Source organism: Lytechinus pictus, unplaced genomic scaffold (assembly GCF_037042905.1).
Source record: "Lytechinus pictus isolate F3 Inbred unplaced genomic scaffold, Lp3.0 scaffold_19, whole genome shotgun sequence".
Classification (NCBI taxonomy): Eukaryota; Metazoa; Echinodermata; class Echinoidea; order Temnopleuroida; family Toxopneustidae; genus Lytechinus; species Lytechinus pictus.
The window spans coordinates 2331072-2392019 of record NW_026974140.1 but is presented as its reverse complement, the minus strand read 5'-3'; the positions used below and the strand labels follow the sequence as shown (position 1 = coordinate 2392019).

The 60948-nt window shown below is 38.0% G+C and overlaps 3 protein-coding genes across 4 annotated transcripts in view; 2 read left to right on the top strand and 1 right to left on the bottom strand.

Moving 5' to 3' along the window:
* The first annotated feature begins 11530 nt into the window (after positions 1–11530).
* On the top strand, positions 11531–29692 carry LOC129261039 (multifunctional protein ADE2-like). Of its 2 annotated transcripts, XM_054899081.2 has the most exons (8): positions 11531–12070; positions 16899–16925; positions 20960–21148; positions 21880–22058; positions 22698–22905; positions 25774–25943; positions 26434–26770; positions 27778–29692. In XM_054899081.2, the coding sequence occupies exons 1-8, from the start codon at positions 12064–12066 to the stop codon at positions 27942–27944; spliced, it is 1284 nt and encodes a 427-aa protein (XP_054755056.1). In that variant the 5' UTR covers positions 11531–12063; the 3' UTR covers positions 27945–29692. The 2 variants fall into 2 exon arrangements, with proteins under 2 accessions (XP_054755056.1, XP_054755057.1); XM_054899082.2 differs by lacking the exon at positions 16899–16925 and having other exon boundaries at positions 11606–12070.
* Positions 29693–31675: 1983 nt separating this feature from the next.
* On the bottom strand, positions 31676–32179 carry LOC129261205 (golgin subfamily A member 6-like protein 25). Its single transcript, XM_054899264.2, has one exon. The coding sequence runs from the start codon at positions 32177–32179 to the stop codon at positions 31676–31678; it is 504 nt and encodes a 167-aa protein (XP_054755239.2).
* Positions 32180–59961: 27782 nt separating this feature from the next.
* The window catches only part of LOC129261206 (TBC1 domain family member 4-like), an 8329-nt gene continuing 7342 nt past the window's right edge, over positions 59962–60948 (top strand). The window contains exon 1 of the transcript XR_010296660.1: positions 59962–60160. The gene's annotated coding sequence lies outside the window, so the exon portion shown is untranslated. The remainder of the gene's footprint in view (positions 60161–60948) is intronic.

Below are 60948 nucleotides of genomic sequence, written 5' to 3'. Positions count from 1 at the left end.
AAAAAAGAAGAGAGGAAAAGAAAGAGAAAAAAGCGGGGAAGAGGGGAAAGAAAAGAAGAAAAAGAAGAAAGGAAGAGGGGGAAGAAGGGAAGAAAAAAGAGAGAGGAAAAGGGGGAAAGAAAAGAGGAAAGGAGAGAGGGAGAGGGGGAAAGGAAAAGGAGAAAAAAGGAGACAGGAAGAAGGAGGAAAGAAGAGAAGAGAGAGAAAGGGAAAAAGAAGAGGGGAAAAGAGAGAGGAAGAAGGGGAAGAAGAGGAGAAAAAAGAGAGAGGAACTGGGGGAAAGAAAAGAAGAAAAAGGGAAGAGGGGGAAGGAAGGGAAGGAAAAGGGAGAGGAGAAGGGGAAAGAAAGAGAAGGAAAAAGAGAGGGAAAGGAAAAGGAGAAAAAAGAGAGAGAGGGGAAGAGGGGAAAGGAAGAGAAGAAAAAGAGAGAGAGAAAAAAGAGGAAAGAAAAGGAGAAAAAAGAGGAAGAGAAGAAAAGGGAGGGGGAGGGAGAGGGGGAAGAAAAAAGAGGAAGAGGGGAAAAGAAAAGGAGAGAGAGGAAGAGGGAGGAAAGAAGAGAAGAAAAAAGAGAGGGGAAAGAAAAGAAGAAAAAAGAAAAGGGGAAAGAAAAGAAAAAAAAAGGAGAAGAAGAGGGGAAAGAAAGAGAAAAAAGAGGAAGAGGGGGAAGGAAGAGAAGAAAAAGGGAGGGGGAGGGGGAAGAAAAAAGAGGAAGCGGGGAAAGAAGAGGGGGAAGAGAGAGGAAGAGGGGAAAAGGAAAAGGAGAAAAAGGGAAGGTAGAGAAGAAAAAAAGAGGAGGAGGAGGAAAGAAAATGATGTTCGAACCAAAAGGGCGCCGAAATAATGTTCGAATGAATGTCAAAATGATGTTTGAACTGGGGGCCGAATTGATGTTCGAACGGGGGGGGGGGGGCAATTGATGTTCGACGTAGAGGCGCCAAATTGATGTTCGAACTAGGGGGCGCCAAATTGATGTTCGAACTAGGGGGCGCCAAATTGATACTCGAGCTAGGGAGGGGGGCCGAAATGATATTCGAACTAGGGGCGCCAAATTGATGTTGGACCTACATGTAGGGGCGCCGAATTGATATTCGAACTAGGAGGGCGCCGAAATGATGTTCGAAGGGATATTAAAATGATGTTCGAAAGGGGGCGCCAGATTGATACTCGAACTAGAGGGGGGAGGGGGCCGAATCGATGTTCGAACTAGGGGGGCGCCAAATTGATACTCGAACTAGGGGGGCTCAGAATTGTTGTTGGAACTAGGGGGCGCCAAATTGATACTCGAACTATGGGGCGCCAAATTGATGTTGGACCTACATGTAGGGGCGCCGAATTGATATTCTATCTGGGAGGGCGCCAAAATGATGTTCGAAGGGATGTTAAAATGATGTTCGAACTGGGGGCGCCAAATTGATACTCGAACTAGGGGGGGGGGGGGCGAATCGATGTTCGAACTAGGGGGGCGCCGAAATGATGTTCGAAGGGATGTTAAAATGATGTTCGAACTGGGGGCGCCAAATTGATAATCGAACTAGGGGGGGGGGCGAATCGATGTTCGAGCTAGGGGGCGCCAAACTGATACTCAAACTAGGGGGGCGCCGAATCGATGTTCGAACTAGGGAGGCGCCGAAATGATGTTCGAAGGGATGTTAAAATGATGTTCGAACTGGGGGCGCCAAATTGATACTCGAACTAGGGGGGCTCAGAATTGATATTGGAACTAGGGGGCACCAAATTGATACTCGAACTATGGGGCGCCAAATTGATGTTGGACCTACATGTAGGGGCGCCGAATTGATATTCGATCTAGGAGGGCGCCAAAATGATGTTTGAAGGGATGTTAAAATGATGTTCGAACTGGGGGCGCCAAATTGATACTCGAACTAGGGGAGGGGCGAATCGATGTTCAAGCTAGGGGGCGCCAAACTGATACTCAAACTTGGGGGGCGCCGAATCTATGTTCGAACTAGGGGGGCGCCAAATTGATAGTCGAGCTAGGAAAGGGCGAAATGATATTCGAACTAGGGAAGCGAAATTGAGTTCGAAGGGATGTTAAAATGATGTTCGAACTGGGGGCGCCAAATTGATACTCGAACTAGGAGGGGGCGAATCGATGTTCGAGCTAGGGGGCGCCAAACTGATACTCAAACTAGGGGGGCGCCGAATCGATGTTCGAACTAGGGGGGCGCCGAAATGATGTTCGAAGGGATGTTAAAATGATGTTCGAACTGGGGGCGCCAAATTGATAATCGAACTAGGGGGGGGGGGCGAATCGATGTTCGAGCTAGGGGGCGCCAAACTGATACTCAAACTAGGGGGGCGCCGAATCGATGTTCGAACTAGGGAGGCGCCGAAATGATGTTCGAAGGGATGTTAAAATGATGTTCGAACTGGGGGCGCCAAATTGATACTCGAACTAGGGGGGCTCAGAATTGATATTGGAACTAGGGGGCACCAAATTGATACTCGAACTATGGGGCGCCAAATTGATGTTGGACCTACATGTAGGGGCGCCGAATTGATATTCGATCTAGGAGGGCGCCAAAATGATGTTCGAAGGGATGTTAAAATGATGTTCGAACTGGGGGCGCCAAATTGATACTCGAACTAGGGGAGGGGCGAATCGATGTTCAAGCTAGGGGGGCGCCAAACTGATACTCAAACTTGGGGGGCGCCGAATCTATGTTCGAACTAGGGGGGCGCCAAATTGATAGTCGAGCTAGGAAAGGGCGAAATGATATTCGAACTAGGGAAGCGAAATTGAGTTCGAAGGGATGCCAAAATGATGTTCGAACTGGGGGTCGAATTGATGTTCGAACGGGGGGGGGGGCGAATTGATGATCGACCTACATGTAGGGGCGCCGAATTGATACTCGAACTAGGGGGGCGCCGAATTGATGTTCGAACTAGGGGCACCACATTGATGTTTGAACTAGGGGGCGCAGAATTGATATTCGAACTAGGGGCGCCAATTTCATGTTCCAACTGGGGGCGCCAAATTGATGTTCGACCTAGGGAGGCCAAATAGATGTTCGACGTAGGGGGGGGGGTTGCGCCGAATTGGTGTTTGAACTAGGGGGCGCAGAATTGATATTCGAACTAGGGGCGCCAATTTCATGTTCCAACTGGGGGCGCCAAATTGATGTTCGACCTAGGGAGGCCAAATAGATGTTCGACGTAGGGGGGGGGGGGGTTGCGCCGAATTGATGTTCGACGTAGGGGCGCAAAACTTATGTTCGACATCGGGGGGCGCCGATTGAATGTTCGAACGAGGGGGGAGCCAAATTGATGTTCGAACTAGGGGAGCGCCGAATTGATGTTCAAACTAGCGGGGCGCCAAATTGATGTTCGAACTAGGGGGCTCCGAATTGATGTTTGAACAAGGGGGAGGGGGCGAATTAATTTTCGAACTAGATGGGGGCGCCAAATTGATGTTTGAACTGGGAGGGGCGCCAAATTGATGTTCGAACTGGGAGGGGCGCCAAATTGATGTTCGAACTAGGGGAGCGCCGAATTGATGTTCAAACTAGGAGAGCGCTAATTTGATTTTTGACCATAAGGCGACAAATACATGTTTCAGAAAGGGGAGGGCAAAGTGATATTTCACATGGCACCAAATTCATGTTTAACCGAGGGCGCCAAATTGACCTTGAACTTAGGGGGCTCCATGCAAATTCATGTTCGACCGGGGGCGCAACATTGCTCGTATTGCCTGTTTATAGTGAAATTTATTTCCTGCCCAAAAAGGTTTCATTAATGCGGCTGATTTAAAATATCCCGTTTTTACGATAATAGACAAAAATCAATGTGCTCGAGTGCTCCTGTTCAGGGTCAGAAAAGGGGTTAATATCAAATTCAGCTGGCGCTACGCCAGTGAGGTGTGTATCCTCTCCATCGATCACACGTACATAAGTCCTTAAAATGTTAGTGTTTTTCAAGTCAATATACATAGGCCGATCCAGGGGGCAAAGTTCCCCCCCCCCCATGGTGGCGCAAAAAAAGGAAAGAAAAGGAAAAAAAAGACGAAGAGAAAAAGGAAAAACTTTTAGAATAGGAATTATACCTTAAAAGAGTCCTTCTTAAGTCAGTATATAAAAAAATTGAGCTCGCGCTTCGCGCTCGCATCACTGTTTAGTTATATACGCATCCCGACCTCACAGTTTTTTTTATGCGAACGAGAAGCACAAGCTGAAAATATTGTATATTCTAATCCAGCAACTGAAAATGTCCTTTTCATTTCATCATTAAAAAGGTTGTCAGCTAGCGCTTCGCGCTCGCATTCATTTCTTAAAGGACAAGTCCATCCCCCAAAAAAATGTTGATTTGAATAAATAGTGAAAATCAAACAAGCATTATGCTGAAAATTTCATCAAAATCGGATGTAAAATAAAAAAAATTATGACATTTGAAAAAAAAAATTTGCTTATTTTTCAAAAAACAGTGATATGCACAACTCAGTGACATGCAAATGAGACAGTCGATGATGTCCCTCACTCACTAATTCCTTTGATTTTTATTGTTAGAATTATACAATATTTCATTTTTTACTGATTTTACAATATGGACCAACTTGATTGAACCATTTAGTATTAAACAATGCTAATTGCTCATGTTCAGGGAGGAATTAATCGTTGTTTCACACGACAACGGAGAAAAATGGAATATTTCATATTTCATATACTAAAATACAAAATGAAGTAGTGAGTGAGTGATGTCATCAGTCTCCTCATTTGCATACCGACAAGGATGTGAATATAACTGGTTTGTGAAATTAAGCGAAACTTTAAAATGTTGTAGGCCTTCCTATTATCTTTGTGTATTTCATATAAGATTCTTAAAATATTCCTTTTCAGGTGTCTCGATTGTCAAAAATGAAGGCCTATGAGCTAGCGCTGTGCGCTCGCATTTTGATTGGTGAGTTCTGTATACCTATACAGTGGCGTAACTACCAGGGGGCATGGTGGGCACGTGCCCCCCCCCCCCCCCAATCGGCTGCCCCCCCCCCCCCCCCCAAAAAAAAAAAAAAAAAAAAAACGGGGAAAAGGAGAAAAAGAGGGAAAAAGGAAGAGAAACGTAATGGGGAAAGAAGAAATTATTGTTTATCATAATGTTATATTATATCATAATCATGTTACATAAGAAGCATTTGTTTTTCATGACTTTATGAAACAGTTTGCTCAGGGCCTATGTCTTCATTGTTCCTGGTGCTCGCATAGACTGTTTAACGAGATGTATAATCCTGTTGTACTAAAACCTCCCGTTTTCAAATCAATATACACCAAATATATTTCCTCGCAATTCGAGTTATTATTGTTTTATGTAGTGACATTTGCTTCTTTTTCATGACTACTTAAAGGAGAATGAAAACTTTGGAACAAGATAGCTTGTGTGAAAACAGAAAAATCAAAGAAACAGATTAACGAAAGTTTGAGAAAAATCAGAAAAATTATGAGAAAGTTATGAGCATTTGAATATTGTGATCACTAATGCTATGGAGATCTTCAAATTAGCAATGCGACAAAGATGTGTGATGTCACTTGTGAACAACTCTCCCCATTTCTTTAGTATATATTTCACTTAAATTGCCACTTTTATCACATCTATCAGTAGATCATGTGGTCCTTCTATAGGAGGGCATGTAATACAGATTTTTAAAGAATACATCATGGTTAAAAGTTTGTATCACCACAAGAAAAAGCAGAAAGAGACATTTTGAGGGTATTTTATAGTCCATCAAAGGGAAAGTTGTTCACTTGTGACATCACACATCCTTGTCGCATTGCCAATAGGAGGATCTCCATAGCACTAGTGATTGCAATATTCAAATGCTCATAACTTTCTTATTATTTATCCGATTTTTCTCAAACTTTCTTTGTTCTTATTCTTTGATTTTTCTGTTTTGACACAAGCCTACTTATTCCAAAGGTTTCATTCCCCTTTAAAGTGATTGCCCAATTTTAAGGTCTTAATATAAAACGTTTCATGTCCGTGCTAACGTTCGCATTAGTTGATTGGTGAGATGTCTGCTCTTCATGAATTCTTAAAATCAGTCCTTAAAATGTCAATTTTTCTGATCTGAATAGCAAAAAAGTTTAGCTCGCGCTTCGCGCTCGCATCATTTGGTTAGTGAAATACGTAAGGACTTAGTGAATTCCTACAAACAAGCCTTAGAATGCCCCTCTTCAGGTCTGAATTTCATAAATTTTCAGCTCGCGCTTCGCGCTCGCAGTATTTGATTAGTGAGATGCGTATGATAATCATGATTACAATTACTACAAAAAGTGCTTCATATGTTTAGATGTAATTCTAACAAAATCAGCAAAGGATGCTACTATCATTACATGACTTTGCTGAGATATTTATACTCTTAATGGATACCTAAAATATAGTCCTTAAAATGTCCATGTTTGGGGTCAATATATACAAAAATTTCAGCTCGCGCTTCGCACTCGCATTGTTTGTTTAGCGAGACAGGTACGTATCACGATTACAACAAATTTGCTTATAATGTCCCTTTTAGGTCTGAATATCAAAAATTTTCAGCTCGCGCTTCGCGCTCGCATTATTTAATCAGTGAGATACTTATCCGTTTAATGCATTGTATGTCCTTAAAATTTCTCTATTAGGTCAGCATACCTGGCAACTGAGCGCGCTCCCTAAGTGACACCAAATTTGTGGTGGTGCCCCCCCCCCAATGCCGTGACCCACGGTACGCCACTGTACATATAGGCCTATATTCTATAACAAACTACTTGAATTCCCCCCATTTAGAAATTTCGGATCGCGATTTGCGCTCGCATTATTTGCTATAAATGTATCAACCCATGAATGCTGTTCATGATTACAAGAAATATAAAATATCAAGTTTTTCAGGCCTCATACACTGTCAACAAATTTCACGCACTCATTAGGCTTATTAGATTAATAAATATGAAATAATTTTTTTTAATGAATTCATAACTCAATTGTCCCTTTTTCAGAAAAATATGTCGACAAGTTTTAGGAAGATCGCATCATTTATTAAGTGCTTTCCACATCCACTTCACATTTCCCCTATATACACAGTGCTTTAAATATTGCTTAACTTGACCCATTTCATATCGGAATTTCAAATATTATTTCCAGCTCGCGATCCGCGCTCGCATTATTGATTTTCATGATGAAAAATTAAATGTATTCAGAATGTCCAGATTCTGTCTAACTCTAAAACACGTGCATGCATGTTTATTGAGATACGCATCTTGATCTTATTAAAAACGTGCTAAAATTATCCAGTTTTAGATCAGAATATCAAAAATTTTCTGCTCGCGCTTTGCGCTCGCATTATTAATGTAGGAAGATACAAAAAGCTACCCATCATTTTTCATGAGTGACAAAACATGAATCGAGTGTCCCGTTGGGGGTTTGAAATCTAATTTTTATATAGGTTGGAATATAAAAAATGTTCAGCTCGCGCTTCGCGCTCGCATTATTTAATCGTTGAAATATGTATCGTCTTAATGGCTAATTCAAAACGTCCTTAACAGGTCCCTTTTCGACCAGGCCAGAACGCACATTAAAAATTTCTGCTCGCGCTTCGCGCTCGTAGTAATTATCTAATTACATACGCATCTTGTTCAGGTTCACAAACATTGCCCAGAATGTTCAATTTTCAGGTCAAAATACATGAAATTTAATTATTTTTTTTTATCTCGCATAGGGCTTATGAGATTTTTGCACATTAATGTTGTTTATAAAGTAAAGCTAGGAAATTATTGTTAGGACATGGGCGTTTTGCCCCCCCCCCCCAAAAAAAAAAAAAATCACGACCAAGAAAAAAAGAGAGAAAAGGAAAGGGATTATGGTGAAATATGTCAAATATATCGCGCTTCGCGTTATCATTATTTATTTAGGCCTTGTGAGATACCTCAATGTGTTTTTAAGAATAAACTTTCTGAATTTCTTTAACTTCTACCCCCCCCCATTTTATTATTTTTTTTTTTATCTTGGTGCCCTCTACAAAAGTTCAACAAGTCCCCCCCCCCCGTGCAACCCTGCTGAATAAATCACAGCTTCGCCACTGATGAGGAGATTGAGTCGATTGCTTCGAGATTGCATTATTCCCAAGAGGTTATCAGTGATATTATTGAAGGCTATTCTAAACAACTAGTAAATAAACTACAGCTCCCGTTCTCACAATATTCTAGTAGGGCCTACTCTGGTGAGAAGTTAAACCAAATTGAGACCCCCAAAAATCGCTTGCGCTTTGCGCTCCCATTGATATTACATTATATATTCATGGATTTTTTTTAAAGAACACATTAAAAAAGTGGTCTTTTATTGCCTTTTTTTAAATGTGATTATGTAATAAGATAATTTAAAATACATTTAAGGCTTTTAAGTTACATTTAGGTTAGCCTGGCCGGGAGGGAGGGGGCGCCATTTTTCGAAAAGTACACATGGGCGCCAAAAATCAGGTCAAATTTGGGCCCCCCTCCCCACGAAATATTGGATCCGCGCCTGACCCACACCACCAGTCATTGCATTTCAATGGGGTGGATTCATGTACCTGTAGATTGAGCGGCAGCAGAGGCATAGGAAGAGAAAATTCACACCATCAGTCAATTAATTGCCTGACACCATGTGCCTGACACCATTGTGGTTGCTGATTCCGCTCCACTGAACTATATGTAGATGACAATAAGTTTTATGTGCATGTTCTGTAATTGTTTTCTAATGTATTTTTTGTTATTGTATTCTAGGGCCTCTAAGTATAACAGTGTTTGAACCACTGACAGAGTCACCCTGGTAAAATAAGACGTAATAAATAAATAAAAATTAAAATTAATTTTACAGGAATGGATTCACATGCATGATATGTGATGTGAACCTTAGGCATATGGGTCACATATCTGGTGGCAGCGGTGGGATGAAAACTCACAGCACCAGTCATTCATTGCATATCAATGGTGTGTGTTCACAACCAAATGCTGCCACCAGTATCAACTTAGTTCTCACACAATCCCTATCACTCTTCAGGGGCGGATCCAGCTTTTTATAAAGGGGGGGGGTTGGGGTGGTATGCGAGGGAGCGTAGCGACCGAGTCCAAGCGAGCGGAGCGAGCGAGGGGGGAGGGTGTGGGAGGGGGATGTCCCCCCTCCCACAGTAGGGAAAATTTTTGAAAATCTGTGTGTGAAAATGGCGTTTTCTAAAATTACAAGTTTAAGAAAAAAGATAAGATTTAAAACAAGTGGAATGCCTCTGGCCGTCTCACCTGCATCACGCGATTCAATATAGCAGCAGTGCTGATTTTGAAAACTACTATAACTCGCACAAGATGTTCAGTGATACTTGGTTACTCTTATTTCCACGTTTTATGAACTAGACCAATACACTTATAGAGATATGATGGCAATTCAACAAATACCCCCAACGTGGCCAAAGTTCTTTGACCTTACATGACCTTTGACCTTGATCATGTGACCTGAAACTCGCACAGGATGTTCAGTGATACTTGATTACTATTATGTCCAAGTTTTATGAACTAGACCAACACACTTTCAAATTTATGGCTGTAATTCAACAAATACCCCAATTTGGCCAAAGTTCATTGACCCTAAATGACCTTTGACCTTGATCATGTGACCTGAAACTTGCACAGGATGTTCAGTAATACTTGATTACTATTATGTCCAAGTTTCATGAATCAGATCCATAAACTTTCAAAGTTATGATGGTAATTCAACAGATACCCCCAATTAGGCCAAAGTTCATTGACCCTAAATGACCTTTGACCTTGGTCATGTGATGTGAAACTCATGCAGGATGTTCAGTGATACTTGATTAACCTTATGTATAAGTTTCATGAACTAGGTCCATATATTTTCTAAGTTATGATGACATTTCAAAAACTTAACCTTAGGTTAAGATTTTGATGTTGATTCCCCCAACATGGTCTAAGTTCATTGACCCTAAATGACCTTTGACCTTGGTCATGTGACATGAAACTCAGGCAGGATGTTTAGTAATACTTGATTAACCTTATGGCCAAGTTTCATGAACTAGGTCCATATACTTTCTAAGTTATGCTGTCATTTCAAAAACTTAACCTCAGGTTAAGATTTGCCGCCGCCGCCGCCGCCGCCGCCGCCGTCGGAAAAGCGGCGCCTATAGTCTCACTCTGCTATGCAGGTGAGACAAAAATGGTCCCCGGATTTTTTTTTTTTGGGGGGGGGGTTGCAACCCCCCCAACCCCCCCTCTAGATCCGCTTCTGCTCTTTAAAAGAGGTAGCATGGCAAAATGTAGACCTATATGGCTATGCATGCAGCAGGATTAATTCCTTGAATGCTTGAGCGCCTTTAGGCAGCCCAGCTAAAGCCGGGGTAATAATAGCAGGGCCCGCTGGCCGGGAGAACAGTTTCAACTGAAGTGGCTACCCTGGGTAAATATACCTCTATTATTATCATTATTATTATATGCATACGTCCGTGATATGCAAATGAGTCAGTCGATGATGTCCATCACTCGCTATTTATTTCGTTTGTATTGTTTGAATAGTATACAATATTTCATTTTTACAGATTTGACAATAAGGATCCACTTGACTGAACCGTATTCCGCTAATTCCACATGTTCAGGGAGGAATTAATCGTTGTTTCACTTGACAATGAGGATAAAATAAGAATAGTTTCATATATAATAAAATACAAAAGAAATAGTGAGTGGATGACGTTATCAGTCTCCTCATTTGCATACCGACCAGGATGTGCATATAACTGTTTTGTGAAATTAAGCGAAACTTTAAAATAAAATGTCGATCATCACTTTCTTATTTTACATCCGATTTATGAAACTCCGTTATGCCGTGTTGAATTTTTGTCTCTTTATTCAAATCAACTTTTTGTTGGGGAGGACTTGTCCTTTAAAGAAGAATTAAGGCATATAAAGCTCCCGGGGGGGGGGCACTCGACCAAAAAAGTAGTGGGTATGTGCCGCAGGTGAGACAAAAAACGGGGGCCTTGGAGCGGGCTTATTGTAAAAAGGAGGGTCCTCGGAACGGGCTTCGGAACGACAAATGTTTGTGAAAACGGGGGTCCTTGGAACGGGTCGCTTGCGTGTGCATCCCTATGGAACGGGCATACGTCATAGAGATGTATACAGCTAGCCCAGCGGCACGGGCGCCGGGTGCGCTCGCGCAGAGGCGATGGTCGGACAACGCTCAGCGGCCGCTTTTTACCAAAATTGCAGCTCATTGTGGTGGATCAATGCGACCGGAACGGCGTAACGAAAAATATGCGAAGCTTTGGAGCGGATTTCTTAGTTCTTTTTCTGAATAAGATGAAAATGCTATGCCCTGGAACGGAAATTTGAGTGTAAAAATGGGGGTCCCCTCCTCGCGAAGAAGAAAATGCTATGCTTCGGAGCGGCTTTCTTAGTTCTTTTTCTTAATAAGATGAAAATGCTATGCCCTGGAACGGAAATTTGAGTGTAAAAATGGGGGTCCCCTCCGCGGCACATACCCACTATGCATTATATACTGAGTGCCCCCCCCCCCGGGATAAAGCTAGGGCTTGAGGTGGGATACGCGCCTAGAACTCAACTTATAAGTTGTTAATTCTCTAGAAGGAATTATTAATTTTTAACATAATCTGAGGCAGTGGGTCGTTACGTCAGCAGCAAGAGTGGCAGATAGAAGCGAGGAGGATAAAATTATATTAGTGGCAAGGATGAGGGGATGATGTATCATATATCGCTTTTGCAGTCTTCCATGTCACACACAATAAACTGTTGGTGTCCCAAACAACAAAGCCTGTGTTTTAGACTACTATTCTTTCTTGATCACCTGACACTTCGTGGCGCGCGCAATATGCACGTGCTCATGTTACGTACGTACACGTGCAAATTTGAATCCATCATCCGAGCTGCAGGCTAGCTAGGTACTGTACTATATGGGCAGAGCTCAGAGCGAGTATAGTCTATTGTCCTTCGACGACGCAGCTGCTTTGAGTGAAATCACACTCGGCCTAGAATTCCTTGATTCAACGAAATCTTGACAGACTTATTAGCAAGAATATCTTTGATTATGGCAGGTAATTATCAGCTACAGTTGAACATTAGTACAGCTGGCAGCCGTCAGTTTCGAGGAGTTTTTTAATTTTTATTTTAAGTTAACAATATTCAATAACATTTCAAATTCAATTTTTTTTATAAATATAATTTCTCCTCGAGAGAGCATTGCCATTGGAGAGTGGAGCCAACGGAGTTCAGCGGAACAACCAATAAAACACTGAGACCGAAGCTTTTGGTCTATGAGAAATTGAGAGTGAGAGGTTAATGTGTGAAATTTTAAAATTGCCAAAAAAAATGTATCAACTAACTATCAAGTATCATGTGATTTAGACAGCTGGCAGCCGTCTGTTTCGAGGAGTTTTTTAACATTTTTTTGTTTTTTAAATTTCTCCTCATACACAGACGGCTCGCTAGCGTGCAGCCACCATTAGGGGACTTGCAATGCAAAATCCCCCCGTCGGGGCTATTCAATTTTTGTCTTTAATGCCTGGATTAAAATTTTGAAAATTAACGCGACCAAAATGCAAATTAATATTTCCTCTTGGCATTAATTGCCAAAATACGGAGAAAAATCAAGTTAAAAGGAACAAAAACAGTGACTTACCTCGGCTGTCGCGCAAATTCACTTCCCCGTTTTATCCGATCTTAAGTACATAAACATATTGCCATTGAGTCCCCTGTACAGATCGCGCTAGAACTTCGGTCTCTGTATTTGGTGAGTGAAGCCAACGGAGTTCAGCTGAACAACCAACATAACAGAGACCGAAGCTTTTGGTCTACATGTGATTGTGAATAGACTAACCAAAATGAGTAACGTGCATATATATACATTGAGATAGACCAGGGAAGTGTTATTATATTTATAGAAGGAAATGAAACTCAAAAAGTTCCCTTTGTAGCATGCGCGGAGCCGTTGTTATTCTCCATAATTGGCTTAATCCCACTCTATCAGGCAAGCTCGTAAAATGATCCCCTCCGGTCGTAGCCAGGCGGCTTCTAGAGAGTAAAAATCATTTACTAACGTAAGGTTACTCTCAATCTCATACGAAGCCAGGGCTTCTCTCTCATTGACATAGACCCACACAAAGAAAGCCAAAACCTGAAACTTTCACCCCTGAGATTTCTACTTTCCTTCCTAAAGATCTAGACCTAAATCATGTATGATGTACATGGGATAAAACTTCATTTCCGACATTTCTACGCTCTCGTTGTTATTTTTGAAGAAGAATTCATCAAAAAAAATGAGAAAAATATCATGAATAGACGGAAGAGACTTGCCCGATGTTTACGCCGCCATCTTATTTTCTATTGTTCTTCGCCAACGTTACCCGACGCACGCGTCTGTAACGTTGGCGAAGTGAGAAAGATCAGAAAGATTTTTTATTCCTCTTCAATTACATATAGATTAGCAGGTCATACAATGAAATCTATATATCATATATACTAACCCAGGGAGCTCCCGCCCGCGCAGCGGGCGGGAGCCCAGGGGCTTACCGTGTATTTGACCATACTCACGGGACTAATGTGATTTATGGTCTAAATATTTCTCCAAATGAATTGTGAAAATAGAAATTATGCACTTACCACGAGTATATGGATGAAGGTCTAACGAGTGGCAGTTTCCTAACATCTGGGCACAGACTGGAACCTCAAAAAAACGAAAAGTTCTCTCCTTCTACCCCCGTTTTGATCGGCCATTTTGTTACAATTCCCTGCACGGGCGGGAGCTCCCTGGGTTAATCATATACAAAAATGTAAACAAATAGATAACAAACCTTGTTACTCCGGTATACGAAGGGTGAATTTGATGAATGAGATATCGGCTGAATCGTTGGAATACACTGGGTGCGAATGTGATAACTACGCATGTCTCCAGCAATCAACAGCGTAGTGCGCAGCCAAAACATGTACATATAACTTTTCACTCTGAACTCAGCTATTCAGAAATCATGTAAATGACGTCATGTTATCGGCTCCGAGGTAGTGAGATCAAAAGACGAAGTCGTTTGGCTAGGAGAGCGGAGATTAGGAGCGAGGCAGGGAAAGCGATAAAAGTAAGCCTTGGTTGCGTAGTCATTGCGGCCTGCGGGGGTAATTTGGGGGCTGGTGAGAGACTTATCAGCAGTTATCAGCAGGGTGTCCCCTCTCAATTTCACTTCGAATTTGCCTAAAGGGGGCAATAAAATCTTACTTTTTGAGTTTCATTTCCTTCTATAACACTTCCCTGGATAGACTATCTGATACCGCTAACTGTTTTGTAGAGGGTGTACTTCGTCCAATCGCTGTGATTACGCGGAGACTTGATCTTGGCCGCCATTACTCGATAGGTCTTTGCAGCGCGTATGGGGCATGTACAAGGGTGAGTACAGAACCGGAACAAAGTGATGACATATATGAGCGCGCGCAAAAGCAAATGGAACAGCAAAATTGTATTTAGAAATTAGAGCCTAATGCACTGATTGAAGTTAAAAAAACCTGAGCATAAAAGGCCTTATCTATAGAGCATTATACGGCGCTAATGCAGTTTCGCACCGGCCGATTACCAGCATACCTCATCACCAATACTTGTTCCCAAATGTCATGACAAGTCTCTCAGTCACATTTCGAGGTCAATATACCCACCTCTTTTCCAAATATCGGGAACGGCTGTATTTCAGCATTGATCTCGATGTCGTTGTTCGAATCCTCAGACATCACTTCGCGGATCGCTTGGATTCGCTGTGCGCCGTAATGTTGATATGGACTGAAGTTAGCAACCAAATCATGCGAACATGTGGCGAACAAACTGCCAGCATGCTGCAGGCGAATCTTTTGGTCGCATAACTTCAGTCCATATCAACATCACGGCGAATCCAAGCGATCCGCGAAGTGATGTCTGAGGAATCGAACAACGACATTGAGATCAAAGCTGAAATACAGCCATTCCCGATCGCGATATTTGGAAAAGAGGTGGGTATATTGACCTCGAAATGTGACTGAGAGACATGTCATGACATTTGGGAACAAGTATTGGTGATGAGGTATGCTGGTAATTGGCCTTTACGAAAGTGCATTAGCGCCGCATTATACCATATTAAGTACAACTAGATCCACTCAAGCTCAGGGTACCGATAACCCAGGGAGCTCCGGCCTGCGAAGCGGGCAGGAGCCCAGGACTCGTCTGTGTAATATTGGTCAGCGGATACTCTCCAAAATGGGGTCGCAATATTGATAGCACCCCAAATAAAAGGGGGAAAAATGAATTATGCACTTACCTCGATTATATGGATAAAGGTCTATCGTGACACAGAATCCTGACATTGAGGCACAAACTAGACCTTCAAAAAAAGGAAAAGTTCTGTCTCGTTCGTTCTTCTTTCAAAATTGAAAACAAAATGTCTGATCGATTCCGAGAACAAACGTGACATGGAGGTCTAACTTTTCCTTTTTTGGAGGGTTCAGTTTGTGCCTCGATGTCCAGTAGAGGCGCAAGACCAAAATGTGGAGACTCTCTTCAATATGGGAGATAATCTCCCATATTAGAGACTTGCTTTGCAAAAGAACAAAAGAAACAACACGAACAAAAGCGTAATTTTTTCCACCCAAAATTTTGTCTCACTGAGTTCAGAAGCCCATTTGTTTTGTGTGTGGATGACAACAAAAATCCTTATTAAAACAAAAGTAGACGGTGGTGAAAAGGGGTAATTTTTCATGAGGAATCTGCTTATAACATTTTCATTTGCTGCCAAGGTAATCCTTTTGAAGCAAATGTAAACAAAGGAAATTGGTCTCCCAAACTGGAGACAGTCTCTGAAATTGGATACCCAATTTTTTTTTACAAAAGTCTGATAATGGAAATAATCTCTCTCATAGGAGACAGTCTCCCATATTGGCCGTGCGCCTCTGAAATGATTACTGGCACATGATATTCTTGTACAAATTGATGCGAGTCAATGTCCGGCTTTCAAATTCAGGTTGCAGGCAAGAGATGGGAGTTAGAAGTTCTCAATTTCTTGTTTGATATCACACCGCTATGTGGTCTACTATTATGCTTTTCATACTGCACTTTTTGTCCTAAATTGGTGGGGCTAAGGGGGGGGGTCTTAGCCCCACCAATTTCCCGGGGTTAAGCTTAGCCCACTTCGTTTTCACACTACGTTTTAGCAAAGTGGGCTAGCACGGTAAATAGTACGGTACTATCTGGCCCTGCAAAAAAGCAGGGTTAGCCGGCTTATTGTGGTGCTAGCACCACAATTGCGGTGCTAAGAGATGCAGTGTGAAACGAAACAGGGCTAAGCATTAGCCAATCACAGAAGTCGAAATTGCACGTTAATCGCGCTCTGTATGGTAAAATCATCAATATTTATGAGCTGTGTGATTGCCCATGTTAAGGTGTTAACCCCGGCTAAGCAAATAGTACGGGGTTAAGAAAGACAGTGTGAATCGAAAAAAAGATAGTATGGGGTTAAGGATAGTCCGGGGTTAAGGATAGTATGGGGTTAAGGAAATGCAGTGTGAAAAGCATATATCAGTTTGGTCTGGTTGCTTATTGGTCATATTACACTTGTTTTAATACCCACTTTGAGCAATCACTTCTCAAATGCCAAACTCAAAGTAGGATTAGACCATGTGGGACGAGACCAAATGGAAAGTAGATGATCTTGTTCATCCTTTCAATTACATATCATCAGATCATTTATTTTGTATCAATTGCAACTCTAAAAATCACACGTAACTTGATTTTCAACCAATCAACAGCGCGCATTTTTGACTTGCGATTGATTTTTTGACTTGCGTTTAAACGCAACTCTTTCTGCAACAGGCCCCTGATCATTTATTTTGTATTTTATTTTGCATGTGTTCTTTCAGAACAACCTCCATCAAAGAGAATGAAAGGTAGGCATGTAATATTAGCATGGACTTTTTTTTTTGCTTGATGTGCAATCTGGGTTAATGCTCTCGTTTTGCTGATGCCTAACCTACCCAGGGTTGGGGTTGTGGCTACTAACAAAGAGTAAACAAGCTTTCAGAAGTTGATAATGCACTGACACCTGACTTCTTCCCCTCCCATAAAGAAGTGTTGTTTTTGTCTCCCATCTTCACTAATGAGTGCTTGTACATGTAGATTGAATAATTCTAAATTATATTCTTTTGAACTCTTTCCCCCCGTGCAACTTATGTTCTTTAGTATAACCCTTGAGATTGCTGTTTGCCCCCCCACACACATGCACATACTGTAGATTAGTAAAACTAACATGATTAGGCGCAAAAAAAACCCCACACTTAAGCAGTACAAGATAAAACCATGCAGTGGCTTTAAAACACTCCTAGGAGATTAGAAATAAAAACATATTTGACCAACAAATTAAGGCAAATAGGCGTACCTACTTAACAAAGAAAAAATACAATTTGTCTGTAATACTAAGTGAATCCAAACTTGTATAAAATGTATCCCATTGAGTTTTTCACAGCTAGTTATAAACCTTGATTATAATCGCTAGAGGGTATTCATTTGTCTCGCAATCTACTATGGTCAACAAGGAAATTCGTAATCACTCTCGCAAAGAGTGTTCACTAGCTTTCTAGGAAATTTGTGATCACTCTCGCAAAAAGTGTTCACTAGCTTACAAGTTCACAAGCTTTCGAGTGCCGCTGCAACTCTTTATCAAGTGACGAAAATTATCTGATAACGTAGTCTATTTATACCAATCCCCAGGACCGTACGCACGAACGCGGAAACAATAGGTGGGCACTGATCCGTTGTGTGATTGGTCGGGCATTTCACCAATCAGTGCGTCGATGTACGGTGCGGCCGGTGATCCGTATATGCAAATAAGCCTGAGGTATATATGCAAACACGCCGTGTGTAGGCAATATGCAAATAAGACAAAATTGGCGGGCTCGCTAGTTTCCCGTGGGTGGGGGTTGACTAGCTGAGCGGTCCCTCGCTCGGGGCCGGGAACGATCGGGTCGGCGTGCACTGCCAGGTAAGGGGGTATTGTGCTGTCGGATGGTTCGCATCCAGAAATCGGGGATGTCGATCCCGCTGTCTCTGTTGAAGTTGTTAGGACAACACGTATACTAATAGCCTCCTTAATCCTGCGTGTATACCAATGTCTCTCTTTGGCAACGCAATGTACACCCTCCCAATCTGGGTGGTGTTGCTTCTCCCAAACATGTTCTGCCACCGCGGATGTGTCGGTTCGCTGTAACCGAACATCGCGCTTGTGTTCAGAAATGCGTTCAACTATCGGTCGGGCTGTTTCACCGATCACGTCTGTGATCAGGGATGGGGTCTTTGGGGTGTACAAGCTGTTTGTGTAGGGTGGTGTCCGAGCGGAAAACCGTTCGGATACCGTGACCTTCTAATCAGTGTTTGAGTTGTGGTGAAAGACCATCTATGTATGGCAAGACTGTGCAAGTCTTGAAAACCTTGAACGCATTTCTGAACACAAGCGCGATGTTCGGTTACAGCGAACCGACACATACGCTGTGGCAGAACATGCTTGGGAGAAGCAACACCTCCCAGATTGGGAGGGTGTACATTGCGTTGCCAAAGAGAGACATTGGTATACACGCAGGATTAAGGAGGCTATTAATATACGTCTTTGTCCTAACAACTTCAACAGAGACTGCGGGATCGACAATTTCTGGATGCGAACCATCCGACAGCACAATACCCCCTTACCTGGGAAACTAGCGAGCCCGCCAATTTTGTCTTATTTGCATATTGCCTACTCGCGGCGTGTTTGCATATACCTCAGGCTTATTTGCATATACGGATCACCGGCCGCACCGTACATCGACGCACTGATTGGTGAAATGCCCGACCAATCACACAACGGATCAGTGCCCACCTATTGTTCCCGCGTTAGTGCGTACGGTCCTGGGGTGTGGTATAAATAGACTACGTTATCAGATAATTTTCGTCACTTGATAAAGAGTTGCAGCGGCACTCGAAAGCTCGTGAACTTGTAAGCTAGTGAACACTTTTTGCGAGAGTGATCACGAATTTCCTTGTTGACCATAGTAGATTGCGAGACAAATGAATACCCTCTAGCGATTATTTCAGTCCGCAATAATGAACCTATTTAGTAACCTTGATTATGTTACAAAGATTTTCAATTCAATTCAATTCATTTTCCTCAGTATAAAAACAATATAAATATTACAAACGAAATAAATCAGACATAGACATAAATAAAGTATTATACTGAAAGGGTAGCAGCCAAAAAGAGGTTAACCTTATGTACGGCGGACCCAATTATGAAGTGAGTATTCAATATTTTCTATCATTCAGCTGAGCCAAATTAAGCAATTAAAAAGAGATATTCAAAATTTAATTTCTGCATGTCATTCATTCGTTAGAACTAAAAAGAGATGGTGGTATGTTGCTTTATCATATAGATGATCACTTGCATACAAAATAACATAATTTGTTAATCATTAAAAAAAAAAAGTTTAAAAAAAACACATTTGTTGATATTTTATGTCCTGTTAACAGTTGATCAGTTCTTGCAGTGGTGCATCATGATGTGAAATTTGGAGTGTCTCTACTTCTCTCTAGACTCATTTATTCTCTCGTAACATTAGTTTTCTGATATTAATAGCATGCTGCAAAATGTCGTGTACAGTTTTTAGGAATAGAATAATTAGAATTATCACCAAACTTTTGTAATAAGGCTGTATATGGTCCCAAAATAAGAGTCGACATTTACGTCGATTCACAGCTTTTTCTCCAAATTTCAGATTAAAAAATCCAAGTATCAAAGAGATAGTTGACACGGTACATACATGTATGACACAGCACTGGAAAACTGATTTGGGTATCAATGCTCCTGTTACACGGAGTTGTGAAAGTGTTCTCTTTAATTTGAATGAAAGAAGGTAAAATAACTCCAAGACAGAATAAACTCTATTATTTCATCAGCATTAAACTGAACATGATGGTTGTTTCAATATTAATGAGTCTACAAAATGTGGCTTAACAACAAGATAATTACTTTCACATGGTCTGTATATAATATACAGGGAGCCAAAATTTTCATTTTGTAATGGACCTCTATGTGAATGACTGAGATATGTTTAATGCTCCCTTTATTTCTCAGGACCTGGCTTGTACATCTATTTACATGTACTTCTGGTATTTTGAAGGAAACGATATGTATTTTCACCTGATCAAATTACATGCTGTCTTGTTTTTGATTAAGTGCCGATTAATATAATAATAATATTTTACATGTTCTCTGTCCATTACAAGGAATGAGACTGAATTATTTTATAAGACTATGCATGAATCACCCATCATTTCATTACACCCTGATGTTCAGTATTCTACAGTCTTAAAGCTACATGTAAATGACAGTAGTTGCAGTAAAACACTGATTTCGTGAGAAAGTCTGTAAAACCAAGGTTAAGTATGACTATATCATCGTGGATCTAGATCTGGTACAGTTACATAAACTGAACTTTGTGAAATCATAAAATCTAAGCTGAAATACGATCACACTGAAGATCGCCAACACAGATAGGCACACGTGGGACAGTGTATTATTATTGCTGGAATAAAGACCCGACGGAAGTGACTGAATCCGCGCTTATTTTGCTTATTTCTCAGCAATTACACAATTTCTTCTAGAATCCTTTGGCACATATTTTTTATTCATACAAACAGACACTTTGGTGGTCATTATATTAGATTCTGTAAAAAGTCATTTTGAGATCGTTACCAGAACTGGAATTTACCTTTAATCATCCTCCCCGTGTTTTAGCCGATCATCTGCATGAACCTTATCTTACTATTTCAGTTATACGGTAGTAGTCTCTGTCAAGAAAGGCGCCAACTTTAACTTGAATGAATGGTAGCATTACAGATCTAGCTGTAACACAATGCATTATTATTACTTTTTGTTTCTTATTTCACTTAACAGCCACACCAGGAAAGCAGCTGAATGAAGGCAAGACAAAGATCATCTATGAGCTGCCAAACTATGAAGTTCTTCTTCAATCTAAAGACAGGATTTCTGCCCACAATGCACAGCGTGTTAATGATCTGGCGGGAAAGGCCGCAATCTCAAATGCCACCGCTGCAAAAGTGTTTGAATTCCTCAACTTGATTGGTGAGTTTTATGGTGCAGTGTATCTGGAATGTTACTTGATCTGGCAAGGTCAAGGTCTGTTGAATATTGTAAGTTTTGTTGCGGGTTTTTAAGTGGCTAGATTTTTAAAAACTTCTGTATTTTACATATTTTTGTACAAAGTATCAACACTTTTCTCAAAACTTGAAATGGAAAACATTCTTGCATGTGTATGTATTTGTAAAAGTGACAACTTGGTTCATGTTATCTCACTCCATAGTGAGCTTGTTCATATTGTCTTAATGCTATCAGCAACGGTTTGGAGCACCCTGGTACTTTGTAGCAAAAGTTAAATTACAGATTTCCTTGTTAATGAAAAAAAAAGGGAATGGAGATATAATTTTCCAAATCTGGATATTTAGATCATTAGGAGCAGAGAAATAGTTTCCTCACCAAAGCTGATAAACTAATATGCTGTCTTCATTCCATTTAGAGCCAATATCAAAAAAGAAATGATTAAAGACAATATAACCTAATTTTCTTTAATTAAGATGTTTTATAGATGGAATGAAATGAATTCATTTATTACATTATGATATCTCTAGGGAAATGGGTAGTTAATGTTTGGAGTACGAGTTGGCATAAGAGTCTTTAATACATTGGGAGAAAATTTGAAAATCCCTTAAATTTACAAATAACTTTTAAGAAAGCCAAAAGGATTTGACAAATTATTTAAAAAGCTTTCAAACATAGTTGCACTATTATTTCTTCAGGTATCAAGACCCACTTCATGAGGCAGGAGTCTGAGACAGCATTTGTTGGTCGTCGATGTGAAATGATTCCAATTGAATGGGTTACAAGGCGTGTGGCTACTGGTTCCTTCCTCAAACGCAACCCGGGGGTTAATGAGGGGTACCGTTTTGCACCCCCTAAGCTAGAGTATTTCTATAAGGTAGGTTGATCACCTAAACTTTGAATGGTGCTTTAAGGAGAAGATTGTGGAAATACTGTAGAAATATTGCCAATAGGCACCAATTTTTTCTGGACATATCAATGGCTTCCCACAAAAAGGGACGTAGAGGAAATTTTTTCCGATATGCTGATATTTTGAGTTTTACTAGAATAACTTTGCATCATTGGATAATTTACGATTTTCTCTTTATATATGAAATTTGAAAAAATAATCATAAATCTTACCCCTAAGTCCCTTCTTGCAGGAAGCCAGTAATATTCCCTTGAAGCTTTTTGTGCAGTCTGAACGTATCCCAGCCAATTATACAGTATTTGATCCCTCCTAATGTATGTCTATAAAGAAACAAAAAACATTAAGTATCACCCAAAAGAGAATGTAAATTCTATTTCACAATAATTTTATTTTACGAAATTTGATTGATAAAATATGAATAATGACATTTGACATTTTAATTTCTGTATATTTTCAACAACTGTTCAGTGAAATTTAAGTGTCGAGGTGACTCTTCGTATATTGCTAGCATTTTATTGTATAAGTTTTTGCATGCTCAAACAGGCAAAAAGCCATAGAGTACTGGGGGAAAAAATAAATATTACTCTTGCATGTTTTCTCATATAGGATGATGCTGCTGGTGATCCAGAGTGGTCGTATGCACAGCTGATTGAAGCTAAGATGACCCATGGAGGTCGTCTTATTGGAGCTCATGAGGTTGATATCATGGGTCGTATGACAGTCGCAATCTTTGAAGTCTTAGAGAAGGCCTGGGCAGCACTGGACTGTACTCTCATCGATATGAAAATAGAGTTTGGCGTAGATGCAGAGACAGGCAAGTACAATGTACTCCATGTGAAAATACATGTATGTTATTTAAAGGGTACTGTAAAATTTGGAACTCTGATTTCTAGTTCGATGCTGTGGGTGGTTGATTACGAGTGCTGGTTTCATACAAACCATACAAATTTGCTGAATTCTATTTATCAAATTTGATTCATTTTTCTATCATAAAGCTCTTATCCCATTTGAAAACAAATCTTTGAAATTGATTCTGTAGTATGATATTTACCAGTGAAGATGCTTATTGTATGAACATATGTTACAAAATCTGTCCACAAGCCCAGCAGCATTGTTATAAATGTCGGGTTAGTCATAGAGTGTATGTTATGGGCTTTGATAAATCAGTTTCATGAAGGATTTATAAACATAAAATGTATAAAAAGATATTAAAAAGAGAATTCCATGTATTGTCTGACGTATTGGTTATTATAGGATTTCCAGGTCAAATGTTCGCCGTGTCAGAGCAAGTGTCCGATTAGGTAATTCAAATGTCAATAGGGAATTCAAATGTCCCATTAGCCAGAATTGTATCCCAATGAATAGATGAAGAAAATGTCCTTAGAGAAATCAAATGTCCGCACAATAGAATTTATTTTCAATAGGTAATTCAAATGTCCATTTGCTAATGATGCTGAAAAGAGAGAAATTTTCTTATAATGTGTGACGAATGTACACATTCAGTATCAAAATTCTGTTCAGTAGTAAAGATTATTCAAACAATAGGGTAAAACCAATTACAATTTGGTTTATTGAAATAAAAAGGGGAAAAAATACTTGAACATTTATTGAAAGTTTAACAGTAACAAACATGCTTCATACCGAGAGTGTAACATAAATAACACATTTATTTTAAGTAAAATGCGTTGAAATTGATTGTTATGTCTAAATATTTGTTCTCATCGAACAGTGACAATGTAGGCATCACTCTGCTAGTCTTCCATATAGGGTCCAAAACAAGGTAATTAACCAATGATGAAAAAGATATGAAAAAAATGATTAATCATTAAAAGATGACGGAACTATTGTTTGAATTAATCAAGGAATAATCTTGAAGTACTTTTAATAAATCAAGGTTAGTTGCATAATGATGGTTTTTTTTAAGTACAAGAATTCGAAATACTGCCCTGCCTGAGTGAACCTATCAAAATGATTACTTCTTATCGAGCTAGATACACCCTACCCACCCCGTCTAATTAAATCGACTTAAAGTAATTAAAATCAATCCCAGCATTGAAAATTATATCGTCTAAGACGTTTATCTGAATTACCAAAATATAATTAAGTGGATTTCTGACAGCATTGCACGTTATGCCTCAGGTAATGCAAATGAGTGGATAAAATGTAACCGTTATGAATTAACATGTATTTTCATGAAGAGATGGTTTAGCATACGGCACACCAAAAAAGGTTGTAGATGTATTCATGATAAAAAATACAGACATATAAATAGAAATAATTTTCATTTGTGCCTGCAAGAAGATAAATTACATGTTTGGGATGGGTGAGAGACTGAGGAAATTTATCTATATATAAACTCATACTTCAGAAGAATTAAACAATAATTATTTTTATGACTTAAATATGTTTCATAACTGTAAGGAACAAACATTTTTACAAATAATGAGTTTTTCATATGAATTATGAAATTAAATGCCATGTTTAGATTTATATATTCTGGGTTTGAGTAAAAAATATTGTAAATAATATCCGTAGTTTGTCCGTAGATCATGTTGTGTGGCGTTTGATATGTAGTGGAAGGAATATAATAATTTGGTAAATAAACAACAGAATGTGTAAGAAACATAACATTTTACACCCATAGAGACTATTGAAATCACTATATGACATTTGTTTGTTTGCCTATAACAAATGAGTAGAGAAGGAAAAGTTGAAAAGGTGGAATGAATGGAAGGAAGAGAAAAGAGCCTGATTCAAAAAGGCGCTCCATCTCCACCAAGACGTAAACGGCTTCAAAACAGGGACGGGGTAGAATGAAAAGGGAAGATATATATGAATGTGTACAAAAATAAATGAATAAGATGAATACAACATACAGGGCCAAGACCCCCCCCCCAAAAAAAAAAAAAAAAAAAAAAAGAATAGACAAAAAAATGACTAAATAAATAAATAAAATAAGGATAAAAATCAAGGAGGTCAGCAAATTTGTGAAATGAGGGGGGGGGGGGGAATCCCTTGCCTGACAAATGGATAGATTAAGCAGGAAGGGTCAGGGAAAGCTGAATGACAGAAAATGAAAAAGCGAAAGATGAAAAAATGAAGTTATCATGTTCAAGTAAACAATTCAAACCCTGGACAATTGAGATCCCTATACGACATTTGTTTTCCCAAGTGGGATATTACACTCTCTAATCGGACATTTAGTTCCCTATGTGACTTTTGGTTTCCCTAATCGGATATTTGATATAGCTATATGGACACTTTGAACCTTATGTGGACATTTGAACTCCCTAATCGGATATTTGATTTAGCTATATGGACACTTTGAACCTACATGGACATTTGAAATCCCTAATCAGACATCCATATTCTTATGCAGACATTTGTTCATGTACACGGACATTTGAAATACCTATATGGACGATTGGTTCCAATCTGCGGACATTTGACCTGGAAAACCTATATTTTAATGATAGACATTTTAGCTTACACTGAAATCTGTGGAAAAAATGAACAGAGAAGTATTGACACTGATATTGGAAAATAAAACAGTGACCACCTCAAGAACGTCTTCCCATCTTGCCTAATGTGACAAATAGTTGAAGCTGCAATAAAATACTTTCAACAGAAAAAAAATTAAATTGGCAAATATTCAATAATTTTCTGATTTTTTTTCATCCAGGTGAGATCTTACTTGCTGACATCATTGACAGTGATTCATGGCGTCTATGGCCGGCTGGAGATAAACGACTGATGGTGGACAAACAGGTTTACCGTGATCTGAAAGAGGTCACCGACGACGCACTCCAGCAGGTCAAGAGGAACTTTGAATGGGTCTCAAAGAAACTCAATGTAAGTATTCATCGTTGGGCGCGTAGCTTAGTATAAAATTTTTGTGATTGATCATAATGTTGATTTTTCATGATTGAGCATTCAATGTAATCAATATTTTATTGTAGAAATGGGCCCATGATAAATCGCTAAGCTTTATGTTTTAGGATCCAAAAAATAAGGTAAACAGGCAATTTGTCTTGAACTTAGTATTTTATTGTCATATGAATGTTTCTTTTTTTTTGTGTGAATAATTATTCAACTTGTTGTTTTCAAAGGGAGCACTGCTGCTACATTACATTGCGTAATGCAGACAAGACTTCCAGAGGTGTTCCACTTATGATTTCACAACTCTTGACTTTCCTCATCTATGCCAGAAATAATATGACGATATATCAGTTATCCTTGATTTTAAAGATTTTTTCTTAATGATTGCATGGTATGAATGACATCATGAATGTGGATTTGATTTCGTAAGACTCAAACCATCTCTTTGTTTTTCATCTATCAGGACTTCATTCCTAACCCTAAGGCCCAGGTTGTGGTCATGATGGGATCAGCCAGTGACCTACCTCATGGAGAGAAGATCAAGAATGAATGCACTTCCTTTGGCATTCATTGTGACCTCCGTGTGACCTCAGCACACAAGGGCACAGAGGAGACCCTCAACATCCTCAAGTACTACGAATCCCTTGGTATCCCTGCTGTATTCATCGCTGTGGCCGGAAGGAGTAACGGCTTGGGACCGGTTCTATCAGGGAATGCCACCTTCCCTGTCATCAACTGTCCACCTGTGAAGGCTGACTGGGGGGCACAGGACATCTGGTCATCTCTTCGCTTGCCATCAGGTAAGGGTGTTCTTGCCAGAAACAGTAAAGAACAGTACATTTTGAATGTAGATTGGTGTTAGAACACTATCTGACTGGGTGGAGCAAAATCATTCTCCTTTTGGCAGAAATTATGATTTTCTTCCCTTTTGGTTTTTGTGGATAGGGGCGTATAAGTATTTCAATTCTGCACTTTTTTCCAAAAATATATATATATGTTGGAGACAAGTCTTGGTGTCCAGTTTTGTTTTGTTTATAGATGGTTAGAAATAATCCATTCAATGTAATGTTAAATGATTGTGATAACAAGAATTAATCCATAGTTTGAAGCAAATTCTATTCTAACTTAGACTCTGTGTGCTTTTGGACAAATTGTGAAGAAATTTTTGTTCTGTAATTTTAAGAGACTGTATTTTTAAAGAGACTGTACTCACCTTTCTCTCTGTCCATCATTTTAATCACAATGCATTCCACCATCTCCTCTCACTCCTCCCATTCTCTCCTATTCCCTTATTGGCTAGTTCCCTTCTGTTTCTCCCTCCTAATCCTGTTTAAAGTCCTCTTTCACCTCCTCATTTTCTGTTGTCTCCTTCCTCTTACCCTCTTCCTATTCTCATTCTACAATCTCCTTTCCTTTCCAGCCTCTGTAACTCCCCTCTCTTGCCTCATATCCCTTATTGTTATGTCCTGCTGCCCCTCCCTCCTCCTTTTTACTCTTACATTTACCCCTGTATTGTGTGTTTCCTTCCTCCTAATCATGTCCCTCCTACCTCTCTCATCCTCACTACCCTCTTCCTTTTCTATTTCCTCTTTCTTCCCATTCCTATTCCCTAATTCCTCTTCCTCCTCCATCTTCCCATTCCACTTCCTCCTGCACCTTTCTTCATTCTATGTTCTTCTCCTGCTCCCTTTCCTGTTTCTCCTCTCTCTTTCCCATCAAGAACTTTAGAATAATAAAGTTTAGCTTTCCCTATTTTGTGTACATGAAGATCACACAACCATTCTCTCCTATCCATTATCCCATCCAGGACTTGGCTGTACTACCACCCTGTCACCAGAGGGTGCAGCTTGGCAGGCTGCACAAATCCTGGGTATGACCAATCATGTCGTTTGGGGACGTATCCGTGCTCGTCAACTTAATACGTGGATCGGACTAAAGGAATCAGACAAGAAACTCCAAGATTCTCTTGCGTAAAATTGTTTCTATTTTGTTTGTTTCATATGAAGTACTATTTTCTCTTAAAATCAAGGAATAAGTAAAAATGTTTATTTTTATTGCACATTGCAGCTTTCCAAGAGTTGATAATTATAAGTACTACAGAAATCTCTTTGCACAGGGCACTTGCCCATTCATATTCATCCATGTGATTGATTATCAGATCTCTTCTTTGTTATAATTGTTTTTAAAAGCCAGGAGGCTTTTTTTTATGCACTCTTTCCATATTTTGTTTAATGCACAATCATTTCATTGTTTATGTCCTAAAATAGGATCAATTTGTGGATATATCTTCAACCAATTCAACTGCCACAGAGATTTATAATCTCTTCACCTTTGCAATCAAGTCTTGCATTATTTCTGATTTGTTATTTAAACCTCGCACTTTGGTAAATGCTATATATCGATCTTGTTATATTTCTAAGATGCTAGCTTTCTTTTTCTCAACATAAGTGATGATTAAAAAATCCATCGCTCGTTTTGGTTCCTGTTGATTGAATTTTACTGTAATTCATGAATTTTCTTTAGAAGAACAATTATTATGAATATATTATGGCATAAACAGCATTGTGGTTTGTACATTAGATTTTGAGGTAAGTTTATTTGCACATATCTTAGGAATATAGTTCATATCCAGCTAGCATTCTAGTCCACAAAAAGAAAGAGCCTATGGATATCTATATGTACATGTAATCATTTCCCCACTCAGTATTCTCTTTTATGTAATCTCAAACTAAAAATGATTTTTAAGTCCTTTTAACACATTACAAGAATACAATTGAATAATAATTTTTATTGAATGTATCCAATGGAATAGATTTTGCTATTAAAAGCTATTTTGATGGATTCAATTAATTCTGGTATATTTTTTCACAAATTTTCCATTTTGCAGATAACATTTAGACTATTTGGCAACTATTTGGTACTATTCTCTTTATTATGCTTTATGTGTGTGCTTTATGTCTGGATGGGCAGGATGATACATGTATACTGAACTATTGTTTTCAATTTTGTATTTGGCCTATTGAATTGGTCTGGTAAAAAAATCTTATTGTTGTACTGATGTAGAAAGAAATTTCTACTGTGGTTTTATTGTTCTGAAAATATGCAAATATACCAGTAAAAAAAGCTTCTGGTTTTGTATTTTGAAACCACAATCGAGACGAGGCTGAATAAGTGAAGAATTTTTAATACACCTGGAATCTGAAATGATGTATGAACTATTGTATTTCTGACGTCTAGGCATATTAAGCTAGAACAAACTCTGATCTAAACTCTTCATATGCATTCCTTATTAGCATCAGTTTGATACTATTTCTTTTGGTCAGTTTGTTGGGGAACTGGTTTTGATTGTAATATTTTTCATAAAATGGATGTAGCTTACAATTATAAATAAGTTCATATTTACAAGAAGTTTTGTTCAGCAAAGCCCCCTTTCTGTCAGCGATATTTGTATAAAATATGAATTTTGTATACTATCCATTTGTATGTCACATCAAGAATCTTTTAAAAGAGGATCATAACAAGGGACAAAGTCCTTCTTCACCCATTGAATTTACAAATATATGTTTACTGAAATATTCCACAATGAAAGTGTTGCTTTATTCCTGCAATCATGGATACAGAAAGAGTAACGAAAAAATGGTGGAAAATATCTGTGTTTTGTGGGAGATATTTTGTGTAGAACTTTTGTTTATAAAATAAAACCAGTCTGTCTTGAGCACAAATACCATAATTGTGGCATGTCATTTGTAAGTTTGTTTTATATCGGCATCGTTAAAAAAACACAGGGCATGGTGAATTGTAAAAATTGTAAAAAAGTAGGTAAGAAAAATTAAGTGGAATAAACGCAAGTTGGTGTGAGGTTCAATCCCTGTATGTTATTCAGAATGATGGGGAAAAAATCATCCTCTGCAATTCTGCATACCCCCCCCCCTTCCTGGTTTCTAATGGGCATTGTAATGAGAGTAGTAGCAGGTTAAACCTCTAATATTTGTTCACTCATTCTAAGGAAGTCTCTTTTTTTTAATTTTTTTTATTGGTTCTCAGTTGAGAATAATTGGATTTTCATATGCATATTGTGAATTGCGCATATTTTGAAAATGTATGATATATGACAGTTATGTTCACATTCTGTTTAAGGTAATAAATAGGTGAATGGCATACCAGCATAGCCCTAAACCAGTCTTAGCAAAAAGTTTTCCATTAAAGGGGAAGTTCACCCTGGTGCAAAGGTGGTTTTAATAATAGCAGAAAAAAGTAACATAATGGTGAAATCCATCCAAGCTATTAGAGTTATGGATTTATACAGTGCGTCCCACAAAAAAATGAAACCCGTGTTCAGAGATAGATTTCACAATTATTAAATATGCTTTTACTATAAATTTGATTATCATGGCAAGATTAGAATCTCATCTCTTATTTGAAACCAACAGCTTAACCAATCGTTCACGCATGGCAGATAAAAAACAAATATTGAGACATATCAGAAACGATTTGCGCAGAATCTGAATCTACTTATTTCAGGGATCATAGAAAATTAACAAAGAATACAAAAGAAATGCTAATGAGAGGCAACCGTCGAATAAGCACAATCTTCGTATCACGAACCAATCTTGTCAAATTTTTCTGGGCAACCTGGTTTTGACATTGAATTTCAAACTCATCTTACTCATTCATGCATGAAGTGTTTGTCTCATATTAGGTATCAAAATGAAGAGAAATAATTGAATTATATGACTAAGTAAAATAAATATCATAATTCATTTGCATTTGAAGAATAAAGATATGAGAATCCCGGTTTCTTTTTTTTCTGAGACGCATTGTAGAATCATGGTTTTTGGTATGACAGATGCGAGTAGCTCCCCCATTGGTCGTATTACTATGTCTGCATAGACATAGAACTCCACCAGAAAATTTGGCGCGTATAATCAGGAGCAGATCAGGAGAGATCAGAGCGCCATCATATTCAACAACAACATTGATTATGTCAGGCACATCATTTCATACTCACTTCTATAAGAAAATATTTTTAATCATGAACCATTAGAAAAGTAAAATACCACAATTAATGTATTTTGCTAATCCTTATAGTTAAATGAAAAAATACATATTTTTTACAAAGAAATAGTGAAAATAAAATTCAAGAATTAATTATATTACCATAGATATATTCTTCGTCAGAAGAAAAGAATATTAAATGATTCAAAACCAAAGGGATTTTTTGTTTTTATGAAAACAAAAGTTTTAGCTCTTACGTCGCAAATTTCTTGTGCGACATATAACCCCATATAATCCCCGAGAAAATGATTTTGCTGCTTTCAGACTATAAAAATCAATGTTATTCCACTATGATCCTTGGGGGATACACTCTATCTCCAATATTGGAAATGTCATGGCATTTTCAGGTTATATTTTAGCTTTCCATTTTCTCCCATAACGAACCTCCTGTCCATAAAATATTTCTTTTTTGTCAATTCTGGTGATTTGTGGTTTATTCAGTAAATCTCTAGGCCAAACCTACACCATTTTCCTCTCACACTTCAATCACCCCTTCCTTTTCCTTTTTTTAAAATTCTATTTGTATACCTGTCTGTTTTCTCACTCTCCATCTTACCTTATTAAAAACCAGTCAAATTATAACCACCGGAGTCTGGTGACTTATATTTACATTTATTTACATTATTCATGCATGCGATGTTATCTACCTTCTAGCCCAAACAACAAAGTAGTTTTCTACACCATTTCCGCCTCCTATGTCCAACTTTGACTGATGAATCCAGATCTCTGTGAATTTCGTTCACCCATTCCTGCATTTTTAATCCATCCCGATCCTCATCTACCTTCGGATTCCACATTTCCCTTTTTACCTCCCCCATCAACGCCCCTTGATCTACCTCCAGCTTCTCCCATTGTATCCCTCCTTCCTGCTCCACTTGCTGCTCCACTCGCTGCTCCCGTTCAACCTCCTGCTGCTGGAGGTAGTCCTCTTCTACATTCTGCCCTGCGTCCTGATCCTCTTCCTCCATCTGCTTCTCTTCCTTCTCCAATTCTGCTAACTCTTTCTCCTGCTCATAAACTTCAGCCTGAAATTCCACCTCCTCGTGAGCGATATTCTCCTGCTGATTTTGCTGGTCGTCTTCCTTCTCTTTCTCTATATTCTGCTCCTCAATTTCTTCTTGCTGCTGATCCAGCCTATCATCCTCCTCCTGCATATCTTTCTGCTTCTCTTCCTCCTCTTCCTTCTGCTGCTCTTCAATATCTCCCCGCTGCCCCTCAATATTGTATTCCTGTTCCTTCTTTCATTGCCCCTCCTCGGTATCTTCCTGCTCCTTTTGTTGCTCCTTGATGTTATTATCCTGCTCTTCATCACGCTGCACCTCCTCAACATCTTCATGCTCCTCTAATTCCTCATTTTCCTTCTGCTGCTCCTCAATGCTACCGTCATGCTCTTCTTCCTGGTGCTCTTCAATGTCACCCTGCTCCTCTTCCTTTTCCTTCTTCTGCTCGATCCTCAATTCTATCATCCTGCTCCTCTTCCTCCTTTTCCTTCTGCTGCTTCTCAATGCTTTCATCCTGCTCTTCTTCCTCCTTTTCCTTCTGCTGCTCATAAATGCTATCACCTGCTCCTCTTCTCGCTGCCCCTCCCTAGCATTCTCTTCCTGCTGCCCCTCAAAATCATCCTGCTCCTCCTCCTTCACCTGCTCTTCTTCCCTGTGCTCCTCCTCAATATCTTCCTGTTCCTCTTTTTCCTGTTCTTCTTCCTCCTTATTCCCCTGCTCTTTCCTTTTCTCCATGTCTTCTTCCACTGGCCCGAGAATATAATCCAATAGGCCATTGACTGATCTAACCAGCAGGTCACTGAAGAATAAGCCGAAATCAAAGGCCAGTGGGTCTTCCAGTTGTTCTTAATTGGTAAGATAGAATGACCTTATTACCTGCAAGGAAAAAAAAGAGCAATTCATTAAAAAAACCCGAAGCAATAGATAATAAATAAAATCTTAAACAAACTGCATAATGGTTAGCAGACATTTGTCCTGTTGCATGAGAAATGTGTGAATCGTGACGTAAATTTAAAACGAAGTGAAAGTTTTCTGTATTAACTGAATCGGAGGAGCACTTTAACATAAATATGCAAAACAATAAATAGTTGATTTGAAAAAATATTAATTATCGTTTTTATAAAGCAGTTACAGTAATGTCACTCATGGTGTAAATTTGAAAGTCGAAGATTCTAAAGAATAATGTGCAACCCAAAAGCCACAATATCAGAAATGATGACAAACAATAATAACGTCAAGTCAGCATAAACTTGGTAACTATTGCAAGCAATAATGCGCTAAAATCTTCTATTATACGTCACGATAAAAAAAGGACGAGTTGTGCGCATGGAGAAATGGCTCAGTTGTAGAGTGCCAGCCTCGGGATAGGGAGTTCGTGTACGGGTTCCATACCCGGTCGAGTCATAACGGGGGCGGCGAAACGTATTTTTGTTTGGGGGGAGGGCAAAGCCAAAAAAAAGTGGGGGACAGTCTCCCCTAAAAAAAAAAGAGGAAAAAAAATGAAGAAAGAAAAAAAAAAAAAAAAAGAGGAAAGGAAAGGAAAAGGATAAACGATAACAAGGGAAGGCCTACTGAACAGTTGTATTAAGAAAATTTGAAACCTATATAGAATAGCGAAAAATTACAGTTCTACACAAAGTTTAAATTTGTTTCTTATCCGATTTTGTTCAGAAAAATAATTGACAAACAAATTTTTTTTTCGCACCAAAATGAATGAGGTTTATAGATCAAATCTCTCCATTATATAACTCGGGAACTTGTTTATTACCGTTCATATTGCAATGTTATAAGAAATATAACGAATAGTAGTGAAAAGATTGGAAACACAAAAATATTGAAAGAAATAGTTTTGCATCTGAAAATGCGCGCAACTTTCGAAGCTCACTCTTTGCGCTATAGGCTAAGCTCGCATTTCGGTTTATTGCATACAGATTTCAAAGAATATTGGAAAAAATACATGAAATAAATAGATAGGCCTACTTGCGAATTAATAAAATATAATCGAATAAGAACTATCAAAATTATTATAGAGCACGATTAATTATTGCATTTAGGTTTACATTGTACATCATCAGTGATATTTTTTTTTCAATTTTATATAGATCTAAAAGAAAAAAAGAATGGTTGATGCCTGGTCTTATATCTCTAAACAAAAAAAAATCAACGAGGTTAACTTGACAATTTTAGAACTTTGATTTCATATAAATAATTTTTTTCTTACAAAATACCCTCTGAAAATATCAGAATTCTGAAGCTGCCAGGGACTTTGCTCCATGGACCCCATCCAACGCGAGGTTCGCGGTGGATGTGTTGAGTTGTGTTGTAATGTGATATGTTTTTATAATGCGTGGTATGGGGTGTGGTTTTGGTGTGGAGTTTTGTAATGTGTTTATCAGTATGGTATGGTGTGGGTGGCTTTTTGTGTTTTTGTAGTGTGATGTGTTGTGGCGTGGTGTTTGTGATTGCTCGATGTTAGCCTCTTGTCGAGGCCCTGTCGGCTGCTTTCCGAGCGAACATGGCGAAGCAGAGCGCAATAGCGAAGCAGAGCGCCGCGAGAAATAGGGCTTAAGTTAAGTTATTACACATTTATGTTGTTTATAAGAATAGAGCTAAGGAATGACTGTTAGGACATGGGCGTTTTGTCCCCCCCCTCCCCCCCCCCAAAAAAAAACACGACCAAGAAAAAAAAGAGAAAAGGAAAAGGATATAAATTTTACGTGATACGCCATATCGAGCCCCTTCAAAACTGTTGGCTCATTAAGCCACTAGGGCAACCCCTTCAAAGAAACAAACATAAATCAACTCTGAGCGGCCGATCGGGGAATTATGAGTGAAACAAAACTTCGGCCCCTCCCCCCATTGGCGGAAGCTGGATCCGCCTCTGCTCATTGGCGAAAGCTGAGGAACAAGGAACACTATACGAGTACGCAACAACGCATGCATAATTATCATTCGATTTTGGCTATTTCATATAGAGAAAATGAAACAAACATGACGCTGAAAATTTCATAAATATCGGATGTATTAAAATAAAGCAAGTAATGTACATTTTAAAGGTTTAGCTTATTATTCACAACACAGTATGCACAACACACCCAAAGGAGACAGTTGACTATGTCCCTCATTGACTATTTCTTTTTAATTTATTGTTTGAATTATATCTTATAGACTCAGTATAAGGGCCAACTTGACTGAACCATAAAAGAACAATGGCATATTCCACATAATGTTCAGGGAGGAATAAAACGTTGTTTCATTGGACAATGAGGAGAAAATTGAGATATTTCATTCTTCATATAAAATATAATAAAACACAAATGCCCGTATTCTGAACTCGGGTTTAAGCCATTCTTTAACTATTCTGGAAGAACAAATAAGATAGATGTCTTCACCACTAAAGGACTATTGGGAAAAAATCACAGTAAACATAAGAACTTAAAAAAAGTTATAACATTCTTAGCTTCCCATAATTTTAGCACACAGTCGCACCATGGTACTAAGTTAAACCTGAGTTCAGAATACGAGCCAAAACATAACTGAGTGGATGGGAGTGGGTGACGTTATCAGTCGTTGTGTGAAATTAAAGCTTTGAAATAACTTACAAAACTTTCTTATTAATACATCCGGCCGATTTGGATGAAATTTTCATTGTTATACTCATTTCAAATCAACTAGTTGTTGGGGGTGGACTTGGTCATTGGACATCGATAACGCTATCCAGTGGCGGATCCAGGGGGGGGCACATTTTCCTGATGAAATTTTGACAAGAAAAAAAAAAGAAAAGAAAAAAAGAAGAAAGCAAAAAAAAAAAAACTTTCAAAGGGGGGGGGGGGGGCACACTTGGCATATTTACATTACAAATTCTGATTATGGGTCTCAAGGGGGGGGGGGGGGGCACGGGCAGGATGTGCCCACTGTCCCCCCTGGATCCGCCACTAACGCTATCTGTTATCTCATCAAGATCACCCCCTTCCCCCTGGAAAATGCCCCTGATGTTGAGGTCCCGGTTGAGGTATCTACGTTGAAACATTCGGCACTAACTAGCTTCCGAATAAAACTAAACTTGTTCGTTCCCAGTCATGAATAAAGAGTAAGCAAATGGCAATTTAAAAAAAAAGGAGGGGGGTGTCCCGAAAGTACGATCGGAGGGAATCCCTTTTCGGTGAGTCATCCATGAATGAAGAACCCCGGAAGACAATTACTCCGGTACGACAACGAAAATGTGTAGAGATGACAAAAAATGGTAGAGACCCGCAGATAAGATGCATCAAGCTGCATTGGTCGCATCCATACCGGTACGGTATATCGCGCTGCATGCTCAGCTAGCTAGCGCTGGCGCTCATATCATATCAAACTAAAGCGCAGAATACGAGCGTTTGAAAACGGGAACATACTTAAAAGAACTTTGATCGGTCGTAAAATTTTCGTTTATTTTGTAATCTTTTGCTGACTTGGATTGGATCGGTACTACCTTACATCAAAATGAGTTTTGGAGTAAACAAGAAGGATTCATCACCTTCTTATTACCGTCATAAAGATGATCAACAGTTGAATCTTAGCCCGCAAAGCTGTTCGAAACTTCAGGTGTTAGATCAGGGGGAGCGTCGGCAGAGTGAGCCTTTACCGTCCGCTGTTACGACTCAGACTAGTACGAGCACAATGGCACACGTTGGTCAGTCATCATCAAACTCTCTTTCTGTTCCATCTCTGCCGAGACATAGGGCCAATTCTGGTTCTAAACTTGAGAGAATGGTATTACAGCCCATCGTTTACAGTCTTATGTACTTTGGGAATGTGGTCTTGGATCGAAGAATCACCCAGCCGATGTTGCCATGGTTAATTGATGAGAAACAGAGGAATGGTAAACTGGGTCATGCAATCATCCTCCAAATATCTTCAAAGGGTGCTCTTGGTATTTCTGAGAGGAAGGGGTCTATCGTCTTCGAGCATCGTCTGCATAACATTTCTAGATTCTCAAGAGGGCAGGATAAGAAAGGTTTTGGGTACCTCTGGAGACCTGACTCCAATTCCAACTTCAGATGTTTTGTTTTCCGTGCTTGCACTGATCAACATGATCAAGTGGTAAGTCCATATTCTCATTTGGGCTTAGGGACAGGGTTAATTAATCATAGTTTCCATTGAAAACTGTATGATACAGACTCTATTTCTACATAATAATGCTGTGTGCCATTCAATCTACATGAAGATTCATAAAGAGATAAAATAAAGGAAGCAGATAAAGGTGACATTTAAAGTTACATCATTGACTACCTCCAGTCTAGGACTAGGTCCATGGTTAAACACATTAAGTTGTAGATTGCAATCACTATACTGGTAGTATATGAATATCCTTTTGATTTTTGAATATAAAATAGATTTGCTAAATATTTGATTAATGCCCTGTGGGAAATGTAATTGAAGAACTACAAACTCCTTGTTTAGGAGATATACACTGTATGTACAGTACAATTAACTTGTATATCTCACCAAGTTGCAAAGCCAAAAGCTGACTTTTTTATAGTCTTCATTTTCCTCCTTCCAAGGAAGGGCAATGAATTCATTGTTAGTATTCTTACGCCTGTGCAATTATTAAGAACTTTGGACATATCAAATAGGTCTACTCGGGACCACATTTTTCAAAATTGGATTTGAGACATTTTATTCTGTCAAATGGTGAGAAATGTGTGCCTTTTTACACTGTAACCTTGTATTGAAGGCATTTAGGCGTCTAACAAAAAATCTGATGCTATAGCATTGTGTGTAAGCGTGCCTCACCACTGTATTCAGTGCAGGTGGAAAACACTCCGTCCATCGGAAAGGACGCAAAGGTTGGTCCCGTGTATTGAGTCACAACCTATGCACGTTAAAACCAATACACTATTTGTCAAAGAGTAGGGTGTTCACCCGGTGTATTGCACCTGCCGGTCCCCGGAACAACAATACTGCAAGAATCTTCAGGATTGAAGGAGGCAGTCAGTGTAGCTTGAAACCTTGAAACCAATCATTTGAGTTAAAATGACATTGTAGCCCTAATTGTTTCTTGAAGAGGGAGGCAATTTCAAATACAATTAGAGTTTGACATCAAATTAAAAAAAACACCAACAACCCCCCCCAAAAAAAACCCACACTCCTAAAAAAAAAACCCACCACAGTCTATGGACCATTAAGAACTATATAGAATTCTTCTGACTCATACAAAAGAAGATACATATACTTAACAATAAACATTCAATTTCAGTCTAAATATATTTTTTGAAAGGTCAAGTCCACCTCAGAAAAATGTTAATTTGAATTAATAGAGAAAAATCAGAGAAACATAATGCTGAAAATTTATCAAAATCGGATGTAAAATAAGAAAGTTATGACAATTTTAAGTTTCGCTTATTTTTTCACAATTTAGTCACATGCAAATGAGAGAATCGATGATGTCCTTCACTCACTATTTCTTTTGTTTTTTATTGTTTGAATTATACAATATTTCAATTTTCACTGATTTGACAATAAGGACCAACTTGACTGAACCATAAAATGTTAAACAATGCTAATTCCACATGTTCAGGGAGAAATAAAACTTTGTTTCATTGGACAATGAGGAGAAAATTAGAATATTTCATAAAATTTTCCTATAATAAAATACAAAATAAATAGTGAGTGAGTGATCATGTCACTAGTTCCCTCATTTGCATAATAATAATAATAATAGCCAATTTTTATAAAGCGCTTTTCCCAGAATGGCTCAAAGCGCGTTACACCATATTATTACCCCGGTCATTGGATTCATTTCAATCCCGCACCAACCATGATGTGCATATAACTGTTTTGTGAAATTAAGCGAAACTTAAAAATGTCATAACTTTCTTATTTTACATCCGATTTTGATGAAATTTTCTGTGTTATGCTTGTTGGATTTTTCTCTTTTTATTCAAATCAACTGTTTGTTGGGGTGGACTTGTCCTTTAACAATGAAATGGCACAATGAATGTCAATAACTGCCCAATCACCAGCGTTCAGCATGGATTTAGAAAGCGTAAATCCTGTGTAACCCAATTATTACATCTTACGAATGAGTGGCTTACCTGCCTGGAGGGTCGGCATTCATGTCCTGTCGATGTAGTCTACTTAGACTTTTCTCGTGCATTTGACAAGATGCCCCACGACGTCCTGCTTTGTAAGCTTTCAGAAATGTTCAATATTGGCGGTAACCTCTGGGCATGGATGAAATCCTTTCTATGCGGACGACGCCACCGTGTCCTATACAAAGGTTCCTTCTCGGAGTGGGCTCCTGTCCTGTCTGGGGTTCCTCAAGGGAGTGTCTTAGGTCCGCTGTTGTTCAATTTGTTCATCAACGATGTACCTAATAGCTTGGAATCACCTTGTGCATTGTTTGCGGACGACACAATCATCTACCGACCTGTACGTGATATCACGGACTCTGCAATATTACAACGTGATCTTGACAGGGTTTCGCAGTGGTGTGTTTCCAATGGAATGAAGCTAAATGTGAGCAAAACGAAAGTGATGCGAATTTCATGTTTAAGGAAAAACGTCGCCGAACCAGTATATCATTTGAATGGAGCTCTCATTGAGCCAGTCTTACAAGCAAAATATCTAGGGGTGATAATCAATACCAAGCTGTCTTGGGATGATCACGTTGATTACATTACCCGCAAAGCCAATAGATTGCTGGGATTGATCACCTCCATGTCATCGGGTTTAGCAACTTCAGCTCTCCTGGCACTTTACAAATCTCTAGTACTACCGATACTAGAGTACGGCTTACCTGCGTGGAACCCCACCAATAGGAATCTCGGTGACAGGCTTGAGAGTATTCAAAGAAGAGCCACTCGTATCATCCTGAAACAGCGCAGGCAGCAGATGCCCTATCCTGAGCGTCTAAGACTCCTTAATTGGGTCTCGCTAGAATCCCGTAGGAAATATTTGCTCATTAACTTCGTGGCTAAAGCTCTCTACAACATTGTTGAGAGCAGTGATATTTCTTTTAAAATCAGAGTTATAGAAAGGAGACAAGAGGATATCAGGTTCCATCACCTGATGGCTCGTACGAAACGTTTAAGTGATTCCGCCATTTACATTTTTCCTAGACTGTGGGACGAACTACCTCGGGACTTGCGCATTGACTTTGTACTCTCTAAATTTCAGACCTGGCAATACAGGCTGAAAAGTCATATCTTCTTCAATTAACTTTATCTTTTGAAGTCTTTGTTTAATTTACGATAGGTTAATTTAATAATTACGGTATGATTTGGAATCATTCATTCGTATACTTTTTTTTGACATTCTTGAGCCGAAACTATAATTTTGATTATACTGCTTTTATGTCTCTGGAGTCTTTTTTCTTTTGCTTTTTTCCCCTCTTTTTCCTGCCATTATTTAAACATCTTCTGGACAGTTCCATCGCAGCTTCTTTATTATAATTGTGTATACAATTTAATATATGAAGTACTCGTTCTTTAATGTGTTTTCCTAGTTTCCTTAATCGCCTGAAGCCCACTAAGCCTATGTACCTATTTACTTCTTTTACCATGTTTTCTTAACTTCTATATACCGGTCAACATATATAATTTTAGACATTCTTGTCAGCTTGCTACTACATGTTCTCATTTTTTTTTTCTTCTTTTTTCTCAGTTTTATACTTCATCGTTTCAGTTTGCTTACTTTACATTTTATGCAATAGTTTTTAAGCCAGAATTAATTCCTCATGTTTAAGCTCAGTATCGTGTCATGACCTAGTGTCATCATACATATTAGTTTCATGTTCTCCTTGTACTTTGTTTTTGTTAGTTGTTTAGTTTATGAAATGTTTTACATTTTACATTTTATTTACCTTCATGCTATATCTTACAGGTCTTCTATGTGCACCAGTTGGTCGGGAAGAGGGACCATTACGGTTACAGTGATTAAGTTTGCTTTCCTCTTCCCCGGCAGCCAACTGATGCATTCAGAGGACCGCCAGTAAGATTTTGCATTTATAATTGTTTGTGTACTCATATTTACATTGTTATATTTTGTGTGAATTGCCGAATAAATAATAATAATAATAATAATAGTATCAACAATGACAGGAAGGATTGACCAGGAATTTCAGGAACCTAATTGTTGATTACACAGGTCAAACCTTTACACACTTTAACCCTACAAAATGTACAAACCAAAACACTCTTATCTTTGTGTTTACCCACCAGGCTGATCATAAACTTCTCCATCCTAAACAACAAAAAACAAACAAATAAACAAAACAAAACAATGATGTTGTTCATGATTTGTAACTTGTTTTCATTTTTTTTTCAACTCGACCATCCAGACAAGTGTCTGGTATTGGCGTGTGGTCTGTAATTAATGCTTATATACATACCTACAAGGTACACCATTCAAATTATGCATGGTAATTTGCAGATATGTTGAAGGATATTAGACAAGAAGGTTATGACTGAGAGACTGTAGAGAGCAGTTAAAAGAAAGAAAGTGAGGGGGGGGGGGTAAGTTGAAAACAACACTTCTTATAAACAATATTTCCATAATCCTACCAGGTTGCTAAGTTACATATATATCAATATTATTGACTTAAATCATGTCTTGAAGAATAAACGTCTACTTTATAGCTAAACAATGCATGGATGTTACAAAAATACAATCACTCAAAACTTAAAGAGGGGTGACTTAAAACGACCAACTTATACTCTAAAAGCAGGTGGGATATCCATAACCAGGAAATAAGAATAGTAAAACAAATTGATCCATTTCAAGGCTTATTTGTTTGTTACTTTGTTCTCTCACTATAGAGATTTAATAAGTCTATTGTAGTCTATGGTCTAAACCACATCCTTTAATAGAGTCTGCTTGTTAATTTTAAGACAAACATTGTTTTTCTTCTTAAAATAATGTCTATGAATGAAGTTCATCAAGCTAAACATTGTCATTGCCCTTTTAGCTACCACTGTCAAGTGTATTTCATATGGTTAGAGTCAGTGGGTTGCAGGAGAAAAAAAAACGACTTAGGCCTAGTAGACACTGAAGTTGACCTAACATATAAAAATAGGACAAAGTACTGAGTAGCTACATGTATAATTTATATTGCTATATTTGTAGAACTAATAACTCGCTGAGCAGTTGCAAAATTTTCACCTCCAGCTATAGAGCTTGCCAAGCAATAGAACATACACCAAGGCTCAGCCATTGTTACAATGAATTGAATCATTTGAATGTACAGGGTTGATTAGTTTTAGATTGCATTGTAATGAAAAGATGTATGTTTGGCCTTTGGATTTCTGATCATGATTGTAAACAATAAATACATGTAGTTTTTACAAAAATGCTGATATTTTTTCTGGTCCTTGTATAGGGCAGATTTAGGATTGCTTTTACATGGTGCCTATTTGTTGTTGGAAAAGTATTTTGTAAAAAAAAATGGGGGGGGGGGGGTAATGAAATACTGAACAACCTACCTAAGTGTATGCCAGAAACATCCATGTGCATGAATCATGAAAAGGTTTCATTATCTCTAGATTCTCCAAATTCATTTTGATAGCTACATGTACTATGCACATTTGATTACTGTTGTTTACTCAGAGAGGGAGTTGCCATGGGTGATTTTCTATTCTGTATATTGTGTAGGACAGTAGGCGTATGACATGACGTTGATATCATAATAACTGTTTAGATAATATTAAGGAAGTGCAGGAGTCAGAAATGATACAGAATAGAAAAAAAAAACACTACCTGTAGTCTTTATGAACAGACACATGTATTAGGTAAATAATAAAGGCTATCTCATATTAAAGATAAATGAAAGTAGTTGTGCACAGTAAACACTGATTTCACGAGAAAGTGTGTGAAACCAAGCTTAATTGTCACTATATCATCGAGGATCTAGATCTGGTACAGTTACATAAACTGAACTTTGTGAAATCTTGAAATCTACGCTGAAAAATGTTAACACTGAAGATCACTAACACAGATAAGCGCACGTGGGACAGTGTATTAGTAAGGAGCTTTCGATTGTCTGCGACTGCAACGTAGTCCTAGTTCACCGGAAGTGGTGACACCGCTCGTTCAGTATCACGTTCGTATATTGATGAAAACAGTTTCGATTTAAGTCGATGTACCCGTACCAGGCCACAGCGTACCAGCGTGATAGCGAGCGCTACGAACCAGTGCGTGGGGCGACTGTGGGTGCAACATTTGCACTCTTGCACAAAAAGCCGAAAAAAACACAGTTGTTTGGAAATAGAACATCAATTACCTATCGGATATGTAGTGTCTGAAAACAGGACGCACTAAATGTAATGGAATAGCTGGTAACTAGCAGTAATTTGCAGTTTACCAGCCCTGCTGAATCAATGAAACTCGAATGTTGATGCGGCTTCATTCATTTTTGCTAAGCTTGGATGACGTCATCATGTACGAACTAGCGCTCGTTCGAGCACTATGACACCGAACGTCAAATACGAGTCACAGATTTGGGCAGTGAACGAGAAGGCTCGTCACAGATTACTTCGCGCATGCGCAGCGCTCCCAAAATTCCTTAATCTCGTACGTCCACATGGCTCATCACAGAAAACGAAATGTCTCCATTATTGCTTTGAATGTCGGCCCGACACTTGACCCGAGTCCCGTGCTTATTTGCTAATTTCTCAGCAATTACACAATTTCTTCCAGAATCCTTTGGCATATATTTTTTATTTATACAAACGGACACTTTGGTGGTCATTTCATTGGATTCTCATTTTGAAATCGTTACCACAACTTGAATTTATCTTTAAGGTGGTGGTGTTGGTTTACTTTATGGATATTAATATATAGGCCTACATGTAAGGAGGTTTTGTACATGTACTTTGGTTTGTAACTATTGTAAAACATGGAGTCCACTGCTCTAGGTCAGATAACAGTCTGAATAATAGTGATATAAAAATCTCCACCCCCATTGCCATGTAAACAAACCAAAATTTATAATATAGGATTAATAACAGGTGTAGGCCTACATGTATGTGGTATGTTTGCTTTGATAGTCAGCAAAATGCTTTACAGTCTAACCTGTTGGTATTATTAGATTTTATTTGATTTTGATTGAATGATTTCATTTTATTTTTATATCTTTTTTTTTTTTTTGGGGGGGGAAGGTGTATTTTACTTTGCCGATTTTCCCCTACCTTTCCTACTTCTCTTTTGTCTAAGTTGTTGTTTTTTATTCCTTCTTTCTTTCTCTCTTTGTTTGTTTATTGATTTCGTTGTTTCTTGGTTCCTTCCTTCCTTCCTTTTCTTTTTTAATTGTCTCCTTTTCCATCTTTTCTTTTCCTCCTTTTTGCTGTTTCTTCTTCATCTTTCACCTATTTTGTTCATTTGAAGTACCTTTAATCATTTTGATTATGAGAAGAGTTGAACTTGTAATTTTGTTTTATATATTTTGATTCCCTTTCTCCCTGACCAGAATGATACAAAATTACAAATGAACATCACCCTTGAACAGATATTTTTTGCTTGACTCGATGTCAATTGACAATTCAAATGGAATTCCATTTGTCATTCCTGCCCACTAATTATCCATTGAAATGTGTCATGCAAAATTATAAAAAAAGAACACTATGATTGTGGTTGCATGATTCAATAGTATTGATATTGAACCACTACATCTGTGCTTTTTGTCAACAATAGGCTTCTAAAGTTACCACCAGAATTCATAGAAATCAAGACTATTATAGTGTGAGTCATGCAGACTTGGACAACTCCTTGCATATTTGACTGTGTAACACCAATATGTTTTCATCCCCGCTGAGGATGATGAGGCGTGCTTTACTACATGCTACTTGTTGACCATGACTTCGAAGATATTGATCCGCTCACGTCTACAAGGTGACAGGGATTCCTGAAACACAAGTCATAATCCTGCTGAGAGGGAGGCGTTGATTACCAAGCTTTATGCTTCACCACCAGTGGTTTTGCATGTTCTTTGTCTTGGGGGAACACCAAATTAGTCACCGTTCCTTATTTGGATAAAGGGTCTAGACAACGTTGTTTGCCTCAGTTAACTGAATGACTAATCTCTCCCATCTTACAAGACTTTCAATTTTCTTTTGTTTTGAATAATTTATTGCACTTGCAGTTTTTTTTAACAATTCGGATGCCTTCAGAAGCAGGCAATGCACGTTTGAAATTCATTGATCTTTTGATCACCTACATCTTTTCGTTTGTTTTTTCAGGGGCGGATGTCACTGGAATGTATGTTTTGGTGAATAGGCGCAAGCGAGCATATTTTCTTTACAAATTTTTACATCTGTTCATTTGATTTTCCATGAAAAATGTCAGTTTTTACCCTTTAGTTTTCTTTGGTGTTCATTTTTGTTTCTTCTTCATCAAACTTATTATTTTTTGGGGGGTGGGAGGTATTGCATGTTGGTCTAAAATGTAGACTGAATTAGTTTGAAGGGGGAAATCATGTTGTAGATAAGATGTAAACCATAATTATTTGATGACATTTTTAAGTTGTTCTAGTTACTAGCAACTTAGAGTACAAATGGACAGGTCCATGGACTGCAAATTATTGCTTTTCAGATGCCCTTACATTACATGTACATTGTAAGCCCAAACATTTGCCCCATGGATTTCAGGTACATGGTATTTCTCTATGACTTCGGTCATTCTGAAAACTTACAGATTACTGTGTACAGCACATCTTTGGTGCATTATAATGAATATTCAACACAGTTTATCTCTCATAACCAGAATAAGAGTTTAGCAATGATGAAAAATAAAAAAAGAGTTTATTGGGAGTTCATGCAATATGGTACATACATGATCTGTTTTTACCAGTATTCAATTATAAATGTCTCTTTGATGTCAGCAATCTTCAAGTGAAAGGGTCATTTTAAATGATGGAAAAAAAAATAAACATTATAATAATCTAAATTTGCAGAGTCCCAATAATTGTTTATGGTTAAATATTGAAGTTAGATTTTACAGAGCTACAATGTTGTCTAACCATAGCATATAAAATCAATAAAAAGGCATGTTTCATTGCCAAAATGATAACTTTGTGTTTTATTGAATTAACTGGATTTCCTGTTTTCCAGAGTCAAGTATTCAAAAGTTTTTGAGCCAAACTGATCTTAATTGATTTTGTGTTGTCATTAAGCAAGGGGGGGGGGGGGGTTAGGATAAAATTCTGTAGGCTAGCAAAATTGCAACTTAATAATTCTATGACATCATTTTCTATAGATCTGGTGTTTTAGCTGGTAAAGGTCATGTAAATAGCCAGTTTGCGAATTCAAGTCGAGTGTACATTTACAGTGAACTGCTTCTCATCCCATTATCAATTAGGTGGAACCAGATCCAGAATGGGAAATACCACAAGGCACTTCATATCCTGTTCAATTAGGTTCAATGTACTCAAATTGGTTTACTGCTTGGTCTATTACCGGTTGGTCTCAATCCTGAACTTGGCCTACAAGCGGTTGGTCTACTCATGGACCTACTAGCAAAGGTCCATGGTCTACTCATGGTGATACTAGTCTGCAGGCACAGACCCTTGGTTTTCCCAAGTCACATAGTGCATAATGCAGAGTCTGAAGTAGGGAGACTAGATTCACTATTTACTGTGGCTTGCTCGACAAAGTCTTATTTGACACAGACAGAGGCAGAGCCTTTGGCACCTAGTCTTTAAATCTATACCTGTTATTGGTTTAATTGTCAAACATGAGTCTGTGCTTGCAGACTATGGTGATGCTATTGTAGGCCTTCAGTATCTCCATGGTATTTCTCAAGGACTAAACACATTTGGTCTATTACCAGTTTGGTCTCATTGTCAGTTGGTTTGGGGTTTGTTCATGCGCCACTTTTTTACCCTAGAATCATGATTCTGCAGAATCACGATTACATGTAGGGCCTTTTCACACATGAATCTTGAATCATCATTGTAATGATGATTGCCATTGTAATCGAGCAACAAAAATCAGTTTACCTATACAGTGCATATAAAAAAAAAAGATTTGAAAAGTCTATAAATTTTTTGTTTCAAATTATGATCTCTATATTTTGGTGTCAAAAGGTGCTCTAAAGTCTTATCCTTCAAATGCCATTAAAATAATTTAGTTTCGTTCATGCTTGAGCGAACACGAAATGTTTCTGTCTGGGGTTAAAAAGGAGACTTGCGCCAAAATAGCATAAAATTATAAATATGATGGTTGGACTTCTTGCTAATCAGAAGGCTTTCTCTTAACCTTTTCATTATCTTTGCCATAATTTTTTAATTATGCGGTCAAAATTCATTTCCAAATCTACTTATTTGCTGGAATAGTTTTGTTGTTGTTCCTTTTTAGCATGTTCTCTTTTAGCTTTGAATATTCCTTCTTTAGGCAAGAACAATTTTTTTTAAACCGAAGTATGGGAGAGCATGTTTTTTTTCTTCAAATCCTTTCATTGTGTGCTACAAAGGTTACGATGCCTTTGAACAGTGGCATACAGTACTGATGGGTGGGGGCTCGGGGTGCTCCCCCCCAAATAAAAAAATCATGAACAAGAAAAAAAAGTGGAAAGGAAAATAACAGAAAACATAGAAAGTGAAATATGATATCATTTTCTGAATATTATGTCTAAATCACAAAATTTGATATTTTAATAAACAAGTGGAAATTTTTGCTTGCTCACTTCACAACTTTTCAATACATTTTTCCCGATCTGCCATATCTTGCTCCTTCAAAATTGACTCAATACACCATTGCCATTGAAAGACATGAATCCTTTCCTGTTTGTCCTGTCAAGCACATAATTAAACCTGGTGAAGGAGTCAATAACCCCTTGAAAATAGGATTCATGTCATTTATAGGTACCATAACATAATTTGTTTCACATAATAAAAGGATTTGAATGATTAAAAATTCTCCCAATTAATAATGCAAATCTTCTTACTTGGGTTGACAAAAAGTCTTCTTTTCTTACTTATGAAGGAAAATTCAAAGGTAAAAGAAGTTTAAATGAAAAACAAAATAATTCAGGTAAATTTATAAAAAGTAAATTAAATTTGACAGCATAATTCGAAAATTATGGCAAAGATGAAAAATTAAGAGGAAGTCTGCTGATTAGCCAAAATTCTAATCATCAAATTTCTCATTTCTGCCATTTTGGCGCAAGCCTCTTTTTGAACCCCCGACAAAAACGTCCCATGTTTGCTCAAGCATGAACAAAATTTATTTTTTTAAATGGCATTTCAAATATAAGATTTCAGAACATCTATTAACATCAAAATATAGATATAATAATTTGAAACAAATTTTTTATAGACTTTTCAAAACTGTCCTGTTTTTTTTAATACGCACTGTATAGGCCTAATACTTCCTGTGTCAAACTGCGCACTATGAATGCACACTGGATCAGCCCGAACTCGAGGAGAAACACTATTAGAATTAAGGTCGTCTAAACCCTGGTTCTGTAGTATTGTGATTCATGTTGGTGTTTTGAATCATGATTCAAATCTTGATTGTGGTTTGAGGTCACATAAACGCAGCCCTTCACAGGTTATTGCTTTTGTTACACAATGAAAACAAAAATAATCAGACTGTGTATTCATGCACATTCTATGGTGTTAGACCAGTGCACTGAAGCATTTATTTTACCATCCTGGGTTACAGATGATTAATTTTTTTATTGTTACGGTATAATTTTTTTCCAATAATTTTTGATATTGTCTATAGCAAATTGCAATCAATTCCTTGCTTCCCCATTTCTTTTTATGGGCAATACAGACGATACAGCTCAAACCTGCATCCTGTAATAATTTCAGTGCCCCCTGAAATACCACAAATCTTTGCTATTCCTTTATTAATCCCACAATTTTTTTCAAACCTGTAAAATGGGAGGAACAAACAGCCATGTTAAGGGCAATCGATAATCAAATGGTTTACACTCCTTCCTTATTTACCCTGCATGTAAACTTTGAACCAAGATATGATGATTTGTATGCTTTGAAGGGAATTATTTTTAGAGCAAGGGTAAAGTACATGTAGATTTGTAGTATTAAGCTGTCATAAAAGTTTTCCCCATTTTACAAGGTGGCAGAAGAGAGTGTAAACACTGTATAGGAGCTACCGCCTCTTTAGTGTCTTCAATTTAAACAAGTGCATTCATTTGTAAGAATATCTCTTTTTAACAAAAAAAATTGATTGATTTTCCTACATGTAAACCATTACAGGAAGTATTCCTGTGTATTGTAACCCTCTTGGAGCAGAAACATGAATATCTGCATGATATAATAAAAAAAAAGAAAGTATGAATATGACTTCACCAGCTCCCTAAAAACCTCGGCACACAATAGTTAAACCACGCTAATTAGTGTGAAACTTCAAACTTGCATAACATATTCATTTTTATTATGATTTTTTTATATTTTTTATGTATGTTTAGATTTGAGTATTTAAAGTCACCACGCCATGGCTACTTTGAACAGCGCCATCTCAAAACCTTAACAACCTCTTGACCACCCTACATCTTTGTCCAGAATATAATACAAGAGTATGATTTATACTCACCACAATGATGAATAATTTCTTTCTAATCTTTACAACATAAAGAAAAGGCCCTGGGGTGGTTTTCTGAGATCCGTTTTTATCACAGATGAAATAAAATGAAATAGTTTATCTCCGTTAAAATCAGTGAGATACATGCAGAATACCCATAAAATCTCTCTGTAATGGTATTCTAAGAACTATTTTGTCTTCCTTATATCTGTAAGACACCTATTTTTAAGGAAATATTCAATGAGAAACACACTATTTTATTGCACTCTCATCTCATTCAACCAATAAAAATCTGTTCCGTCTGGATATGTGGCAGTCTTTACAGAAATTTATTTGAAAATAATGACAATACTCTCATCTTTTTTTTAATGTCAATAACACATCATTACAAGCATCATTAAAAAGACAATATTAGTCAAGAAAAATTCTAAATTTACAGGAATTATTTAACGTATTACTCCCAGTCTCAATGATTCTATCATTTTTCTTCATTTTCATTTTAACATTTGGAGCTAATTCACCTGGAAATATCATTTAAGGATGTTCCACATTTAATATAAAATCCATGTCATTTTCACCAAACTTTGCACGTACATGTAGATACTTAAGCACCTGAATATTCCAAATATGCAAAAATTAACATGGGTCCATGTGCTTGATATTTTGCTATAGAGCTTTAAAGTTCACCCAAATGGATGGTCTTAAGCGCTATGAAAAGAATTTGGCATTTTTAGACCTCACAAAATCACTACAATAGGGCCGTCTACACCATTCCGAGTTTTCAAATTAGCGCGCTATTTCTGATCCGGCAAATTATCCCGATCTGAAAAATCTCGAGATTGTTTGCAATGGAGACGCAATTATCGCGCTAGTTCGCAGGATTAATCTCGAGATTGCAATCCCAAGTCAACTCTGGTTTATTTGCAAAATAGCGCGCTATTTTACGAATTATCCCGCTAATTCGTAGGTGCAGACGCACTCGAGATTGGACTCGGGGTAATTTATTCATGACGTCAGTCCATAATGCAATTCGCGTTCCACTTCTGCCTTGGTCAAAACATAAACACATCGCGATCGTACCCGAACACGTGCACTTTATACACGCGAATAGACCTTATCGCAAATAGCGTTCATCGTTTCCCCAATCAGCCAGACCAATGGCGGGAGGCGCTCATAGTCAATAACAACACTGACAGCAGTGTCGTCTTATTTATGTATTTATTAATTAATTCATTGCAACCATGACAGTTGGATTATTGACAATGCAAAGTAGTACAATCAAATACACAATTACATATGAAAGAAATATTTAAAAACTGGTGAGAAATATGTATATACACTGTACATTAATACCAAAACAAGCAGGGAAATAACCAGCATAAAAAGGAAAACGGAATATGAAGAATAAGCAGGGAATGAAACCAAGAATATCTATTCAAAGTTGAAAAAATACTCACATGAAACAGGGGGGGGGGGGGCAAAAAACCAGAACCGCATTTTTTTATAAATGGGTCAAACCAGATCATTCAGAATAAATTAGGATAGTTGATAGGTAATTCGGATGGGAAGGAGGAAGAAATGGGGAGAAAGTAATAAGGAATATGAGAAAGAAAAAAGAAAGAAGAAGAAAAAGAAGAAAAAGAAGAAAAAGAAGATGAATATGAAGGAGAAGCAGAAGAAGAAAAAGAAGAAGAAGAGAAAAAAGGAAGTTGAAAAAAAGGAAGTAGAAAGAGGAGGGGGAGTATGAAAAAGGGTAAGGGGTCAAAAAGGAGAAGGAAGGAGGAAAGAAAGAAAGAAAGGAAGGAGAGAGAGAGAGAGAGAAGAGGAGGAAAAGGGGAAGGGAGCATAAAGAATGAACCTGGAAGATATTACACATTGTATCACTTTCAAGTATACAGACTTAAAGGTAAATGCTAGTTTTGGTAACGATATCAAAATGAGTTCGTACAGAATCCAATGAAATGACCACCAAAGTGTCTGTTTGTATAAAAAAAACGCATGTGCCAAAGGATTCTGGAAGAAATTGTGTAATTGCTGAGAAATCAGCAAATAAGCACAGGATTCGGGTAGAGCGTCGGGCCCGACGCTCAAAGCAATAATTATACACTGTCCCACGTGCGCTTATCTGTGTTGGGGAAGTTCAGTCTGAACATTATTCAGCGTAGATTTCTAGATTTCACGAAGTTCAGTTTATGTAACTGTACCAGATCTAGATCTTCGATGATATACTGACAATTAAGACTGGTTTTACAGACTTTCACATGAAATCAGTGTTTACTGCAACTACTGGAATTTCTCTTTAACATGATAGCAAATCTGGGAATATGCAATATTTAAATATAAAAATGTATGTATAACATCAAGAGACTGCTCGATCCTTTCAACTGGGTAATAAACAAACTCATTGTCTAATGCGCTAGAGACTATTCTTGTTATTGAAGGTTGTACATACACCAGGGGATAAAACTCTGCTTGTACCTCTTTGTTTTACACATTGGCAAGGGAAATTGTTTTCTGTTCCTAAAATCATACTTATACTCTTTATTTGATGGAACTGTTATTTAAGATATGATCTAACTTTTGCAATTGGAGGAATTGCTTTTCACACATGATTTTCCTGCGGTCGGATAACAATTCTACAATAGTTTAATTCTTTGAGTGCCTCAGTATATTGTGGGTTGATTATACGCATTGCTCGTTTTTGTACAGATTCCAGTAATTGTGATTGTTCGTTTGTTAACCCCCCTTCGCAAAATGTGAGCAAATAGCATTTCTTTCCTCCTTTCTCTCTGTCGTTGCCTCCCTCTCCGCCATGACATTAAAACCATCATATTTAACGAAGAATACATCACTTCTTCACTCGCTGAGCGCGGCTGAGCTGAGAGGATTGTTGCATAACACCGGTCGAATACGGCGAAAGTGCTAGTGGAAGGAGTTGCATATCGCGGGAAGTTATTCAAAAGCGTGCGCCGTTGAAACTCCAAGATCCGAAAGTGCGCATGCTCGGAATATCGGGCCTGTTGCCTCGCTCGAGCATGAATCGCTCTTCTTGCGATGGTGGAGACGGGGTTTCTTGAATCTCGAGATTAATCGCGAAGAGGGCCGATCGGGCTAAAATCTCGAGATTGAGCAAACTCGGGATGGTGCAGCACCGCCTAATGAGTTTAAACCTCTATTACTCAGTCAAAATCTATGAAAATTTCATCAAATTTCACAATATAGTTAATAATTGTATCCTTAAGATTGAGAAGCTATTTATATTTCTATTTGTTTGCTCATTTAAGTATAACAGCACTGTCAATTCTTAAGAATGGTGTAAAGATAACAAAAAAACCCAATCTCAAAAATGTGAAATTTCAATAACCAACTTGAGAAGTACAATAAATGCTGCACTTTATTTAAAACCCATGTCATTTTCACCAAACTCTGCAAAGTTGTAGAGGAAGTTATACCTAAGAGGTGCAAACATGAAAACATATGGGTTCATGTGCTTGCTTTCAAGCTATCAGCACTTTCATTAGAACAACTTGCTCTTAAAAATACCTAAACACACCAAATGCTTTGTATCTATGTGAGGAAATATCCCAAACAGCTCTACCATTTATTCAAGCTCGGGGTCATATTTGTCATACTTTGCAGCACTGCAGAGAAAAGTATTTTGAAATTGTAGAGGTATTAAAAAAATGGTCCGTGAAATAATTCCAGTTTATTAGCTTCATGAAATATCACATCAGATTTGCAGTTAAAGTGCAGATAATGAGAAAAATCACCTCATACCTACAGCTAATAAATCACCTGGTCACCCATTGTGACGTCAGCTCGCAGAGTGTTAAATATGTGCAAATAATGATGCGCACAAACATAACTGTAGAATGTCCTTAAATGAACTTTGCGGAGATAAAATAGCCCCCACCATATTTCAAGGTCATTTTGGTTTTTCTTTATAAAAGTATCATGGGCGCAAGCACATTATCCGTGTTGCAATGGTTAGATGCGCGATGGATACATGTATGCAGGCAATATATGCTAGATAGAAATTTTTCTAATTTTTTCAAAAGAGATGAAAGGTCATATCAGAATACCAATTCATTTTAAAAGATAAAATATCTAAAAGATAAAATGACCTCAGAATACCACCCCTGGGGGTGTTGGGGTGTTTCACAAAGATTTAAGTGTGACTTAGGTTGCACTTAAATGCCGATGCGTACATGATATGCAACACGCAATCTTATTGATCAATACAAAGTATTGCGCGTCCTCTTGGCATGATCTGACCAATACTGTCATGCCTTTTATACAGCTTAAATCTTTGTGAAACACCCCCCCAGGAAAATTAAAATTCACTGCATTAATAATGCTTATCCGAAGTAGCAGAGTTGGGCAGTAGGTTGTGAAATGTATTCGCTCCCAAATAATAATGATAGAAAAATTGCCTGGTCGAGAACTAATAAGGGCAATTCCACCGTTACGGACGTTACATTCATAGGCAACTTCAAACATTTAATTTATTAAAAAAAATATTTGCAGTTGGAAAAACAGCTCATTTCTTCTTGCACTTGTAGAAAACATCTAAGAGTTTAAAATAATAAAATTACATTGTTTTAGCCTAATTGATTAATTAACCACAAGCGTTGGAAGCGAGCGTTACGGACGTTACGCATTATGACATGGCTTTTTTGCATATTGAACATAATTGTGAAACTCTGTGAAGTTACTTACTTCAGTTTTTCCTATCACCTATTCTCATATAGGTCTGAGTTCATTCTATGTAATCATAAACAGCAAGTTTAAAATAAACACTTTATATTGTCTAATTAGGCTAAATTAAGTTGTTACGGACGTTACAAATTAGTGTTACGGACGTTACATGTATGAAAATGCAAGGGAAAAACATATTTAAACAACTTTCTTTTAAACATACATTTGTCTATACATCCAATTAATTAATGTTGAGTGGTGATTCTATGAGGACAGGGAAAGAATAGCTTCAGTTTGAGGTTCTTCTACTCCCCCACACCCCTAATACACAACCCTACACACCTTGCTCTTGAAAAAAGGTAATAACTTTTTGGTCAAATTCGGGTACGTACAACTAAAAAATGGTGGAATCAGTTTTCCTCACCACCACAACAGAAATAGAGAGAAGTAATTTTACAATTGATTTTTAAACTGATTTTGAATCAAACTCCATGAAATGCCAATTCAGCCTTCTTGACATCCACATCAAAGAGAAACCAGCTTCCTATCATGACAATTTTGGGTGTGTCCAATTTTGCAATGATGCCTTCTTTCAGGTGAACAAAGATCTGTTCTCCTGCTGGCCAAGTGTAAAGATTTTTCTGCTTTAAATATCATGTATGAAACACAATACTGTCCCTCGGGCTTGGAGACGACCTTTGCAACAAACAATTGGTCTGATGCCTTTTTACTGGTCCTTTTTGCACGCACAGCCACAAAATCTTGAACATCTACATCCATGTTGATGTTTGCTTCCATTCCGACTCCATCAGAGTTGTCTTCCCCATCATCAGCCTTCTGCTCCTGGTCTATTCTAGCTTGCTGCTGGTTTTCTGCCTCCATTTGCAGTTCTGTTGCTTCTCCCTGGGTACTTGCAGTTCCACTTTGCAGTTCTGTTGGTGCATCTTGTTGGGCTCCTTGAGCTTCATTTTGCTGGTCTGTGGATGCATCTTGTTGCTGGTCACTGGCTTCTTTATAACTTGCTGTCACTTCAGGATGGTGAAGAATAAGCTGCTCTTCTGCAGTGACCATTTTCTTCAGCCTTATCAGTTCATTTGATGCCATGGAATATGGTTTGAAGGCTATCTTACCACCCCCCTGTGGAGATGCGTAGTAAAATGAGAGTGTGCCCGGTATACTTGGTACATTTTCCCACACAGCTGTCAACTTGTTGTCTTCAGAGGTCTTGGTGATTTGCTCCTTAGATATGTGCATGACTTTTATTTTCTATGTGTCTTTTGTAGCACAAAGGACTGAGCATTTGTGATTGTGGCCCTCGTGGCTTTTATCATGTGGAGAGCCTTGTGCTTGATGCTGCCCCCTATCCCATCCACAGCACCCTTGCCATGGGATGTGGCAAAGAAATGCCACATCAAGTCAAGCCGGAGCTTTTCCTTCAAGACACACAATAGCTTAAAGACTAACTTGTTCTTGAACTGCGATGCAGCACCATCACTGAAGATTTGCACTTCCTTGAGCTCTGGATAGATATTTTTCATCTCAAACAGCTGATTTGTCATGTACCACTTCACAGTGATCTTATCATGGTCAAGGCTATCAGAGATGAGTGCAAATGCCTGGTCCTCTTCATTACCCCAAGACATTCCGGTGAAAACAGTCACCTGCTTTTGGTGCCAATGGGCACTCTGTACGTCCTCTTCCCACACTGCTGCAAAGTTCTCGGCAAAGTCAACTTGTAGTTCAGCATCAGTCTCATTATTTTTGGCATCAGCTTTTATCACCTCAAATATCTTGCTCTGCTCACATTTCACAAAGCTGTGGATGAGAAACTTTGGTAATTCATTACTGAATTCCACTATCAGATCTTCAATTGTTCCAGTCTTCTCCACTCTGACCATCCTTCCTTCATAGGTATCCCATCTCTTCCTAACCACTGGTGCCAACAGCTTTTCTTGGGGAACTTTGATGGTGAACAATTCACTGAATAGCTGCAGCTCACCACATGCCAGGCATTCACCATTCATACATTCGTTTTCGAATTAGAAATAAAGCTCTATAGTGTGTTAAGTAAAGCTGTAACGTCCGTAACGTAACGTCCGTAACAATTTATGTAATGTCCGTAACACTCGTTAGCCTATTTCTAATTATCATAATTAAATAATTTTCACTCTATAAGATCACTCATGGTAAGTTGGCAGTAAATATGTGGTATGATGAAAGTCAGTCAATTATTTTTCATTGTAGCTAAAAAAAATGCATTTATTGTTACGGACGTTACACAGTTCCATGGAAAAATGGAACGGGAACTTAATTACGCATATTGGGGTTCGCCGATGAGATATAATTTTTATTCTTTTTCCATTCATCTGAAGCTTGCTTTCTTATCCACGAACATCAAATAGCAAGCTATATGACACTTTTAAAGAGATAAATGAAGAATTTTTATGACATCCATTATTTTCTTGATTATTTTTTAATACATCGTATTTTGACACACCCACATTCAGACGACAATATAATTAGTAAAAAAAACATTCTGAGGTAAAATCTTTTCAGATTCCCTAAGTATAGATATACCCCCAACCAACCATAGAGGAGAAAAATACATACAATCATTTTGAAATTTTGGCATTCATGTCACAGTTGGTGTGGAATTGACCATATATCTTATTTGAATTTCAGGGCATTGCAAGAGGGGTCTTCATCTTCAATATATATGCAAGTCTCGGTCAGGGTCTTTAGGCTACAAATTAATACCAAAATAAGTGAATTGTTTTATACAGCAACCAGTTTAAACGTACCTTGAAATACAATATTTTATATTGTTTTGCATAATTGAATTTACATTTACCTGATTGTCTATTGGGTTGACTGTTGCATGAACATTTGAACATTTGATGAGCAGATTGTGATGATAATATTCCTTTCATATTACACTGTTAATTTACTCTGTATTGCTTGGGAAATAACAACCGCGTAGCCAGGATTTCATTTTGGAGGGGGCGGTAAATGCACGCGAAGCGTGCCAACGCTTACAAAGCGCGCGAAGCGCGCTCCCTAGGGGGTGGGTGCAGGGAGGGAGAGTTTCCCCCTCCCGCGCGAAGCGCGAAGCTTTTGGTGTTTCATAAATTAAAATGAAAAGGAGTCGTCTCTCTTGTCTCTAGTATCTATATCAGCTCCAATTCAGTTGACTATATTGTGATTTTGAACCTGGTTTTCATGAACCTTGTTTTCAAAAAAGATTGTGAACGCACAAAAAAGGAATACAATGGAGGAAATTATAATGATAATAACCCCGCGCGAAGTGCGGAAGCTAAAGCGTTTTATCAATTTTTTGCCATGAAAAGGGTCCCGAGAAAAGGATATTTTCAAACATATATTGAATACTTCCCTTGGAAAGATCAGATTTGATTACAAACAATTTAGCGACAGTGCATATCTTTAACTCGCAAAACAGAGGAGAAGAAGTGTATATGCCAGGAGGAAGATATTCCTCCCCGCGCAGAGCAACGAAACTCTGAAATTTCAAAGGGCGGATGCTTCATCAAAATAATGCAGATATCTCCAATACCCCATCGGCTCTAATTCAATTAATTTTCTAAGATTATTGAACTTCATTAAAAGGAAAATAGTGCGCAAAAAGTTGAAACTTCTGTGATTTATTGAAATTATATAAAAAGGATGCCTAATTTCTTTGACTTATCCTGAAGCGCTTCATTTTGAATTATAAAGAAACTTAAGAGTCATTCAAAATTTCAAACTGAGGGCGAAAAACAGGACAGGAGATGAATGTACAGGGAAATGACATGAAGTTGAATAGAATTTGATAAAAAATATTGTACTTTTTTATTTAATACCCTTATACGATACGAATTTTATACCTTCTTCTTTTTGGATTAGGAACCTGTTTGCCCCAAAATTTATGGTTGTTTAGTAATGAGCTGAAAAGCGGGAGAAGTTGACTTTATGGAGGTGACGGCAGAAATTGATATAAAGATTTTACCCGCCCGGAGACGACCCGACCAGAAGTTGCGCGATCAAAAAAAAAAAAAAGATAACTTCATATACTTCGGCCTAACCTTACTCTAATTCCATGCCCTAATGTATACATTTGAACTTTAACTGGCAATAAACACATATAGCTGAGGTAGAAAAACAGGGTTAGAGAAAGGGTGGGGGAAACAATGGAGATCTTCAATATTTTCATTTAACCGCGCGCAGCGCGGAAGCAAAATTCATAATCATAAATTTAGAGCAAGAGTGAAGGAGTTTCTCTTTTGAGAAAAAAAAAAGAATATAAAGAAAAAAAACCCCACAAAGCTACCTTTCTTCCCTTTTCCTTCCCCCTCTCTTTTTTCCCTTCTTTTTTTTTCTTTTTGGGGACGTTTTGGGGGGGGGGGCGACCGCCCCCACCGCCCCCCCCTGGCTACGCGCCTGGGAAATAATGACAGACCCCCTGCTTATTCCTCATGATAAATCTACATGTAATTATTTATAACTTACAAGTTAAAGTGGGTATTACACATGTAATTGAACGATGTACATGCACAGTTGTGAAATGTGTCAAGATCATGTGGTTGTCCGTTAGGTTGCTACCAAAGAAATAAAAAAGAAGAAGAGCTAACATCTTTTTAGCACTTTGGAAGTTTGGATTATAATGAAGTAAGCAGATGTAGAAGGTCTCATTGACCTTCTTGCTTGTTGTTGATCATGACCAAGAAACCAAGCAAGCAAGCATTCATGGGCTGTTGATTGAAGTCTGGATTCTTCTTAGTGGCATTCACACTTGCAAAATTTATTGTTCAAGTTTGATGTATAAGAAAACCTGATTGCACAGAACTACATATTTATATAATCTTCGATAGATAGTTAGATACCAATTTCTGATCAAATGCACAAACGCTCTGGTCAAACCTGGACAACCTCTTTGCCCAGCCCAGAGTTTTGGATATATAGCCAAAAGGCTCTAAATTATGGGGAAAGCTGTAACATGAAGGCCTACATCTAGAATTGGTATAGATTCTCAATTTTGTTACTTTTTTTTATTGTCGAGCATTAATTTTGCAGCGACAATCATTTGCAACATTAGGCTCATAAAAGAGTGAAGTTTGTATCTATTAGCAATAAGTAAAACCGCCAAGAAAATTTTGGTACATATCTAGGCCTATACACATGATATTTTATCTGAATGCAATATTATGGATTAGAATTATTGTCTTTTATGGTGAAGAGACCATAAGACCCCAAAATGCACTTTATACAGTATTAGAAACAGTAAGAAGCTAAGAATCATGTGATTGCCAATTATTGTTTCTTCATACATGAATAAGGTGTTTAAAATGTAATGAGTGAATATTGAACAGAAAGGGGGTCTCATGAGAGCATTTACAATGGTATTAATATTCCCAGACATTCCCAATATCTGATTGATAATTATGTCTAGTGTGAAACAGCAAATCATACTATGTAGATAATTATTTGTTTTATTTCTAAAGAATTTTTTTCTTTATGCAATGCCCTAATGCTGTCTATGGATTTTTTTTTCTGAATACAAAATTCATGTAATTTTCTCTGGTGTGAATGATGCTATCTCTTGTGTCTAGTGTGAATGCCTTTGAGGTTACCTGGACAAGCAATGACCTGTGAAAGTCTGAAATAGATATCTGTTGTTTTCATTTGGCCTTTAAATACATACAGGCATCTTGGCCTGTTATTAGGTTGGTGTCTGGTCCTCATCATGTTCATGTTCAAGAGCCATGATTATTCATTGTACATCACATGGTGGTATGCCATTGGGTTCTTTGTACTGACATTTGAAGTCTAATCAGATTGTCGAGCATATAGGCCTACTATAGACCATGTTACTACATATAGTTAATGGATATCATACCAGGAACATACCGATAAACTCTTGGTAAGCATGCTGGAAAATGTTTTAGTGAGTGTGTGTTTGTGTGTCAGAGTGTGAAAATAATGTGGTCTTATTATGGGGATGGGGATATTCTTTTAAATGTCAGAAATAATCCTCATAAATTGAAAAATTAAAAAGAGCCCAGGTCCTGTTCAATTGCTATTAATTAGTGTATTCAGTTCTTTTATAGCACATATTACACATAGCACAGCTAGCATGTCCCTATATATATATCTCCTGTCCTTCATACATTTTATTACATTTTCTCATATATTCATCTAGTGATGAGCATAAATTATATTTTTTGATACTTGTGAACTTTTAATTTTTTTCTACAAATGTAGATGAGTACATGGATAGATGCACTCTTTTAGATCTACCCTTTTCTTTATAAACACTTGAACTAGTTCTTCTCTCAGGCTCTGATGATTAATTGTCCGTGGTGAATTTTTCTGAAGTATACTATATTGGTCCATAGTTGTATCCAGCGATTCCAGCCTAAATTGATTGAATGCAACATAATTCTGGTAAATGTCAAGTGTGGCTAGTGAGTGGGATGCTATGGAAGATAGTCGGCCAGAGGGCAGAAAAATTATGATATTGCTGCTTTTTCTCTGGTGTCGTGTTCATATCTCTGACCTCTCTCGTGGACGTATTTGGTGTCAGTAGAGTGTGCTCGATTCTTCTTGTTTCTTCAATTATAAAAAGAGATAGGATTGACTGTAGACTGTGGTGGGAAAGATAATTGCTGTGAGCTTTTTTTCATATTCAACTTTCTTTACTTTGTTCAG

Bases quoted from the DNA above. Each gene is read 5' to 3' on its own strand.
- LOC129261039 (XM_054899081.2), top strand. The intron at 22,059-22,697 runs GTAGGTTGATCA...TTTCTCATATAG, and splicing joins AGCTAGAGTATTTCTATAAG to GATGATGCTGCTGGTGATCC. The intron at 25,944-26,433 runs GTAAGTATTCAT...TTCATCTATCAG, and splicing joins GGGTCTCAAAGAAACTCAAT to GACTTCATTCCTAACCCTAA.
- LOC129261205 (XM_054899264.2), bottom strand. From the start codon at position 32,179: ATGCAGGAGGAGGATGATAGGCTGGATCAGCAGCAAGAAGAAATTGAG.